Raw genomic sequence first — 72,089 nt, 5'->3', positions numbered from 1 at the left:
GGGTACGGTGACCTGGTGTTTTGTGGTGTAAGCGTGCTTAGACTTTTCTTTTCTGCACTATTTCTATGCAATAAAGAAAAAAAAACCGTCGTGGCAGAGTGCTAGCGTCTCCGCATCAAACGCCAAAGGCCTTGGTTCGATTCCGAGCCTCGGCATAGGCTTTTTTTTCTTTTATTCAGTGGGTATGTGGGGGGTTTGTGGCTCCCATAGATGCCGCCACCGAATACGTTGGTTAGCGGTTAAGCGCAGGCTCTGTTAAGGCTCGTTTGTACTGCGGCATAACGCGCACGCTGCACGGCGACGTCACGTCGGCCAAAGCAAGACGCTGTATACTCCAACTGCGCTTGACCGCCGGCGTGTTCGGCGGCTCTGACGCACTGGCGGAAACTTGGAGCATGACCCTACTTCGCGCAGAGCGCGCCAGCCGCCGCCGACCAGACCGGTTTGGCTCCGCATGTGTTGTGACGTCACGTGCCTCCTCAGAGCACCGCCACGGCAAAATCGCGAGCTCGCGGCCAGTAAAGCTTTCGTTTTAAAACACTTCCAATACCTGTCGCGAGCTAGCCTCCAACTTAAGAAAGGTATGCCAATGCAACGAGAAATCGTATGACGACACCTGCAACTGTGTCCGACGAACGGTTGCCTCACAATTTTAATGCAAAAATTGGTTTTCGAGGAAAGGAAATGGCGCAATAACTCACATCTCGGTCGACACCTATACAGCGCCTTCAGGGAGGAGGTACAGTTGGGAAGGCATACACTGAAGGAGCATATCTCGCCGATTCAAATGCTTGTAAGTACCCTCCAACTTCACTAGCAAATATGTAAGCTACATGCTATGTAAAATGCCATGCCATCCCCCGGAACGCTGTATGACGAACGGTTGCGTCACAATTTTGGTACACATGACTGGAAAACTGGTGCCACATTTAAGTCTACAAGTGGGGGGTATATAAGGGCGGAAAAACGGAGTGTGTGTGTGTGTATGTGCCTGAAATTGCAGTGCTAGACGCTCTGCGCATCCTGCTTGGAGACGTCGCCCTATTTTCTTGCCATCGGTGGGGTTTTCTCTACCACCTGCGAGTACACACACACTAACATGCACTCGCCGCTAGCTTTTCCCGTATCGGGGCTAGTATGGCTTCCGCCTAACATTCACCAAAGCCGACTAAAAGCTTCAGATGCGAGCCACTACGGCACCTTTCCTCCTTTTTTTGTGCCCTCCTTTATCTCCTCTTACGGCACAGTTTCGGTGTCCACTGAGATGCGAAACAGTTACTGCGCAATTTCCGTTCAAGAAATTTTCAATTTATAGCAGCATTTTTAAATGCGATATCATATACGTTCTCTTGAAAAAACACCCGGTTTCTCCGTGACGAAATTCCGATAAATCAATCTTGAGGTGACGTCATCCGGGTCACGTGAACCCACAGCAATTTTACGTTCCGAATAGCTACAAAAATTTGGCAGTTGGCAGAGAGCAGTTAATTTAAAATGTCAAAGGATCCCCAAAATTTGGCAGTTGGCCCACCTCAAAAACTTTGCCATTTGTCTACCCTCAAAACTTAGCACCAACTGCTTGGAGAATCAATGTACAGCCCTTGAACGAAAATGTGAGTGATAGCTGACAGACGATACCGACAGTGCCCACATATACCTCCAAAGCCCACACAAACCACTGGACTTCCTATTGCAGAAGATGCTCACCATTAATGCAACTGCAGACAGCAAAATAGGCAAGACACAGTGGGTGATTTGTCATATTTATTTACAAGAACCAGAGCTCAGCTTCAACATGCAGCCTCATACTTTGGCACTAAATAAAAAAAAAAGCCTAACTGCTTTAACGTAAATTTGCTCCTTATGCACACATGTAAAATAATACAGTTGGAGCAGATGAGGCGCTCAGTGCATCCCACCTGCAGAGCTTGCATGCCACAGCCGACCCACAAATCCAACCAAGGGCCGCCATCAGCAACCACACACTTACTGGGCCCTCACATGGTCAGGTAGACCGTCGCTACTCATGGTGCACGAAAGTGTCTAGATGCCACTTGTTGCCATCTGTGTGTTCAGCGTTCAAACGCAGTCATGTCTTGAATGTTGACAGTGTTGCTGAAGCAGCTAGCCATCAGGGAACCAATGCCTTGAATGCCCTCGCTCCCTACCTGCTTATTTTTCATTAAAGAAATTTCTTATCTCTTGAGCACAATGCCAGCATTTGTGAGCACAGTTTAATCTCATATACAGGTAGCCATGCGCAGCACAGGACAGCAGCTAAAGCAACAGTCCTGTGGGTTCTTTGGTATAGCTTGAGGAGGATCACTACAGTAAAGCCCAGGCAGAGAGCAGACAGCCAAAGAGTCCAGCATTTCAAGAGACACCAGTGAAGAGGGCTCCATTGCAGACTGTCTAGAAAATGCTGGATGTATAAAATACCTTCCTTTTTTTCTCTGCCAACTAGTAATGAAGTCATAATAGGCTGCCCCAACATCAGCTATTCAGACAGTTTCACAACAGGAGTGCCAAGCCATGATTTGGCGCTTCCACCTGCTTAGAGCAACAGCCTAGCACTTTTCCTCCTGAGCCTTTTTTTGGCAAGCAGGCCTAAGGTGCAAATGACGTCACCAACCTGAGTAATATATGCTTGGTGCCAGCATACATGCTGTGATGACCCCCATAATGCGCAGGTCCACACGGGACGGAGAGGCAAAGAGACACCGTATGGCTCAGTTTAAACAAACAGGTATATTCAATAATTACACATGATTAAGGTTATACATCAGAGGCTGGGGCGTCCGAGCTTACGTGCCGATGACTTCATGGGGGCGATGGAGTGGCTCCGGAGTTGGGCTCGAGCGGTTGCTGGCAGAAGCTGCACGCCGTCGGGCTTCGGCGCTGAAGGCCCTCTTGGCGAACGATGTCGTCCTGAGCGTGCTTGCAGTAGAATTTCAATAGTCGTCCGTTTCTTCGAGGATGGTTCACAAACCCTTCCTCTAGTGTCGTTCGGCTTGGAAGATGAACAGGAGGCGAGCTTGTAGATGATGACAGCAGAGCATAATTTTACAACAGAACAAACTTTGCACTACTTTACTCATCGACCGGGCAGGTTAGTGCCTAAGTAGCATCACATTACATGCTAAGCATGGAGCCCCAGCTCAGACTGGCCTGCATCCGTTTACATGCGCTTTTAAGCACTTGATTAACAAAGGACTAAGGGCGGTCATTTCCAGTGGCCCGCCCAAAGCATCAATTCTCCAATCCAAAATAACATGCGAGATGGGGACCACCCCTTGGGCTGGGCTTAGCCTCGACCCCAGAGTCTGTTAACAATACAAACTAAATAAACAACAAAAACGCCACCACTCTCTCTCAAGTGAGAGTATACACAGGCTCTCTCTTCGGAGCTAATTCACTAGCGCCTGTCTTTCCACATTCTTGGCGAGTACTGCCTGTCCGCCATGACAGGTGTCCGTCACGGCCCTTCTGGGAAGCTGTGGGTGCCTTCCCGGCGACAGCCCACGACAAAGGGGGGGGAGGGAAAGAATGTTGTCCCAGTGGCCCGGAAATTGGGGAGGATAAAGCCTGTTTCCCCGGGGCGGCGGCGGGTCCGGTTTTTCTGGTCGTCACTCAAAGAGCATGGCTGGGTAATTGATGATGCCGCTGTCACGGGTCTCCGTCTACGCCGCGCCGTCGAACGTGGATCCTCGTAGCATACACGGAATGTCACACTCGCTCACCCTCCAGAAGAATGTTCTCCGAACATTTGAGTCCACGCAGCTCCCCTTGTCTTTCTGAATCGCCTCGCACAGTGCGTCCGACAAAACACTTTTCGCTGCACTCAACACCACTGCACAACACCATATGCCTCCGCTGTCAATACTGGCGTCTCCAGGGGCAGCACTGTTCTTCTTTTACAGATAAACATGAAACTCAGCACCCAAGCCTCTCTTTTCTAGTCCAAACTGGACGTAATAAATTTACCACAGTTAAAGGAGCTCCCACTTCTAGCACGATCACGGCACAGACAAAAAATATAGATAACGAAAGGAAGTAGGGCAGGTTCTGCATGCGCTCCGCATGCTCTCCTGTGAAGGTGTTACTTAATGACAGAAAGGTTTAACTACCAACTCCGATAACTTAACACATAAGCACATAGCAATGTTATGAGCTGCGGCATTACACAATTCTAACCAGTTCACAACTCCGCTCTGTTTACGCCATTAGTCCGACTTAGCTTTCCGATTTCGCAGCGGATATCGGCCTTCATGAGTCATACTAAGTAAGTCTGTGCCCCTTTGTCTGCTTTGGGACTCGCGAGGGCTCGTGGCAGGAGCCTCTCCTGGCGTTATCTGCGCGGCAACCTCGCGCCCTTCTTCTTCTAGCAATGCATGAAGTAAATGCGGTGGCATTCCGGCCGTCACCTCGGGCGCCTGCCGAACAAATGCAGGAGAGGGCGTTTCTTGCGAACTATCTGCGCGCTCCGCTTCACTTCTGTCCCCATCAAAATCCGCGTTTTCCCTTCCCTCATTTCGTGAATACTGAACCGGTGCCGACTTGAGGCGATTTGCGTGTATCCTTATCAAACGCCGGTTCACGTCTCGGACTCTGAAGTTTACCGGAGAAAGCTTCTCGACAACCTCGCACGGTCCTCTCCACTTCGTCTGGAACTTACGAGCTAGCCCAATCTGCCTTTGGCAGTTTTCAATGTACACGCTGTCCCCCACATTAAACGGCGCGTCTCTAGCACTGCGATCGTGCACCTCCTTCCTGCGCTTCGCCGCTTTCTTTAAGGACTCCTTTGCGATGTCCCTCGCCACTTGCAAGCGCGATTCTAGCTCAACCTTATAGTCGTCCAGTGAAGCGTATGGGACACGACGGGGGCCCTCTGGCACTTCACTAGGCTGGTCCGGGTCTCGGCCGTAGAGAAGAAAGAATGGCGATTCGCCCGTGCTCTCGTGTGCTGCGGAATTGTAGGCAAACATTGCATACGGGAGCCACAAGTCCCAGTCCCGCTGGTCGCGCGAAACAAAATGCGACAGAAACCCGGCCACGGTTTGGTTCAGTCGCTCCACCGCGCCGTTGCAAGCCGGATGGTACGGTGTTGTCTGCTTCTTAGCGATCTTAAGCAGCTCGCAAACTCTCCTCATTAGCTGCGACACGAAGTTCGTTCCCCGATCTGTCAAGAGTTGCCTCGGGGGTCCATGTCGGAGCACGATCTGTTCGACAAATGCTCTTGCAACCGTGTCTGCCTTCTGATCTGGGAGTGCTACCGCTTCCGCGTATTTTGAAAGGTGGTCGACAAATACTAAAATGTACTTGTTTCCGGAAGTGGTCGTGGGCAATGGGCCCATTATGTCCATACCTGTCCGCTCGAAGGGAGCCGAAACCTCAGGGAACGGCTGAATTGGAGCTGGTCTTCGTCCCTTGGGTGTTTTTCTTTCGAGACAGGAATGACACTTCGCACAGTAGTCTCTAACATCCTGTCGCATGCCACTCCAAAAGTACAAACGCTCCACACGCCTGCGTGTCTTCGCTACGCCAAAATGACCGGCGCATGGCGCATCGTGAAACGCGCGAAGAACCCTTTCTGTCCACGACCGAGGTATGACGACTCTCTCCCAAGCGGTTTTCTCTGGTCTCCCTTTCCTGGTTGGCCTCGTGCGCCGACACAGGGTGCCGTCTTTGTCAATGAAATAACCTAGCTGTTCGGGATGAGACGGTGCGCCCTCTAAGCTTTCGATTATTCGCTTCAGGTCAGGATCTTTGCACTGCTCTGTGCGTAATTCGGCGGGGTCGACTACGGGGACAAACTCTTCTATAGCTGCCACGGCAGCTGTGCGGCTGAGTGCATCAGCATTCAGATGTGTCTTTCCTGACTTGTGCTCAACTTCAAAGCAGTATTCCTGCAGGTGTAGATTCCATCTAGCGAGTCGCGAGCTAGGGTCCCTGACACTCATCACCCATTTCAGAGGATGGCAGTCTGTGACTAGCTTGAATTTGCGGCCGTAAAGGTAGCATCTGAAGTGCTTTACTGTCCAGACAACGGCGAGGCACTCCCTTTCCGTAGCTCCGTACTTTTGCTCTGTGGGGCTCAACTGTCGGCTAGCAAAAGCAACGGGATGTTCTTTGCCCTCGATAACCTGAGATAGCACGGCACCAACTGCGAACTTTGACGCATCTGTGGCCATAACGAAGGGCAAACTAAAATCCGGGTGGCGTAACAGCGGTGCGCTCATTAGCTTCCTTTTCAGGGCCCCAAAAGCATTCTCCGCGTTTTCGTCCCAACGAAAGGCGACATTTTTGGCTGTTAAGGCGGTGAGCGGCTTAGCGAGCTTGGCGAACTCCTCTATGTGCCTTCGGTAGTAACCGATCAGGCCGAGAAACTGCCGGACCTGGCGGACGCTAGTCGGGGATGGAAAATCCGAGACACACCTTAGTTTCTCAGGGTCCGGTCGCACGCCGTCAGCTGAAACAACGTGCCCGAGGTATTTCACCTCGTTTTTGAGGAATTGGCACTTAGAGGGCTTCAGTTTGAGACCCGCTGCTCTTAGTCGCACCAAAACCTGCTCAATATCGCGCAAATGGTTATCAAAACTGCCACTGTATATGATAATGTCATCCATATACACGAAGCACAGCCTCCCCAGAAGACCTGCCAGGATAACATCAGCGGTTCTCTGCCAGACAGCAGGGCTGTTGGCCAGACCCATCGGCATTCTTTTCCATTCATAGTGCCCTGAGGGCGTGTTGAATGCCGTTTTCTCGGCATCTGCCGGATCCATTGCTATCTGCCAGAATCCCGCCGCCATGTCCACTACCGTGAAGTACCTGGCAGAGCCCAGCTGAGAAAGCGTCTCCTGTATATTGGGGATGGGGTATGGATCGATGCGAGTTACGGCATTTAGTTTGCGGTAGTCCACTACCAATCGATACGAGCCATCTGGCTTTTCCACCAATAGTGCTGGTGCTCCCCAGGGTGACTTTGAGTGTTCGACAATGCCGCGATCAATCAGGTCCTGCACCTGCCGCTCCATCTCCTCACGTTGGGAGTAAGGAATCCTGTACGCACGCTGGTAAACGGGCGATGAAGTGCCGGTTTCTATCCTGTGCTTTATAACGCCACAGCAGCCCAAATCCAGGTTGGACGCGGCGAATACCTCCGAGTAGTCGTTCAGCAAACCAGCCAGAGCCTCCCTCTCCCTGGATTTTACGTGAGAAAGATCGAACGACACCTTTGGAGGAGCCGAAGGACTAGCATGCTCTACAGTTGCGAGTACCGTATCGGTGGGCTCACGTTGCTCTATCGCAGATGTGAAGAAAGCCAATGTTTTGTTCTTGGGAAGGCTCAGTGGCTGCTGGCTACAGTTAACCACCCGTAGGGGCACTCTGTGGGCGTCATTAACTGTCACGAGGCACGCGGCTGCCTTCAGGCCATTGCTGAGAGAGTCGACCGGCTCAAGCACTCCCACGGCGCCGCTCTCTACATCTGAAGGCACAAACGCGTACAAAATGTGCTCCGACCAAGGAAGGACGACCGCCTCCTCGACCAGCCGGACGGCAACCCGCGAATATACCTTCTCCAATGATCCCACTGTTTGACGGGTGTCAATATCGGTAATGCGAATCTCAGCCCCTCTCCTGTTCAAAAACGGAACTTTTGAGCCGCCCGCATTAACCTCTTCCTCAGAGAATGAGACTACTACCTTCCCTTTTCTCAAAAAATCCTGCCCTAATATACCTGACACTCCGTTTGGCAGAGACACCGTGTCCGGGCATACGTAGCAGGGGTGCTCCAATGCAATTCCGCCGAGAGAGAAGTGTAACCGGTAGAGTCCACTTATGCCAAGAGGATCCCCCGTTATGCCTACAAATTTGGTTGCCATACCACCAGACGCTTCCAACACCTCGCGGTCCCCCTTCCTTCGAAGCGTGTTAAAACTGCTCTCCTTAAGCAATGTCACCTTTGACCCCGTATCTATCAACAATTCCATACAACAACCATTTAACTTGCAACGCACAACAGGGCATGCCTCGTCGGCCACACAAACTACCACCACCTCATCATCTACTGCTCCCTCCCCACGCTCCTCAGGCTGGGGAGGACTAACTAGTTTTTTGACTCGGTATCTGGAGCCCCGCTGTAGGCTTGCTTAGGGCGTGTCTCGCCTGCTTCTCTTTGTGGCTCCCCACGGCGCACGTTTTGGCAGAACCTGGCGATGTGTCCGCGACCCTGGCAAGCGAAGCATACGATTTCTTCAAAATCTCGCATACCGCGCCTGTAGCTTTGTGGCGGTCTCCGGTTTCCAGCGAATGGGCGCTGTTGAGCGCGCGCTTCAACCTGGCATTCTACCTGCTGAGATAGCAGCTGTTCTAAGCGATCTAACCGCTCTGTCAAGAGAGCAACCTCAGGGTTGAGCACCGCTCTCTCTATGACGCGTACTCTCGCTGCGGCTGTCGTTAACGCCTCATTTTGTTCCTCATCCAATGCGGCCTCCACGGCTTGGTCGAAATTGCTCGGCTTGCGCGAGAGCACGAACCGGCGCACGGGGTCTTGCAGACCAGCCACGAACAAAGCGGTCATTTCCTCTTTAAGTATATCCTCCGCGTATTTCTTCTTAAGCTGGTCTCCTTCCTCCTCCCTGCTTAACGTATCGCGCGCTAAGCGCTGAAGCCGCGACGCAAACGTTCGCACGTCCTCCCCTACCGTCCGGCGTCACGGAACCTCTGTACTCGCACGTGACGTGGTTCAGTGTCAAAATGCTCAAACGCGAGCTTCTTAAATTCCGCAAATGATTTTGTGGATTTTACTTTTTCGTCTCGCCATGCAAAATCATGAGCAGCTCCTGCCATCTTACACCTCGCCATTCCCAGCATTTGAGCATCGGACCATCCCCCCATTTTCCCAATCTCTTCTAGCATGGAAAAGAAATCGCAGATTGGAACCCCTGTCCTATCTCCCGTAAACGTCGGAATGACGCTTCCTAATGCCAGCATGCTTGCTCCGAGCGACGGCTGTGGAGTGGGAGCTCCCTCAGATACAGTCATTTTTTTTTTTCAAGCCCTCCAGTGCCTCAAGCCTCTCAAATGGGGGTAAAAGTCCCACAATCAGTCCCGTGATTCCCTTTTGATTACAATTTTGAAGTCATGAATGTCACAGCATTCAGAGGACATTTGCTTTTGAGACCCCACTTCTGACACCAGTGTGATGACCCCCATAATGCGCAGGTCCACACGGGACGGAGAGGCAAAGAGACACCGTATGGCTCAGTTTAAACAAACAGGTATATTCAATAATTACACATGATTAAGGTTATACATCAGAGGCTGGGGCGTCCGAGCTTACGTGCCGATGACTTCATGGGGGCGATGGAGTGGCTCCGGAGTTGGGCTCGAGCGGTTGCTGGCAGAAGCTGCACGCCGTCGGGCTTCGGCGCTGAAGGCCCTCTTGGCGAACGATGTCGTCCTGAGCGTGCTTGCAGTAGAATTTCAATAGTCGTCCGTTTCTTCGAGGATGGTTCACAAACCCTTCCTCTAGTGTCGTTCGGCTTGGAAGATGAACAGGAGGCGAGCTTGTAGATGATGACAGCAGAGCATAATTTTACAACAGAACAAACTTTGCACTACTTTACTCATCGACCGGGCAGGTTAGTGCCTAAGTAGCATCACATTACATGCTAAGCATGGAGCCCCAGCTCAGACTGGCCTGCATCCGTTTACATGCGCTTTTAAGCACTTGATTAACAAAGGACTAAGGGCGGTCATTTCCAGTGGCCCGCCCAAAGCATCAATTCTCCAATCCAAAATAACATGCGAGATGGGGACCACCCCTTGGGCTGGGCTTAGCCTCGACCCCAAAGTCTGTTAACAATACAAACTAAATAAACAACAAAAACGCCACCACTCTCTCTCAAGTGAGAGTATACACAGGCTCTCTCTTCGGAGCTAATTCACTAGCGCCTGTCTTTCCACATTCTTGGCGAGTACTGCCTGTCCGCCATGACAGGTGTCCGTCACGGCCCTTCTGGGAAGCTGTGGGTGCCTTCCCGGCGATAGCCCACGACAAAGGGGGGGGGAGGGAAAGAAAGTTGTCCCAGTGGCCCGGAAATTGGGGAGGATAAAGCCTGTTTCCCCGGGGCGGCGGCGGGTCCGGTTTTTCTGGTCGTCACTCAAAGAGCATGGCTGGGTAATTGATGATGCCGCTGTCACGGGTCTCCGTCTACGCCGCGCCGTCGAACGTGGATCCTCGTAGCATACACGGAATGTCACAATGCATTAGTGCCGCAGCACTGGTACAGGAGAGATTTACATTAACAATGCATTAACATCGCACCATTAGGGCTTTATACTGTTGCCATTTTCTCTTCAAGTTTAGGGAATTACTTAATCCATTTATTCATAATTTGTATGCAAAAAAAAATCACTCTAAAAGCACAAAAGTGTCCAGAAAGCATCAGCAGATGCTGACAACCCTGAACATACTATAACTTAGAAAGTTTTACAGATAGTCCACACGCTGTTGGAGTATACAGAGTAACCAGAGGTAGGAAGGTGTCCCATAAACAAAGGACGTTAGTAAGTGGGGAAGTGATCACCCATAAAGCTAATCATTTTGGGTTCAAAAAAGATGTAAGTACAACTTTGAGGACATAATGCAGGTGCCACAAGGAAAAATAACCATTCACTTATCCAATTCACCTCAACAATTAACTTTGCTTCCTTGGGTTGTTTTTGTCTCCAGAATAGTGCTCGCATGACACAGAAGAGCCAAGAATAGAAAGATGCTGCAGGTGCCAAGCAACTTCTCCTTCAACATCATTCAAAGCGACGCATCTCATCGCCTGAAAAAATTCAAAAATGGCGGATACATCACAATCAACTGTCGCAAAGCCTCCTCACACTTATCAATACTGCCGCGCACTTTGAAAGGAAATGTCCCCAACGAAAATGGCAGTTGCAACAACATAACGGGAGGGAAACGTGACCACACAACAAACGATAGAAGACGCATGCAACAGTCACTAAATGCCAGTCCTCCTTATAAAACACTAACACGACAGTTGCCAGTCCGAGCTCCCCTTCCAGATCATCAAACAGCAGTGCTCTCATCAGCTGCTCCCAAATTCTTTGCAAGGACTGTGCATGAAACTTAAATGGTCACCTTAGTGGCATGACTAGAGAGGTACAAGTCATCAACTCTAGCAACAGCTGTACACTACACTAAGGTCTTAAAAGACTAAATAAAAAATAAACAGGAATGGTATACAAAGATTAGAGCAACAGAAATTAAGTTGCGGCCTAGAAGCATAAAGAATGCAGTGTATCAACAAACGAGTCAATTTCGCAAGACGAGTGCTGCTGCACTTAGTGAAGTGGAAGGGGAGCTGAGCATGCTGACAACCCCAAACCAACAAATCTTGAACAAGACCTTCAACCATAACTAACACGTCACTTCGCAGCACATTTCTTCACAGCATGCTTAGATGTTTACAGTTTGTTTCTCGTCAATACTGTACAGACCACAAAAGCAAACACAGATGACAACACTGTGTTGGCCACATCACTTCTGATTCTTAATGGCAGCAAGTCGTTAATTTTGTGTATACTCATGCATGCAGCGTGAAATGTCAAGCTCCACGCAGATTGGAAGGTCAGAATGTTGAGACATGGCGAAAAAGATGGAATAAACGAGCTAAAACTAAAAATTGGGCTAAGTTATCTCCAAAAAGAGAGATGAGGGGAGCCTTGAGAACACAGCAGTGGTGCTTGGTTCTGAAACAGTGTGCGGAATGTAGTCGGAATTGTAAAGCAATAAATTAGGATCTCTCGGACTGCTTTGCCTTGTATTATCCCCTTTTCAAGCACACATTTCCTTTCACTACGTCAGCCCACATTCGCGTTTAGACTGACAAATGCAAACATGGTTGTTGAACACAGAGATTCATTCGTAAATAAGTGTATGGTTGTGCGCATACATAGACACACCTACGAAGATGGGCTGCATCGAAAATGAAGCAGCCAAAGATTAGGAAAAGCAATACTTTTTCACAGAACTATATGAAAGAGTGGCATATTTAAAACTGCAGCTAAGCAAGACAAGATGTAAAACACGCATTTACATGTCAGGCATTGAAGGAAATAAACAAAAAACATACAAAGCTGTGGCGTTACCAGCTCGCTTGTGCAACAACACTCCAAAAACTGTTGATCAGTCAGTGGCACAAAAAAAAATGTGGGTGGCAGTTCTCTGCAGCAGTCAGGTCGCACTGCTACAGTGCTGGACGCTTATGCGCGGACACGGTTTCAGCTGAAGTGCTCAGCAGCCAGCCTTGGGTGCACTGCAGGCAGCGGCGCTGAATGCTGCGAAGGTTGGCTGGAACAAAACAGCTGCCGCTTGGCTCATGGAACGCATGACCTGCATAACGTGAAGAATGAGCTCAGCTTGAGGAACAGTGCATGATGTGGCATGTGGCAAAAGAAGCAGCAGTTAAAGAGACACCGAGGAGAATAAGTTGGCCAATATTAATAGATTCCCCATCATCAGCCTAAGTCCACTGTGGAAGAAAGGCCTCTCCCAAGTCTCTAATTAACCTTCTCACGTGCCAGCTGCGGCCACCAGCAAACATATTAAATGACTACAGACACCTAATTTTATTGAATTTTTTCTTCTTTAAAGTGATGCATTAGACATTAGAATACATGGATCCCCACATGGTAATTGCCTAAGACCACTAAATAATTTGTAACTGAATTTCTTCTCATGCTGTTTCGGTTTCATCAAGCAAACTTTAGGTTACCATGAGGCACAGAACAATACATTATAAATGCTGATACGTAGTTTTAACTAACTGCAGCACTTAAACCAGCCTGCTTCAAGAGCTAGAATCATAACAAACGATATATCAGCAGTTCGATTGCAGTTTTTTTTGTGTCCCATGTAACCTAAAGTTCAACTACACGTCATGGCCATACTTCAGTTGATGAAATCGAAACAGCATCAAGAAGAAATTCTATTATAAATTATTTAGCAGTCGTAGGCAAATATAACGGGGTGCTCCATGTATACCAATGCCTAATGCATCATTTGAAAGAATAAAATGCACAAGAAAAAATATGGTGTCTATAGTCTTTCAATCTCATCCACCCATCTGAGTTTTTGCTGGCCCCCGCTGCGCTTGCCTTCTTTGGTATCCAATCCGTTACCCATAACGGCCATCAGTTGTTTAGCCTTGCCCGAGCCAATTTCTTCTTGATTTTAACAAGAGTGTCACTAACCTGCGTTTATTTGTTGACCCACTCTGCCTTCTTCTTGTCTCTTAACTTATGGACCTATCATTTTTCACCTTTCCATAGCTGGCTACACGGTCCTTAGTTTAAATGTACGCTGAGGATGAACTCCCTCCAATTATTGTTGTCAATAAAATCGAGTCTCCGGATTTTTCTGTTTACGTTGACATTGCTCCGGCCGCAAAAGATGCATTTATGGTGGAGAAAATTCAATTTAAATATCGTTCCGCCAGTCCACTCAAGCTCTTGATGTCCTTATGCAGAAGGATGGGCTCCCACCATTTTCAAGTCCGTGGCAGTGTACAGTAGCCTCTGGGTTTTTGCATCAAAGAATTGGTGTTGGTGCATGCATTCACATGCGAAATTCGACTGATGGTGTCACTTGTGTTTAACTCTCAAATTATTAAAGCTCCATTTTCCATGAAAGTGGTCTCATTGTGATTTGAATGTGTTACCCTATTAGGTTTCACTTCAATTAGTTCTATTATTTCTCAGAAAATAGAAGGTTTAAAAGGGGGACGCAGCTATCAAATCGTGCAAATCTTGAAAAAAAATTTAATTTTAGAATATATCAGATTTCATATCTATAAGGTTTTTTTAATCACACGCCAAAAAAATTTTCCCTGAAACCAACCCAGAAGTGACTTTAAAAAATGGTTTTGAGACCGTTAGTAGCAAAAAGCTGGCTGAAACATCCATGAAAATGCCAGTTTTCTCGGAAGTGTTTTTTGACCCGACTGTTCTGTTTGCGGGAAGCGTAGCACAACAATTGCTTGATGAATTTTCACACTGTCAGTTGCATCTTATTTCTTGATAAATTCTTTCTGCAGTGACGTTCGTATATTTTTGTACTCAGTTTTTTTACTTTGCAACTACTTTGACATGACAATAATGGGTGCACAATGTAAGCACTGATTAATGCTCTGTGTACGAAACAATCACGTTGACAAAAATATTTGGAGAATGTCACAGCATGAGCCATTCCTTTAGTTAAAATTTAAGAGCAACTCTAGGCTTCTAAAACGTTTTGTTTTCATGCCAAGCTTTCTAGAACTTTGGTAAAGCAATGAAGCAAATAAAGATATTAAATGTCAGAACTACTGAAGGTATATAAGTGAAAATTTGTATTTAATCATTTAGAGTACTTTCCAATAAGCATGCCTAATTTCTTCACACTGCGGCAAAAATTAAAAAATTTCATCTCTGAAACCCGTCATCTCTCTGAATTTCACCTCTGAAAGCCCAACCCTTTTTGTTAGCCTCTTATGTTTCTGCCTTACAGGCAAGTACCAGTAAGATACAGCTGTTGTATACTTTACTCTTGAGGGATACTGATAAGCTGCCGTTAACCAATAACCTAAGGTTACAAAGAGGCTACTTTCACTGAAAACGAAGCTTTCATAAGCTAAACGAAGCGAAAAAATGAGATGCAGGTGTTGACATCAACAGCCATTTTCATAAGCAATCTACAGAAACAGGCCAGTTGTTTGGCTGTGGACATATGAGGTGGCGGAGGGAAATGAGTTTTGCCAGTCTCTGATGTCATGTCCTTGCCTCCCCAATGAGCTCCCGCTGTGTAAATATTATGTGTGCGGCAAAGTTCTGCAGATTTATTTCCTAATTTCTCTTCCATTCCAGAGAATTAGATAGTGCGTGTGCTATACTGGCAGACTCTGCGTCTGACAGACTTGGAATTAATAAGGTTCTCCTGTGTACAGTCCCCTGCAGTTTTAAAGTATGCCATTTATGTGTTCTTCAAAAAAAAAAAAAGAACCTTCAATTGTCAGTTGCAACCATGTTGCTACATGCTTTGTAATCTGTGCAATGCTCTCTTTAAACCTTCCCGATCCACACCCCTATACAGGAAAATTTGTCTCGAACTGTGAAATTTGCTACTGATGGTCAGAGCCAATATCTTCCATGGCCACACAGCTACGACCAACGAAAGGAAAATTTCTCACCAATAAAACGTCTTACAATGCATACTGTACTTATTCGAATCTAGACCAATAGATTTAAGAACATGAGATACAAAACTCTTAGGTCAGCTTAGATTTGAGGACATAAAAATAATTCATAGAGCATGATGACAACTTATCAAAACAAGAAAAATAGCATGCAAGTAGTGCCTTCACAACACTCCACCACAAGACAGGACTGTAGCTGTCACTATATCTGCAGCCATAGCTGTGGGAAGCACAGGAAGCTGCCATCATTTTGACTGCGTTTACCATATTTACTCGTGCAATAAATGCACTTCTTTTCTCCCCCCCAAAAAAACTGCCAATTTGGAGCCAATTTGAAATATTCAGAGAAAAATATAAGCGATAAAAAAGGGGACGGATTATAGGCTGCCTGAATAGATACTTCATTTGGTACGACTCACCTTCAAAATCCAAAAAGAAAAACCTGGAGGGGACACTTAAGCTTCAGCTTAAAGGAATGACACGACAGCATTATTGAGTTAATGCCCATATACAGTAGAACTTCGATTATACGACTTTTATGGGACCGTGCGAGACCATCGCATAATCAGGGTGTTGCATAATAGAGATTCTCACACAAGTGATACATTTGCGCAATAGAGCGTCCACTACTCTGGCTCTGATTGAAACTTTGGTTGAAAGGAAATAAAGGATGATTTGGGCGATGCATCAGAAATAACTGCTCTGACCCTTCGAAGACGTTTTGTGGTGTGCAGTATGACCATGCCAGTGCCATATGTCTTTCTGTTCAGACTTCCTCTAGAATCGCCGTCACCCCGCAGCAACAGGCAGCAGCGTCTATGCTTGGAATTCACATCAAAAAGCAAACAAAAACACAATGCTTGTGTGCGGCGCGAATGAGCTGGCAGCGCGGTTTCTGTAGTGATGTGCGTCCCACCGGGTGGCAGCACGTCGCTGGCTCACGGTTTGCTCGGTCTGGCTAGGCCTAACGTCTTCGGCACTGAAGCCACAGTGCGCTTTCAAACTAGCTGTTGGTGATCACAGAAACGTCTAATCTTGTTAACGCCTCAACAATAATTTCATGCTGGTATGACCGTACAGTTTCTTTCCGTAATGCCTTTTTCAACAAGCCGCTGTGGTGGCTCAGTGGTTATGGTGCTCAGCTGCTGACCCCGCAAGTTCGATCCTGGCCGCGGCGGTTGCATTTCGATAGAGGCAAAATCCTAGAGGCTCGTGTACTGTGCGATGTCAGTGAACATTAAAGAGTCCCAGGTGGTCGAAATTATCCGGAGCCCTCCACTGCGGCGTCCCTCATAGCCCGAGTCACTTTGGGATGTTAAACCCCATTAATCAAACCAAACCTTCATCAATGAAGCGTGCGGAAAAACAGGCCAGGCGAGCTGCCTTGTACTTGCGGCAGCGGGTCATACGCGCAGAGTCGAGTCCGAGCCGTCTGCAGAATCGTCATTATAGGCCGTCATGCGCTTGACTGCATCGTTGAGCGCACATCTCCGTCTTGATTCTTATCTGGAACAAGCTTGCAAAAGCAGAAGAAATTGCGCTGCGGCTGAATGTAGAGTTTGCGTGCAGCAATGGCTGGCTTGACCGTTTTCGGAGAAGGCATGGACTGGCCTTTCATTGTGTTGTTGGCGAGGCCGCTGCAGTGGACGAAACGGCCTGCAGCGATTGGAGGTAGAACAACCTGAATGACCTCATGGAAGAAGATGACCCTCAAGATATTACAATGTGGACAAAACTGCACTATTCTACCAGCTGCTTCCAAACAAAATGCTCGCATCTGCTGGTGATAACTGCGTGGTGGGAAAGCACAGCAAGCTTCGGGTAATGGTCCTTGTGGGCACGAATGTGACTAGGACTGACAAGCTAAGGTTGCTGGTGATTGAGAAATCTAAAGCACCTCGCTGCTTTAAAAACATAAAAATGCTCCAAGTCACGTACATGGCTGATTCGAAGGCATGGATGACGCAAGCGCTCTTCGAGCGGTGGCTTCAGGAGATGGATCACCGCTTCCAGAGACAGAAAAGTTCTGTTTGTTGTTAACTGTCCTGGACACACGCGACCTGATACTAACAAACAGCCCCGAGAATGTATCATCCATCAGTTACCTTCCTGAAATCAGCGATCACAAAGTCATGCACGCTTTATTCTCATTTACCTCGACTCAAAAACAGACATCCGATAAAACGACACACCTCTACGGTAAGGGTAACTATAATGCAATAACTGAAGAACTTAACACCTTTTTTCCTGAATACGTATCCGCATTTCACACTCGCTCAATTCGTGAAAACTGGCTGATATTCAAGAACAAATTAAATCATCTCACTAATATGTTCGTACCAAGGATTACCTTTCATACTAATCGCAATAAACCATGGTTTACCCAGCACTTAAAACGACTCGAAAACAAAAAGAAACGATTGTTTCGTACCGCCAAACGAAACGACACGCCTGCCGCATGGGAAAAATACTTCGAGGCCGAAAAATCATACCTACTTTCTGTTCGTAACGCCAAGTACTCATTTTATCACAATGACTTACCAAACTTACTTATAAGAAACCCCAAGCAATTCTGGCAAGTTTTAAACCCAACACATCCTCCCGATATTAAACTGACGAATGATTCACATGAAGCAGTGACTGACCATGATTGCGCAGAAATATTTAACCATGCATTCACATCTGTGTTCACTACCGAACCCAACGCACTTTCACAATTACCACCCTTTAACTTAGAAACCCCCATGCCGGCAGTCACGTTCGTCGAAGAAGGCATTTCATCCATAATTCGTAATATGAAACTTTCATCATCAGCTGGCATGGACCTGATTAATTCAAAACTATTGAAAAACGTGGAATCAATTTGTGCATCATATTTATGTCTCATTTTCTCACAGTCACTCTCCTCAGGAATTTTGCCTCTTGATTGGAAAATGGGGAAGGTCGTTCCAGTCTACAAATCAGGTAACAGAGACTCGCCCTTGAATTACCGCCCCATTTCATTGACTAGTGTGCCTTGTAAAATCATGGAACATGTCATCTACTCACAAATCGTAAACTTCTTGGACCGAAACCATTTCTTTCACCCCTCACAACATGGGTTTCGTAAGGGCCTCTCTTGCGAAACCCAACTAGCGCTTTTCCTTCACGACTTACAAGCTAATCTAGACCGTAATATGCAGACAGACACCCTCTTTCTTGATTTCGCCAAAGCTTTTGACAAGGTTCCCCACCGCCGGCTATTACTAAAACTCTCAAAGCTGAACCTGCCCCCTAATACTCTCAAATGGATTGAAGAATTCCTAACTAACCGTTCTCAGTCAGTCTATCTTAAAGGCCATCTGTCTACATCTCTCCCGGTTACTTCAGGGGTCCCACAAGGTTCTGTCCTCGGTCCCCTCCTATTCTTAATATATATTAACGACTTGCCCCTGCATGTTTCCTGTAGTATTCGAATTTTTGCAGATGATTGTGTTATTTACCGCACCATTAATAACTGTCACGATCAATACACTCTTCAGACAGAGCTTAACAACGTACTAAATTGGTGTGATAACTGGCTAATGTCCCTCAATCCTACTAAATGTAAACTCATGTCCTTCACTCGTCGTCACAATCCATATCTCTTTCATTATTCAATTTCTAACACACAGATTGAGCAAGTACAATCATATAAATATCTAGGAGTCACCCTCTCTTCTAATCTATCATGGCAGGTTCATATTGGTAACATCATTTCAGCATCAAACAAAACACTCGGTTTTCTAAAACGTCACCTTCGTCTTGCCCCACCAAATGTTAAATTGCTCGCGTATAAATCACTTATAAGACCCAAATTAGAATATGCATCCCCCATCTGGAGCCCACAACAAGCATATCTAATCACCGCATTGGAAGCTGTGCAGAATCGTGCTGCCCGATTCATTCATTCCTCATACTCATATGACGTCAGTGTCTCATCCTTGAAAGCTACATCCGGACTGCCACCCCTCTCTTTTCGTCGTCGAAATTGCTAGCCTCACCCTTTATCACAAATTCTTTTATTCTTCTCTCAATCAAGCACCGTATATCGCCGCCGCATCACGCATATCTCACCGCACCAGTCATCCCCTTCAAGTTGCCCGCCCACTATCACGCACTACCACGTTTTCAGCTTCGTTGTTTCTTCGAGCAGCCACGGACTGGAACGGCCTACCCCATGACATCGTCACCATCGCTTCAACATCTGCTTTTCAAGAAAGCGTAACAGATCACCTTCAATGTTAAATTACCATCGCTGTTTGTTTTCCTCACTACAAATGTAATCCCACCCCTTATGTAACACCCCCTGAAATGGGGGCCTTTAAGGAATAAAACTGAACTGAACTGAACATGGTCACATCACTGGACTTTCTGCCATCCGTCTGGAATTTCTACCAGCAAATACAACAGCGAAGCTGCAGCCCATGGACCAGGGAGTGATAAGCAGCTTGAAGAGGCAGTACTGGCACTCTCTGTTGCAGAAGATGCTAATTTGCATGGAGATTAGTAAAGGCCACACAGTGAACCTGCTAAGTGCTGTCCACTTACTGACAGTGCCTGGAAGCAGGTTAATGAAGCGACCATTGCCAATGCCTTCAGCCATGCGGGGTTTGTTGCGCCTAGTGACTGCTCAGCGCAGAATGATACTATGAGTGAGAACTTCACTGTGAACTTGGAGGAGAGAAGCATTGTTTCTACGCTGAGCAGTAAAGGTGTCTCTGTTGATATGAGTACGTATGTCAGCATTGATGAAGGTGTGCAAACGTGCAGGGCTGACACACTGGGAGCCTTAATTGAAGAGGTTCTCAACCCATCATCGGAAACTGCTGCTGACGATGACAGCATGGACGTTGCGCCTGAATCTCCACTGGTGACCTGTGATGCAGCTGACACTTGCCTGGACACTTTAAGGGGGAAAGAGGGTCTTAGAGAAAAATTTTTTAATATTAGACTTAGCATAATGAAAACTTCGGCTATTATGTATGTTAGTGTGCTGATTTCAAATATGGTGTCCATTTTTGTGTAATTATGTCGTTTGTTATTAATTCAAGAATTTAAGTAAAATTATTCTGACAACTTTATGAAAAAATTGGCTACTCAGATTCAAATAATTTTTATTCCAGTGGATTCTACTGTTATTAATGCTTGCAATAAGGGTACTTTCGGTGTACTAGCCCTTCCGTAACCAAAGTTACAATGCTTTGAAGTTCACAAAAAAGTGGCAAGGAAAAAAGTGATTTTTATTAATGCCGTTTAGTATTTTCACAGTTTATTAAGAGTGCTGTTAATGGTTTTATTGCAAGGTCCAATTATTCAGCTTTCAAATAAAACAAGAATGGTGAAAATCGCGCGAACCAAAGCCGGGAAAAGCTTGTCAGCAGTGTGTAGGGTGGTGCAGAAAATGAAACTGAGAAAAATGCAAAAAACAAAATCATACATTCTGAAGCTGTGTAAGCACATTACAGTGCTTAATTTTCCAAAACAAACAGCTTAGAAGGCGCATAGTGAATAGTCTGAATCACATTTTTGCCGTTGCCGCCGCTTAGCAAGCTGCAAAAAAGATTTCGAGGGTGCACACTGTATTGTGAAGCAGTCTGTCGATCGCCGCCAAATCTACAACCACATCGGTAGCTCCGCAGGCAATGGAGGGTTGGCGTCTACATGCTCGTTTGCTAGCGTCCACATCTTGCGCTAGGTTGCGGAAATTGCTGCCAAACTGGCGATTTTACCATCGGCGTGCTTCGCAATCCTCACGATCAGCGCTGGGCAGAAATGTGTCTAATCTGACCCGCTGCTGCCAATCTCGCCCGAGCCCGCAATTTGCTCCGTGTCGAAGGCGGATGCCGATGCTGGTAAACAAGCGCTTATCACGACCGCCGAATTGCACTGCTGTGCCTCGTTATTCCCTTATCCCTCTTCCGATTACTTTTAAGTAAAACCATCCTCCGGCTCTCCGTCATCCTCTGCAGCCGCGATATGCACCGTGCTCGGAATGAACGCCAGAACGGCTGCCAAGGTCGCGTCATCCGCCGGTTCACGCTCAGGCGATCAGGCACTCCGCTGCTACTGGCTGACATCACTGCCGACGAACTTGCGTCTTCCGCTTACTTTCTGCGGCCTTTTTTACGTTTTTCCCCCAAACTTATGCACGCTGCGAACTTCCGATACGGTTTCAAGCCACGGCGGTCTTTTTCAAAATGGCATCGCAGGACAAGCGCGGAGCCTTCAAAAAAATGGCGCCGGCCAATGAAGCGTTTGAATTTCGCCACGTGGTGTCCAACAGCCAATAGCATTGCCGCATTTTATATTTTGTTTTCTGTCTTTTTCTCGGCGACCAATCGCAGTAGACCTTTCGTTCTGGCGGGAAAGAAAGCTTAGGCGTTGCTCTTTCAAGCGAGTCCAAAGTCACCTAGCTGCGCCGGCCATTTTTGACGTGACGCGCGACGCAAAACGGGCATTTCCTAACCTATTTTCGCGAGCTCCCTTGTCAAAATTGCATCTTTGCGAGTCGATTTCTCGTAAACTGCGCGGTATTCAGCCATGAAACTTGAAATTAAGATGGAAAATGATGAGACTTATCAAACTATGACCAAATTGAAAAGTCGATTTTTTCGCGATTTTTTGGTCCCTAAGACCCGCGTCCCCCCTTAATGCACATCTTCGAACAACGTGAGGGCACTGAAGGATATCTCAGAAGGTTAAGTGAGATGTCTGCATTTGTAGCAGCCAGACCATTTTCACGACAGACACACAAAAAAATAACAGACTGGGCAACAGTCAACACTGCCTGATGCCTTACTAGGCCAGTCAATGTGTAGCAGACCACTAGTAGTGCAACAAATACTTATGTTGCATATTTTTTTCTTAAAAGACCGTTTCATTGCTTTGTTCACATATACGAAGTATTTGGACACACGCTGCATACTCGAATATCATTTTTAGAAGCACTCCTGATTAGACGAATTTCTTATAAGATGAACAGTCTTCATGGTCCCTTGGAGTCTACTGTACTGCATTTTTCAAACATACAAGGCCATCACATGAAAAAAAAAAAAAAGAGCAGTTTGAAGCTTTGTCACACTCACTGAAGCTGTGTCGACTGCAAAAATGGCCAATGGAAATTCGAGGGGCCAACCTAATGCTAAGCAGACATATTTGTGGGGTGTGGGACCTATTTGTGGGATCTCCAAATTCTGGTCTTAATTGAGAATGCATCGTTGTGTAGCTGTTGCTTTTAAGTGGTGACTCCATGGAACTTGCTAGGTGTACACACCGAGCACCCAGTGCCACCCCGTGTCAGGCGTCGGAAAGGGGCACCGGTCTCCATGTGTCTTGAGCACGTGCCATCGGGCTTGATTAGCGAATTTCACGCAGAGAAGAGCGGCTGTGGCAGCTGCAGCCAGCTAAGCCTCGCCCGGCAGAAGTCAAAGGAGTCGCACATACCCCAATGACCGCCGACGTGCCAGAAACATTATTCGATTGAGAAGAATACTTCCGAGATTTCGAATACCAAACATTCGGATCGCATCGAATATCAAATACTTTATATTCAACTAAACATTTTAACTTCTCAGGCATATACGCCTGAGTGTACGCCGGAACGGTCTGCACATGCATATGGCAGGAGACACGAGCAGGTGCAAGCGTCGTGCCCAGATCTGCACCTGCCAGATGGTTGCACTCGTGCTTTGGCAGGACAAGTCTTAGCAGACTGCATCTGCCGCAGACACTTTTCTCATCAAAGTCACTAACCAAGCGCGACAACATAAGCACGAAGGGGAGCTAGCAACAAGACACACTGAGATGGGTGCCCCTTTCCAATGCCTGACGCGAGGCGGCCCTGGATGCTGTGACTGCGGCGCATATACCTAGCAGGCGTCCGCGCAGTCACTGCTTAAAAGCAACGGCTGCACAACGACTCAATCGCAATAAACAGCAGCAGTCGGAGGTCCCACAAGTTGCTCTCCCGCCCCACAAATACGCTGGCACCACATGTAGGTCGACTCCACCCAATTTCAGACGGCCATTTGTGCAGAAAGTGGAGACAGCTTCAGTCAGCTTGACAAAGCTTTAATGCACTCTTCCTTTCATTTTGTGCAATCGCTTTTTGTGATAGAAAATTAATTTTGAAAACGCTTATTGTGTCACTCAGCCTTTCCTGTGTGCCTCAATTATTCAAAATATTCGCTTCAAATTCACTTCGAACCAACAAATCACTATTCGCACATAACTACTGAAAAATCAATGTAGATGGAATGGACCAGCAAACGCTGACATGAAAGGTCACTTACTCAATATCAAAGAGTTCAGCTTAAGGTAAAGACAATGCAGCGAGTTATGGAAAGAAAAATGCTAGGTGCAACTTTAAGAGACAGGAAAAGAGCAGAATGGGTGAGGGAACAAACGCATGTTGACCGCCTAGTCGAAATCAAGAGGAAGAAATGGGCTTGGGCAGGGCATGTACTGCAAAGGCAAGAAAACCACTGGCTCTTAAGGAGATAACGAAGTGGATTCCAAGAGTAGGCAAGCATAGCAGGGGGTGGCAGAGGGTTAGGTGGGCGGATGAGTTTAAGAATTTTTGTGGGCGTACGGTGGCCACACCTGGCAAAGGACAGGGTTATTCGGGGAGATGCCCTGCAGTGGGCATAGTCAGGCTGATGATGATGACTTAAAATCAGATATTTCATGATCCCGTTGATTTTATTTTTTGTTGCATTGCTTGCTTTTGTTTAATGTGTTATCATTTTAATCACTCCCCTCTGTAATGCCAAACGGCCCTGAGGGTATTAATAAATGAAATGAAATGAAAAATGTGAGTGCAGTAGCAGCCACCACCGTCTAAACCGTCTAAAGCCGGTGGGGTGGGGAGAGTTGGGTGCGCGGTGGAGTCAGAAGCACCTGCCTCTTTCTGTGTGCTTATCGCTCATTTAGCCTGTCTGATCTTGCCCTCCGAAACCGACTCATTACCTTGCATTACCGGTGCTCTCCATCGTCCCCACTCCTGGCACATGTCTGCTGTTGGTGCCTGAATCGCATGGCAGTGGTGATCGGAGTGCACTGCTCGTACTATGTCTTCTTTGTGATAGCCCGTTGTTTTGTGCTGCTTTTGCGCATTAACTGTTGTGGTGCCATGCGGCAAGACGCTACAAAAGCGAAAGCTGTGGAGACTGCTGTGTATGCCATAGAGCCCAGTCTGTTGTCAAATGGGTCCGCTCGTTGCAAACGTAGACATTCCTCTCGTGGTGGTTTGCTTTTTATTTTCATGAAACTTTCAAGTGATTTGGCCAAGTCGGCTGCTGCAACACCTTCGTTACATGAACGGTAGCCAACCGATTTTTCGGGGTCCAATAATCTGAACTTGCGCGATACTTTGGACTTTGCTGAGGAACTGTCGTGCACCTGATAGTAACTAGTACATTTTCACGACTGATAGTGCCAACAATACTGTGGAGATGGGTTTTTCAACCGAAAGTTCGTTATTTTGGCCTAATATAGGCAGAAGCGGGCATCGCTGTCACAGCCAGCCTGTTCTCCGCCACCGTGAAAGATACCATCTTGGATTAAAAGGGAATTGGTGGGCGCTGACAGCATAGTTAATACACTGACGGAGTGAATCAGAAGGACTGGCTTGGATAAACTTGGCTATTTGTTCTCTATCATTGCCATTCGAGATAATGCGACGCTCTCCGTTGCCATCGAGATGGCCTACAAGGAGCGTGCGGTAGCACTGAAAACGGTACAGCCGCGGCTTGGACGACGTCACCTGTGGTGCGGGGCAGCAAACATGGTAGAAGGGGGAAGGGAGAGTGCATTAGAAGGCGCTTGCTTCCGCTGACGTCTTCCCGTGGGTTACCTCTCGGTCTTCGTGATTGTCGCTGCCCCGTGCTAACCGACTGTTCATACTTCGCGCAGCGAGTGCTTTCGTTTGCAGCACGACTTGCAGCCACGTCACACTGTGTGGTATCGTGATGTGAGATGGTGAGGACATGACGAAAGCATGACTATGGCTCAGATACAGTCCAATAATTGGTTTTTTTTGGAGGAAAGGAAATGGCACAGTATCTGTCTCATATATCATTGGACACCTGAACCATGCCGTAAGGGAAGGGATAAAAGAGGGAGTGAAGAAGAAAAGAAAAAAGAGGTGCCATAGTGGAGGGCTCCGGAATAATTTCGACCACCTGGGGATCTTTAACATGCACCAACACCGCAAAGCACAGGGGTGCCTTACCGTTTTTCCTCCACAAAAACGCAGCCGCCGTGGTCGGGCTCGAACCCGGGAACTCCGGATCAGTAGTTGAGCGCCCTAACCACTGAGCTACCGCGGCGTGTGATACAGTCCAATATTATCGCTTGAAGGCGAAATATGGGGAGCAGCGATTTTCACGATTTTGAAAGCCAGTTTTCCGCAGAAAAGTTTTTTTTTTTAATTTATGGATTTTTTGCACTGTTAGATTATTCGGACCATTTTCCGGGTCCCGCCACGTCCGAAAAATCGGTCGGCGGCTGTACATATGCCTCAATGGGGGCAGCTTTGGGGAACTGAGAAACTTCGTAACATTGAGGATTTTGCTACATGGAGGTTCGTTCATCCAGACTTAACTGTATCCAATTTCCTGGCTTGTACCACGTTTGTTTACAATAAAAATTACACATCTGCAAGCATGTGAGGCTAACCTATAAGTCTAGCTTAACTCAGTTTACCCCTTTAGTGTCCATTTAACTTTTGGACGTTGGCTTAGAATCGAGTACACACGGTACTGAGCACTGGAGCAAAGCCCATACCTACAGCTTCCGTGACAGAATGGTTCTAGAGTGCAGTAGGCGTCTTCCGGTTGATGAGGCTGCCACCAGATGGTGGACTCTGGGGTGTGCCACTCGCAGATGTGGCCTCTTCTCCTGCAGCACCTCCACCACGGAGGTTGTGCAGCAGCTGCATGAGCGCGGGGCAGCCAGACACCACGTCGAGCTCTGCTTCCAGCGTCTGAAAATGTCAGCAGCAAAGCACCAGGGTGGTGTGAAATGCACACAAAACATGAGCAGGAGCTTGTGACAGGAGTTCATTTGCTTGACATGGAAGCATGTTGGTGAAATGTTTTTAGGGGAAGCCCCCAAGGTGGAGTAAATTTGTAGTAAGGGAGTAATTACTCGTTGGCATCCACCCAAGCGCAGCCATACGGCTACAAAGGAAAGCAAACAGCTTTCTCAGAAACTTCGCAGTTAAGGAAAAATTCGTCCTGGTCCGGGGTTCGAACCCGGGACCACCGCTTCACTGGAGCAGTCACTCTACCAACTGAGTTAACCGGGACGGCAAGCTTGTGGTAGGGCGAGAGCGAACTGATAAATAACTCGAAGTGGGAACAGCGTTGGTCAAATGTTTTTAGGGGAAGCCCCCAAGGTGCAGTAAATTTGTAATAAGAGAGTACCATATTTACGCGATTGTAAGTTGGCTTATTTTTTTTAATTTGAAAATCTGAAGTGGGCGGCTCGACTCGCAATCGAAACAAAAACATCGAAATATAAGTAAAGGCGAGACAAACGAGATATCGGGCATGCCACAGCGTGGTTGCACTTTTACTGTGTGGCTCCGTCGTATCTCTCTTGGTGCTGGCCTTAAGTAGCTGCTATGCCAACGCGCAGAACTGGCATCGCTTCTCCGCGCGTAGGCGGCGGCCGATGGCGCTATCGATAAGCAGCAAACTGGCACCCCACACGTGGCTGTTGACTGCGGTTGCTGCCGGATAACGTAATCGCGTTTTAAGGAAAGCTCTAGCATCCAAGTTTTCTTTTTACTTTCAAATGCGCACTCAGCGCTCAAGGGAGCGTTGATAGCTGATGGAAGGGCCGCTGTTCCAATCGAGGCGGCACCCCCCCTCGGTACGTCAGCGGTGCCGGGGAGTGTCGGTAGCCGATGGAAGAGTTGCCGCCATTCACGCGTAGTTTCTCTTTGGTTCCGACGCATTTGGCTACTACCGGCCGCGTTTTACAAGCTTTCAATGTAGTGCTTCGTCAGTCATCATTTGTGCTCCAGCTTCGGCAAGCGACCACCGCTCGTTCAAGGCTACATTCAAAATGGCTGCCATTTTTTACGCCGAAGAAACAAACAGCCATGCACCGGGCTGCAAGTTCGATGTTTGGAATAGGTGATACAGGTGTGGCAGCTGCAGAGAGGAAAATTTTCAGCTGTTCCATGCGATGTCGTGATGTGGCTGTTTGCGAAGTGCGGGATTTTGCTGGACGACAATGTTAGAACGACAGGCTGTGGGACCACAGTAGCGACCACGACGGCAGCGCTAGTGAGTGTGGACGAGTAGTCCACTGACTAATGCATTTTCATTTTGGAATGTGCCCATGGGCACGCCCGCGTGTGGCAGCCGATAGCAGCTGGTGATAAACAGTGGCCGGTGGATAATGCTATTGCATTCAACTATTCAAGGCCAAACTTTAACAACCTCGGAAGTTTTTTCATTTCTCGGAAATGTAATTTGGGGGGTCGACTTACATTCGAGTCGACTTATAAACGTGTAAATAATAACTCAATGACATCAACCAATGCCAATGAGTAATTACTCCCTTATTACGAATAATAGTACTAAAGTATTTCATACTCGATTCGATTGAAAAGGCTGGTTTTTGAAGAAGCAAAATGCTGGCTGCTGTAATTTTCAACAACTTTATTTGTCAAACAGCATTCGATCAGTATACCGTACTTACTACATAATGAAGCCACGTTTTTTTTTTTCTTTTTCAGGAAAGCTGACGTTAACTGAGGGAGGGTTCATTATGGGGGAAAGAAAGTTTCAACAGATCTTTTTGTTAGCCAAAATTTCATACCATACCATACAAAATTTCATATCTGCTCATCCTTATGCTGACTCGCCCACTCATCTGCCCATTTGCCCGCTCACCCATCCTTATGCTCTCTCGCCCGCCTGGCTGCTTGCTTCCTCTGCCGCTCACTCGCCCAGCTGGCTGCTCACTTGCTTGCCTGGCCACTCGGCTGCCCGCCTGCTCGTTCGCTCACTCACCTGAACAGCCGGCCGCTCGTCTGCCTGTCTGCTCGCCTGACCATCCGCTCACTTGCTGGGCTGGTCGGCCACCTGGCCACCAGCCGGCCGCTCACTCGCCCGCCTGTCCGCTCTCTCTCGCACGTCCATTCGTCCATCCATCCATGAACAAAAACGTACGGTCTACAAGTTCTGTCTCAGTGTTGCTCGCATTCGTATATGGCTGGTGTTAAGCATCGTCCACTTCAAAAGGTGTTTGCTGTATGACGACGCAATCCGATGATTTCGCGACTGTCGACAGCGGCGCCCAATCACAAGAGAAAGTGAACAAGCTGAACACTGGCCCTGACAGTCAGGTGCACACTTTTTCATGCGAGGTTAAAAGAAAAAAGTTAATTATCATTTACAAAGTGGGGAGTGGGTTCAAAACGTCAGTAAATATGTATATTTGCTTTGGTAGTTACACTTCAGCGAGCAAATCGCCTGATGCTCTTCAATTGTTCAGAATGTGACTTATATCAATAAATGATCACTGTTCGAGGCGTGCAAAGCAATGTGTCACCACTTGCTGTCAAAATGTTGGCATAGTTGTTTTCTTTTTGAAACTCAGAAAAGAACCATGAGGCTGCATGACAACCTGATCAAGGTTAAATGTCCAATGCAAGGGTTTTTTGGCAAAATCAACTGTAGGCTCTGAAAAGCCCGTTTATGGGATATGAAATGCTTTCCAACTGAACAAAATGAGCTTCAGAAAGCAAAAGTTATCCGGAGACTACAAGCACAGCTCAGGGTTTCTAGAGAATGCTGAAAAACTCAACCTGGCTCTGCTCCAATGTGCAATTCTGGCAGCTGCTGACTCAGCATTGCTCCTTCGTGAAAAAGGATGCGATTTCTGCCCCGCTTTATGTACTGCACTTCAAATAGCTGGGGCCTCCCCTATCTCTTCCTGGCTCCACGCACCTCGATGACACGCTCCAGCATGGTGTCGAGCTTGTCGATGTCGTCTGTTGCCCGTTGGTAGTTGTCCTCGTAGGCCTTGCGGAACCTGCCAAACTTGGCGGCCAGGGCACGCAACTGCTCCTCTCTAAGGAGCAGCTCTTCACGCAGGCGCTCCACCTCTTGGCGCAACTGCAGCTTGGCGCAGATGGCATCCGCCTCAGAGGAGAAGCCCCGCCGTGACAGCTCCTCCTGCAGCTGGCGACCCTGCTCCTGGTTGACAGCAGCCAGGCACCGGTTCTTCTCCTTCAGGTCACCCATCTGCTGGAAGAGGAGCTCCACCTCCCGGGCGTGGCCATCCTGGAGGGTGGCCATCTGCTGCTCAAGCCGCTGTGCCCGCTCGCATGCCTGGTCCCGTTGGCGGCGCAGCTCCCCAGCCTCCAGGCCACACTGGGCCTTCTGGCAACACACCGTGTCCAGGTTCTGCTTCAGCTCCTCACTGCGTCAATCAAGGGCACTTCTATCCCGGACACCTTCCGTTCTAGGACAATGCAACCGCTACTCCCAAGTATACAACAGAGAAAAAGTACTGCACAGGGATTTACAGAGCAGTGGTGCAGGCACAACACCTGCTAACACTGGCAGTATTTGGCCATGCAGAATACAGGCCACAGGCATTCCACTCTGCACTTTGCCAAATATACATGGAGACAGACAACTCCAACTTTCTCAGCTCATTCTGGACAATCAAAAGTAAACTGCGTGCTGTCCTGCACCACCTCAGTTCTTAGTCTTTTCACCAGGCCTCATTCCATGCAACCGTTCTTATTTCATCTATGTTCAATACTGCATTTGTTGGACTGCATAGAAAGTAGGCTAGAGCAACCTTGATATCTCAAACACGGAGATAACGAATCGTTGACTGTATTGAACTCTGTATTGAACTATCGTGCTGGTGTTTCAGCACAGTGGTGTTTACTCTTCATCTAGTTTTTGTCTAAAAAGTTGCGCTGTCTTCCATCTTTCATCACCCCGAACCACCAAATAGCCTTATCAGGCACACTTGCATCTTACAAAATCTATTTAAGAAGCACATCTAACCAGTACTTTATACAGTAGGGTCCCTTTAAACAAACTTGAATGGACCAGAAAATCTGTTTCGTCTTATCAGAAGTTTGTCTTAACAGAAGTGCCACTAAAAAGGATATGCGACCATGCTATGTGTGTTGATATACTGTATGAAAACTATGAATAAAATAGCCTTTCAAAGCGAGAATAATTGCAAACAGACCATATATTGGAATATGCATGAAGTGAGATGAAGACAGCAGAAACAAGCCCACGTTATCCTGCTTAAAAATGGCATTGGTGTTTTTTTTTTCATCATCTCCTTTTTCTCACTGTATCCAACAAGGGCTGCTATTCATGTGCATGTTTCTGATTTTTGCTTTCCATCCAGTTCCGATTACTTCGAAGGTGCCCACCAGGGCACCTTCTGTTAGCTCTTACCAACCCCACAAGTAGGCACACCAAGTGCCTTTCAGTCTGCCACAGGCGATGCGCACAACGCCGCCATCTCGCCATCTCTGAGCTGCGATAACACGTGTTGCAACACTGCATCAGCTGGAAATACGACCCCGGAGTTTTTACGCCTCAAGAAAACGAGCAGCTGTACATTGCTTATGCGCTCCTTATAGTCTGTTGGGGGCAATGCACGGCATGCGTCGCATGTGCGGTGCCGAGACCCGACAGGTGCAATGGTGCCCTGCCTTTTATGCACTGGCAAGAAAGCTTGCTCACAAGACAGCTTCCACACAGTTTTACTTGAAGGTGCGCAGAAGCCGTCTAATGGGGGTTGCACTTTCTAGTGTAGAAGAGCCGCCGCGGTGGCTCAGTGGTTATGGCACTCGGCTGCTGACCCGAAAGACGCTGGTTCGATCCCGGCCACGGCGGTCGAATTTTCACGGAGGCGAAATTCTAGAGGCCTGCCTGTGTACTGTGCGATCTCAGTGCACGTGAAGGAACCCCAGGTGGTCCAAATTTCCGGAGCCATTCACTACAGCGTCCCTCATAGCCTGAGTTGCTTTGGGACGTTAAACACCAATAAACCAAAACCAAACCTGGCGTAGAAGCATTTTATTTTTTTTTTCTTGCCGCTAAACTGAGTCACCCCCGTTCGCGGTCCCTGCGAAAGTTCGCCTTATCTGAAGGAGATGCGAAACAGTTAAGTCTTAAGCAGATTTTTTTGCACACACAAAGTCCTATCGGAAGCCAACCAAATGGTCTCACATTGTTGATCCTGTCCGAGAATTCGTTTTAACCAAGTTAGTCTTAACGGGAGACTACAGCACATTAAATTCAGTTGGATGTAAAACGAACATATCAAATTCGCCAGCACTAAGCTGTATCCACCCTGACGACAAGCAGCAGGCTTCAGCGCACAGCACTACATGAATGGGTTGGGATCGGTGTGGCAAGCATTTGCACCATGGTATGGTTCGGGCTCTCTCTCATATGCGCTGACAGCACCACGGAAAATAGAGTGGCATGGAAGGTCGGTAGCCATGCGGGCTGGCCAATCAGTACATGTTTGCCCCATAGGCATCTGTAATACCCATGACATGCCATGGAAGTAGTAGCATGGACGGTTGCAGCCTTGCAGTAATCGTGCGATGCTACGGAGAGGGCAAAAGTGGCAGCGCTTACTGTATGCAGTTGCTTTCGGGCTGACGCACCCATGACACCCTTGCTATGTGGGCAAGCCATCCGCAGGTATCACTTGGTTCACCACTGTTGTGTTCAGACGGCATTAAGAGGGGAAGCCAACATAACTAAAGTGCGAAACTCTGCCTTCTCGGCATCTGGCACTGGCAACTTCAAAACGACATCGAAAATTCCAAGCGGTCTCTCCTCATTTTCTATAAGTGCCCCTCAATTCACTGTTTGTTTACTTACTAAACTGCGCAGCTCTCGCTTGCAGTTCATAAGCTCTCATGCTAGTGCTTTTCATTTCGCCTTCGTTGAAATGTGGCCACAGCTGAACCCGTGATGTAGCACTCAGCAGCAGAACACTATAGCCATTACAACACCATTGTGGGTGCCAATGCGGAAATGACCAGCCCACTATACTCACATCTGCTCATGGTCGGTGCACAGCCGTTCCTGGACGCGCGCCTGCATGAGCGAATGAATGCGCACCAGCTTGCCCGACAGGGATGCCAGCTCGGCCACAGCCTGTTCGTGGCTGCTGCCGCTACCACTGCCGGCCGTGACGCCAACGCTGCCGGTCAGCTTGCTGCCGTCAGTCGCCATCACCGTGCGGAAGGGCGGCACCGTGCCCACGGGCTTGCCGGCGACCGATGACTGGGCCGCGTCATCGTCCCTGGCCCCCTGCAGTTGCTGCTGGCTTCCAGATGACGCACTGCTGAGGGCACCATTTTCAGAAGGACCAGCACCACTGAGGACGCCGTTGGCAAGGCAATGGTTGGGCCTGTCAGAGGAGAGTGGCATGGTTTGAGGGTAGCGCATACCCAAGCGACATGGTGCATTTCTAGACACCGGATTATGATTATCTTCTCATAATTTGTTGGCACTGGTGTGGAAGCTGCAAAGCATACCCAAGCATTCAAAGACTGCACTAGTACAACAGTGTGGATGAGAGACCCTTTGTACTATAGGGGACAAAAGTCTTGAATTTTATGTGAAAAGCGATTTTGGCACCCAAGTGCCATATTTGTTTGCGATCATCTGATTTCACTACAGCGGCGTCACATGCCACCTGACAGCCGTGGCTAGTAGCAGAGCAAAATGCCACCTGCCACGGTGAGAGCGGGGCAATGGACATCTGGAAGGTGGTTGTCACAGGAAGATCCCAGAGGGTGGCTAGCAGTGTAATACGCCACCTGCCAACCGTGGCAGGTGGTGTGTAAAGAGCCATGTTCAAATTTCACATTATCGACTACTGTAATCATCTGTCAATATTTTCTTCTAGTTAATAAGTTCCTGGATAATATAATTCCCCAGTAACTATGATCGTGATTTCGTCAAATTCTGATTCTTAAGATGGGCTTTAGTAACAAACATAGATTTGGCAACGTAGCAGCGAGCAAAGCACAGGTGTACAACTGCCAATATCGCTTCTCCAAAATACATGAGCGCAGGGGGATGAAACGTTTGAAAACGTTGATGGAGACAATGAAAATACCCCCGGTACTTTCGCTTTTGCTGTCAAAGGAGTGGATAGGTTGCGACCTTTCTTTAACACTAAGAACAATATAAATGTGAATATATGCCTGACCGACCTTTATGGAAAGTGTTAGAGTCAGTAATTGCCTTTCTACTCGAGTTCCATTTTTCGAAATGTTAAGGGGTTCTGAGTCGTGCTTTCCAGGACAATCAGCTTTTTCCTCGCATTCTTTCAGAATATGCATAAACGAGGCTCTGCTGCACTCCGTGTTTGCATTGCTCAGCCATACCTTCGGACACACTCCCATCTGATGATGATGAAGCTAATTACTCTCCAGCTACATTTAAACAGGACAGGCCTTTGTCGTGCTACGGACACAACCAGTCGACAGTGCTGGTGGTCATGATGCAAGAGCTCTCACGCCCATACTGCTCCCTTCTGCAAATGGATTCCCCACTGCACACGAACACACGGCATGGGCAGTGAACACCACTCTAGCTAGGTTGCCGGCAGCTCTAGCTTAAACTTCCATGAGTATTAACTGCAAGGGAGCCCATATGAGGAGTAACCAAAGCAGTGCACTGAAAGAGTAGCTCTCTCTGTCCACTCTGTGAGTTTGGACCAGAAAATATTGCTGGCTCTGATCAGGCCCCCCAACTGGTAGAAAGAGGCCATTCTCAGCACGGCCGTAATCCTCCCGGATCCACTTGAATCATGAGACTACAAACAGTCAGTCCTTTTGGGAGAGCATCCCCTACAGTCCATATGGTCTGGACATAGCTGGGTCTACTACTGGTTCAAGAGTGCTTGCTGTTGGGTAAATTGTGGTAATGGTATGTGGGGTTTGACGTCCCGAAGTGACATGTGTGCGAAGAGGGATGTAGTAGAGGCCTCCGGTAAAATAAACTTTGGCCACCTGGGATTCTTTAAGGTGCACTCACATTGCACAGCAGATGGACATTTCTGAATCTCGCCTCTACCGAAATGCAGCCACCGTGGCTTGCTTAGATTCCGCTACTTTGGGATCAGCAGCCCAATGCCAAAGCCGCTGAGCCACCACAGCAGAAACAAGGAAAAAATCATTTCATCATTCATAATTAGGTAAAAAACAGATGCCATTTCCAGCTGGATTCTCATGCCCTTCCAGCTGTAAACCCTTCAATCCGAGCTGGAACGACATCTGTTTCCAGCTAAATTACTGAACCACAGATAGTGTCCAACTGGAATGGCTTTTTTTTTTTGCAGCTGGAATAGCTCTATCTTGAATCTACTCCATTTACTGCTGGAAAACATCACTCCAGCTGAAAATTCAGGCAGAAAAGCACTTTTCCGGCTGAAATGAGTACCCCTGATGAAAGTCTGCCTTGGCTCAATTTTCATATAAATAAGTGAATCAATATACATTGATTAAATTATTGTGCCAGGTGACTTTCCACTTCTGCTGCAAATAAAAAATGGCCAGTATGATATAATCAAGTAAATACGGTAACCGTATGCTTCCGCCCGTCCGCCGTCACGCCTAGCATGACCGTGCACCTCTGTTTTTCGGAACCTGTAGTCCTGACGTGCACAGTCCGAGCGCCTGTCTGTTTGACTGTCCTGCTGCTGGGCATATCGAAATTCAGCGGAGTTTGGTCCGCGTTCCCTATCTGGGAGAGCAAGAAGTTTTTCTCCTGCCGGATCCTGATAACGAATCGATGGAAGTCCACTATTTTCGCTTCATAGGCTGCGGGCAGGCGCTGGCAAAGCGTCGTTCGCCTCCTGAGCGAGAGCCCATTGCGCCGCATAAATCGTGTGGCCCACTCGTTACTAGCGCGGAAGTCTTGCACCCGGATGCCCTCCTTTCTTGCGATTACGAGCGCCTGGTTCCGTATCAAATCAATCAACACAGCACACCCATCCGCTTGTCGAGCCTTCATATATTCCAATAAAGAGGATTCGACGGCAGGAAATTTCCCAGTCTTCGGTCCACGGAAGGCCCGGCGCGTCTTACCAGTCGTCTTGAGTTCGTCGTGCTGCCGTCTCCAATACCGGACGCAAAACTCGTTGACGCCGAAGTGTCTGCTGGCGGCGCGGTTGCCATGTTCCAACGCATACTCAATAGCTTTTAGCTTAAAAGCAGCTGTGTAGCTTGCGTAGCGTCCCATGGCGAAGCGGCACAAAGAGCACGGTGCAACACGCAAACAAGGCATACGAGGCCTACGAGACACCGGAGAGCTGGAGACACCTTCGCAAAATGGCGTAGCGGTGGTGAGTGAATGAGCGGTAACGGCGGTGGCAGCGGATGATAGCACAGTACCGCCACCTAGTAGCACAAGTGCCCAACCATGGCAGTTAGTTGTGGCCGCAGTCAATAGATGGCGATCGCTACGACAAGCAGACGGCTCGCAACAGTAATTTTGGGGGTGCGATGATTATGCGGGGAAAAAAAATTTTCAAATTTTTGATAGCCAATGTGGGGGGTGCGAGCATTATGCGAGTGCGAGCATTATGTGAGTAAATACGGTAGTGTAGCCTCTGGAATCCCGGCCCGAAATTCAGTGTCGATGCACGCAGTTTACTTCAGCCAAAATGCTGAAGTAATCAGTAATCAGAACGCAGAAATTAGCCAGTAATGGCAACACTTGCATTTTCTTTTTTGTGCTTTTCCAGCTTACAAAAGCTCAGTTTTCAGAGAAAGCAGTCCCTTTGCAATTAGAATGCGGTACGCTATCGAGACAGGCCAACTGTTATTTATCCTCGGTATCCTTTTAAACAGCCTGGCCACTGAAATAATGCAAGTGCCTGACCTGAAGAGTGCTGCGCTGTCGTCAATGTGGAAGCCATTGGGTCTGGACGCGATGGCAGCCCCCAATACTCGATGAGCTTCACCGGGTTCAGGTCCTTCGGCTGTGGACACTGCGCCACCAGTTGGGAATTGCCCCGTCGCCATTCTTTCCCTGAGCCTGCCACCACTACCCTCACCACCATTGGCAGCCACCACACCGTTGCACTCCACAAAGGTGTGTTCCAAAACACACGAGTTCCTCCTCTCGGCCAGTTTCTCACCGATCTCGCTGCCACCATTGACGGCCGAATGATGCTCGACGACGAGAGGTGCACTGGCGAGCCGGTCTCTGCCATCATCCGGCTGCCCTGGCATCCGAGAGACAGCGGCTGCCTGGAGGATGGCCTGCACGAGGGAGCTGTGCTCAGGAGAGACGTTAGGTGGGAGCTCGTCGACGGGCGTGCCGTAGCTCGAGTCTGGCTCGGAATCACCGTTGGCAAAGGTGGCTGCGCCGTCCAGTGGCGGCAGCGGAATGGCGAGTCCAGCACGGTCCTTGCGCGGTGGGAGGGCGACGGAAGGCGAGTGCTCATCGCCCGACCCTTCCAGGTCGTCCATGATTTCGTCCAGAACCGGCATTGAGCACAAGGAAAAACAGAGGCTGTAAAAAGCAAGAAATATTTCGGGACAAAGAGAGTTTCGGTAGAAAATAAATATCAAAACTCTGCCATGTGCTGCAAAAATTCAAGTTTACTGTCCAACTACAGTTTGACCAGCAATTGATTGGCAATCCAAACAGTACTTAATTACAGTGGAACCCCGTTCATATGTTTTTCACCGGACCACGAAAAAAAAACGTAACAGCCGGGAAAACGCAACATTGAGGAAAGGTCCGAAAATTAATGAAAACAGTGCAGATTTGCCTTGAAACAATTTATTTCGACATCAAGTGAGCTTAGGTCTTAAAAAAATCGAGAATGGTCGATTGCCGTTTTTTCCGCTCGCTGGAAAACACCACGCATTTCTCGATGGCCTGGAAAGCCGCATTGCTCTCAGCGTCGCTTTGAGGTGCGACGTGCCTGCGGAGGAGGTCCAGAGCCGCGACGGCTTCTCCAAAGCTCGGGTCCGCCAACTCCCCGGAATCATGCGGCTCATGCTCCTCGTCGTCATCACAGTCTGAGGCTTCACTCGCGACCGAGTCTGCAACGATCTCGGCGATACTCTGACACTCGGACGTCACGACAGCAGCATCCACGGCGACGTGGTCGTCATACGTGACTCCCGTGGCACCCAGCGCATTCAAAGCTTCACTCAGCTCTTGATCATGAGAGGCTGCTTCTGTCTCTTCAGCTTCTGTGGCAGTCTCCTCTCTGCCGTCCATGCGAAAGCCACACCGCACGAAGCAGTGCTGTGCAGTTGACGCGCTCATTGCAGTCCACGCTGAAGCGGCATTCCCTTGTATCTCGGCACGCTTCGAGACGATGCTGTTAAGCGTCGAGGGTGGCAGACCAAGATCCTTGGCGATGTCGACTCTTTTCCGCGCTGGCTGCCTGTCGACTGCGTTGAGAACATCCAGCTTTTCCTCGAGGGAAAGCGCCTTGTGCTTGCTCGACGCCATCAAAGGACGACAAATCGCTTGCGGCGTAGCGAGGCCCGACGAGGCGTAGGCAGCGTAGGTGTTGACGGGAGGACACCGACGACTCTGATGGGTTGAACCGCACAAACAAGAAAGACTGGATTAGCGAGGCCTGACGAGGCGTAGGCAGCGTAGCTGTTGACGGAAGGACATGGGCGACTCGAATGGGTTGAACCGCACAAACAAGAAAGACTGGATTGCTGCGGGCCCGCGGGTTTTACTTGCTTCGGCTGACGAGGCAGTGGCCATCTAGTGGCAATCTCTCCAACTCGCGTGCGGCTTTTTATGGCCTCCGAGATTACCCACACGCGTACAAGGGGGTGATCTCGGAGGCCATAGTCTTGTAGCCAATTCCGTAGCCAAGTTTGGCCAAGACTCGTCAAAATGGCGGTTAGCGCGCGTTGCCCGGACGGGTTCGGGGTGCCAGGTTGCGACGTATCATGCAGGAACGCTTTCACAGCTACAACGTAACAGCGGGGTACCCAATACATTGGATCCTATGGGAGCTATGCCGGGACCGGACGAAAACAACGTAACAGCCGGGAAAACGCAGCAGTGAGGAACGTAACAGCGGCGTTCTACTGTATAATACAAGGAGTCCTGTCTGGAGCAAAGCAGCACAAGAAATGGCTGGCAAAGAGCATACTTTGTCAGCTATTTTGAATATGCGACCATGATGATAATGTGAAGGCAGCAGCAGCAACTTTGATCTCTAACATGACTCAAACAGCACCAATACCTGTGGTGGGATGGGGGATTAGGGTCGAAGCCATTTGCCCTTCCAGCTTGTCCCCTCTCTAAATGTGGCACACTAATGTTGCCACAGAAAACAGGCTATGTCCTTGCACCTCTCTTGTGATTTCTCCCAGCTTCAAAGCAGAACTGGAGGCAGTGTGGCTGTAGCTAGTATCGTTCAGTACAGAATGGCTCCAACCAGCTGTATGCCCCCATTTTTTTCACGAGCCAGGTTTTAAATCCCATCAGAGAACAATTTCAAGACAACAAAAACATAGTATCTACTGAAGCTTACTGTAGGACATGAAAGCCTTTCAATTTGAAATTAGGTTCAAAGACAGGCGAGCTTCAATTAATGCGGGTTTACTGTACTAAGCCGACAGTGATGACTTGTAGCTTAAGCCAAAGAATGTCCTCCATACAGCTAAATCTGCAAAAATAAAAAAAAAGTGAAACCAATTCAAGTGTGCCACATTGGAGCGTGCACAGTAAAAGGAAGTTGCACGTACCTCTGAGTCCAGCTGTAAATGCGACGCTGCAAACAGAACACTTGTCTTGAGGAAAGCCTGCAGCTTGGCTGACAGCTGTGCCAGGGCTTGCCCACTGCTGGCCCCAGCCTCCACCGTGGGCCGCTGGGACTCCAGCTGAGACTCCAGCTGGGAGAGGCGCAGGCTGAAAAAAAAACAAAAGGTGGCATGAAAGCCTACTGACATGACTAAAAAGACTGGCAGAGCTCACAGAAATAGTTGGAGCAGTACCACTACCAGCAAGCTAACTATGCTCACTGCGGGACAGAGGCATCTCCCATGTCCCTCAAATTAACCGTTCTGTGCCAGCTGTGGCAGCCACTTTCCCCCAGCAAACTTCCTCACATCATCCACCCACCTGTCTTTCTTCCTTTCTCAGCAAGACTCGCTTTCTCTTGAAATCCACTCCGTTACCCTCAGTGACCATCGGTTATATTGCTTTTGCATCCATTTCTTCTTGATTTCAGCTAGGATGTCTTCCCCTGGAATTCCATCCATCCACTCAGCTGTCTTCCTTTCTTTTTACCTTACCCCTATCATTTCACTTTCCACAGCTCAAAGCACTGTCCTCAGTTTCAAAGCAGCCTTTCTGAATGACAACGCATTAATTGATACCAGACAACATGGGTTTAGACGAAGGTTTTCCACCATAACTTTGCTCATAGAAACAGTTCATGATTTAGCACCAGCTTTAGACAGGCAAGGCCAAGCTGACATAATATTCCTCGATTTCGAAAAAGCATTTGACTGCCTCTCTCACTCCAAATTACTGCTGAAACTAAGACCCATACTAAGGAACAACACCTTAATTAACTGGATTCCAGAATACCTGTCTTTACGGAAGCAATGTGTTCAAGTCAATGATGCAGCTTTTTCCTCCGCAAACGTGCACTCAGGCATTTCACAAGCCTCAGTTTTAGGTCCACTATTCTTTCTGATTTTCATAAACGATATCGTCAGCGATGTACGCGTCAAGATCAGGCTTTTCGCAGACGACTGCGTCCTGTATCATGAAATGCGTAATGCGAACGACCAGGCAGTTTTAAACACCGCCATATCTAAAATACAAACTTGGTGCTCGAAATGGCAGATGACTTAATCTGAAAAAGACCACTGCAATTGTGGGCCAACCGTTTGCCGCAGAATCTCCCGGCTGGCGTGAAACGATTCTGCATTTCGTGCAGCATAAACTTACTCGTTAAGTTAGTCTAGCTTGCCGCAGAGGTTCGAACCGGTGACCTATGTTAGGTGGACGTTAGGTGTGTTAACGCTCGATATTTGATCCCTGCGTCAGCCTCGGCTCATTTTTTTGTGCAATATGCTCATCAAGAAAGGGCACCCTGGCAGCATGGAAGACATTTGAGAAAGGGTTACCCACTTCTTCTGCTGGCACTTGGCAAACAGCTTGGCGCAGCGCTGGTACAGGACCCGCGAGGTCTCCAGGGCTGCCTCGAGGAGCCCACGCAGGCGCCGCATCTCAGCCTCCGACTCCACCTGAGCCTCAGCCAGGGTGGCTCGCTCCGCCTGCAGGAACTCGCAGCCTTCGCGTGCCTCACCCAGCTGAACCTGCACACACACGCGGCAATTGCACAAGTCACACCACCTAGCATCAAAACACACATTGCACACGACTCTTCAGCAGCACCACACGCGTTACCAATAAGGGCGGGCAAATATTCGAAACTTCAGTTCAAAGTGTACTGTGCTTCTGCCATTCAAAGTACCCAAACCTCACAAACATTCTCAAGTCGCAAAATTTCCTAGCCATCTGAACTCACTGCCGAACATCATAGCGTCTTCACAAGTTGCAGCATCTGATACCTGTAATATTGCTCAACTTTGTTTTTGCCCTTAGAATCGACTTCCAGCGTGCAACCAAAGCACATGTGTATGAACGCTAAGGCTTTGAAACCAATGCACTGACAATGACCGACAGCTGCTGTGCTGCTGCACGCTCACAGATTGCCAAATAACAAGAAGCCCCAGACGGCACATCAGTATTAGTATCATAAAGCCCCGAACCACTGGCAGAGAAAACAAGCTAGCACCAGAGCTTCTACCATTTTCGGTCGCTACGAGAAAGGATGCGGTGCACACGGAAACAGGAGTACAGGAGAATGGGCAAAGCTGCAGCCCATGTGTGTTGTTCTGAAGTCGTCCCTTTCATTCAATACAATTCTCGCCTATTATCAGAACCTATAAACTGCGTAACTTAAAGCCATTGGGGACAACAAGACTATGCCTGGATAACACATGACTTTTCGTTTTTATTTGACCAGCATGCAATCAGGCACAAGTTTGAATGGGGCGATGGGTGTTGCTCATCATTTGCTCACTGAGCGGCTTGTCGAGTTCGATCATGACATACCAAAAAAAAAAAAAAAATACGAGCTCCTGCTCGTGCTTGAGAACATTGCGATGCACCACGTGTTGCCTTCCCCGACTGTAGTTGCTATCGGACGCTAAGTGCAAGATCCAGCCACTGGACACGGGCGTCGTTCGCATACTCAGCATGTCCTATCATCGATGCATCACCTAGCACATGCTGTTAGCCATCGACATGACAGGTGGCGTGTTCCGGTTCAGAGATCTTCGTTGTGCATTGTGGAAATGACTGCAACCATGTGGATGGGCCTGACTGTGGAGTGCATCGGGAATTAAAGTATCGTTTATGGGCTAAGGAACAATCGAGGATGCTGTTGAACATCTAAGTGATTACACGTACATCTATATGCAGCAACGCATTTTTGATGCACAGATGTCCAGACATAATATTGCGTGGGATGACTTCGCTGGTGCGGACCATGACACTGGCATCACAAAGCCATACATAGATAGAGCCATTGTATACAAAGTATGAGCACTTTCCAACTCTCAGAATGCCAATGATAATGATGAGGAGGCCGATCTGCCACCAGATGCCATGAATACTTTAACCGCAATTAATTATACCATGCTCTTAAAGTGGCTTGTTAGCGCCTCGGGCCCTGGCAAGGAACACACGTACGACCACTGTGGAAAGCTTGGAAAGCGCCACGATATGGTTTCCTTTGAACAAGCTGAAGTGCATAACGAACTTTTCTAGGAAATAAACACGAGTTTCATCAGATTTCGCATTACCGGCTGTAAAATAGGAAGTCCACTTGCTATGAACCTTGGAAACAACGAACACAATCCATGTACATGACAGTCTGGTTTGCTATTACTGGGCTCCATTGTACCTGTATAACACTTTTCGAAATTAATGTCCATGATCATGGACCACAAATGGCCACGACGTGTTGTCCCACACGCCGAACACTGCCTGAAACGTTGAATATGTGCAACGTTGCCTCAGCGCCCCTAACTCGTCTTGTGCATGGGGCATTCACGCCAGAAAGAACGAAACGCTACGCTGCGCTAAAGCCAGAATGGCATGCACCTATGCTTGCAGAGTGTTTCCTTGCAGGGACACACAGCCGGCACAATACGCGTCGTAGTAGTGTGCCGTCTGGCCTGTGTCGCTGGGACTAGCATGCTTTGCATCGCAGTCGCACTCAAGGTGCTTTGAATCTAGCCACAGTTATCAGAAAAGAACTAACCTTTTCACCAGTTTGCCATCACACAATAGGTTCATATTTAAGTAAAGACATGATTGATTTCCACAAGGCCTTCGACAGCAAAGCACGTGGGAAAGCAGGCCAGATGAAGGGCACCTCCCACTGGCGTCCATGGATTGAACGCTTAGCGCACCGCTTCCAAACTGTCGTTCAAGCCGCCATTACTGTCAGTTGAGCGGTGGATCTCGGGAAGATCTTAATATCATGTGATGTTTGCAAGTAAAGTGCTCTAGCAACCTGTTTTACTCCCAGCGGTTAACTTGCGCCGGTTGTCTGGCACGTGTTGCATTGCCCATACTTTCAATGCATTTTGTAATACAGTAAAAGCTTGTTAATTCGAACTCGAAGGGGACCGGAAAATTTTTTGAAATAAGCGAAGTTCGAATTATTGAATGGGCGCTAGAATGAGCGGTTATAGCGCCCCGCCGCACGGGCAGAACCCGAAGCACTCGCATCTAGACTCGCTATTGTGAGCTAGGCACTACTACATGTTTGTGGCGGGCATATTCTGATAATTAAATTCATCTGGTTCTGTTGGCAAATGAAATAAATTGATCGGCCAGTTATGTGCCAAAAACAAGTACTGGAATGCATTCGCGTGAGCAGCGACCTTTAGTGCTGGAATATATGACGCTATTTATGCTCCAAAACATGTTTATTTACGAAGGGCCATCAAAATTAAAAGTAGGTAATCAGCGAAGTGCATTTTCTCGCGTTTCTTCTGCCGAGACTCCATGAGCATCATCTGCAACTTGCCCAAAGCTCCTGCGCAACGTCAGAGTTCTCATTGAACATCGAGCGCCGATGCTACTTCACGTGCACTTGGCGGTAGCATAGTCTCGCCGCCGCCGTTGGACTCATCACTGTCAGCTGTTCTCACCGCACGTGAGCCCTGCGACGTCTGCTGGGAGCATGCAGCCTCAATTACATCGGTGACACTCAAGGGCTCTAATGTCTCCACGCTGCTGTCCACGTAGCTCGCGCTCGCGGCACCAACAAAAGCCGTCATCACCCGAACCCCGAACCGCCATATTACGTTGTTTACACCACGTGATCACGACCCAGCGACCGTGGCACAGTGAAAATCTGGAACGGCTCGCGCCGCAGCATCAGCAGTGCGGGCGAGTGTTCCAGCAACGAAAACCTGCTACGGCATCCACCGGAACGCAGGCTCCGTGAGCCTTGTGTACTCGGCTTTTTCTCTTTTACATTGTTTTACATCTCTGGTAAATTTGGAGCATGTTTTACTCGCTACGCTATCTACGAGGAGCGGTGTCAGCTAGTGGCTCCTAGTTCAAATAACTGTAGCGGATGGCAACTTGTTCGAATTATCAGGAGTTTTCCCCCACTGAAGTACATGGGGCTGTGCCGGGGCCAGGACCTCTGTTCGAATTAACGAGCTTTTACTCTATTTGAAGGATTGTCTGCGACTGCATTAAACTGTCATAAAAATGTTTGCCACTGCATAAAAGGTGGACACGTAACCGGGGCTCTCCACTGTGGCTGAAAAAAATTTTTCGGAACCGTTCCTCATCAGAATAAAAAAAAGTGCAGCCCTTACACCCATGCAGCCCTTACAGCCCTAAACACGGTAAAGCACTCACACTTGCAAAACGAACAAACTAAAATCCGCACTGATAGGGCTATACCAAAGGTACTGAAAAATGCAGACTGATCAATCTTAAAAATTATTTTTTGCAGTCAATTTGTATGCCTGGTTCGATATTGTTATGCTCACTAATTTGCACATTTCGGTACTTTATTACACAGCTCACATTTCTACACATTAAACTTTTAACACTGGAATATGATAATATCCAAAGAGTGTGCAAGTGCACACGCAGTGCCTGAAGGGGATAGTGATGAGGTTGTACTCAACAGGGCCAATCCATGCCAGCAGCCCAGTGCGGCTTACTGAAATCTGCTCAGGCAGAGTGCGTGGATTTAACAAAGCAAGATTCAGCCCTATGCAAGCACGCAAGCGCTGCCCAGCTCTGCCTTTGCTGGCTGCAACGAGGCTTCGGATAAACATAGCCACATGTATTTTACATGACAGAGTTAGTCTCCCACTCAGCGGAGAAATTGGGATTAGTCAAGAGGTCATGTCATCACACGCTGAGCTGTAGAAGGGAAATGATTAAAACGAGATCAATTGTAAATATGAGGTTGCAATATGACTCAGACATCATTATAACATGTAAGAATGGCAAAGTAAATTAATTCTGGTTTGAAGAAAATTGGGTAATTAACCGGGAATTGAACCAATGACACTTGGGTTGCAAGTCAGACACACTACCCCCAGGCCCCTGTGGCACTTTTGTTCGACTTGGTTAAAAAAAGATGTAGTGTCTTGTGGTGTATCACATGGTGTAGTATGCCTACTGATGTATGCTAATTAGTGTGTGAAATTATAGACAGGTAGCAATGAAAAAAGACCGTAGCAAATGGCCATTAACACTGTCACATCATACGGTTAATAAGGCAGAGCTTAATTGTTCCCCTTATTTTTCTAGCAACCTGTTACATGTACTGGCTTTTGGCATAGCAACACCACGTCCTCCTGCATCTGTCGGAGCATTGCCACAATAAGGCAGTTGATCGGCCAACTAGGCTAACCAAGAGAGCCAACAAAAGTGGCAGGCCGAGGCTGTACAAACCAAGAACTTGGCACCACTAACAGAACAATTTTGTCGAAGAAGCAGGTTCCCTTGCGGATGAATCTCTTGCTACCCACCTGCAGGTCATGGAGGCGTGCACGCAGGCCCTCGTGGGTGGCCCGCTGGGCCTCCATCTGCAGCTGGTAGTCGTGCAGGGCATCCCGGCAGGCCGCCACCTCCCGCTCGCTCTGCGCCAGAGCCTCTGCAAGCCGGTCACAGCGGCCTCGTGCGCGGGACAGCTCTGCAAGCGCAAGAGAGAAGAGAGACAGAAATGGAGTTCTTTTGTGAGCAAGATGCCGCAAGAAGATGCAAGAAGGCGCCAAGACAGCTTGAAAGGTCTTGACCATGCATTGCTGGAACATGTTTGTACAGCAGCATTGAAAGCAGGGCAATGCATCAAACTGCCTAGCCTTGTCCATTAAGAAGTTGCACACTTGAAAACAGGCAGCATTGGGTGCTTCTCACTGTGCGTTTACTTTGAATTCATTGTAACACTTTTCCTGCTGTCTATATACAGCAGAACCTCTTCGATATGCTCACGGCTTGTACGATATCCCCAGTGAATGGGCTCAAAATTTGGCGCAGTAAGAACGAGCCAACCAGTCAGTTTTTCTTGCGAATAATGTGTTCCTAGATAACATGGTTTGATGCCAACTACGTTCAAAGTCTCGACGGATTTGGATGGCCACCAGCAGCAAATGTGCAAATACACAAGCAAGCCGAACTTGGGGGCACACAAAGAGCTCGAGTGCAGCGGCAGTCGCATGTCTCGGTGGCTTCTCAGTGGTGACTAAATACAAAGGGACAAAGCATAAAAAAAAATTACAACAATGCACTAATATTAGGTTTGTGCGAACATACGATAATTTAATATACAGCAGAAGTCAGTTACAGTAAATTTCGGATATAGTAAAGTGAAGCTGCGGTCCCGTTTCGCCTTCCATAGACGACTATACATTTCTTTTCGGTTACAGTAAATATTTTTTTGGAAGAAATGGCTATAGTAAAGAGCGTATGGCTGTGGCGATGTACTTCCCGCGTAATGATGACATCACAGTAAGCATGAATTCTAGGATCATGAGGCCGATACCGATTGCGCTCTTTGAGGTGGCTTCACCACCAAGTTCGAGGGCCGCTGGGAGAAGCCAACTTTTTGATGACTCCGAGCCCGTGAGGCAAAGCTGGCTATGAACGTACAAAGAAGGCGGCGCGGGTTGCTGAGAAAGGAAAGCCAGTAAAAGTAAAGTGAGGAGTAGAAAAGGGGTCAAAGGGCGTGTGTTAGTAGCGTGGCAGTGAGAAGCCCGCTGAACTGTGCAGGCAGTTTTGCAGCACTTGACTGTTTCTTAACTACTGCCTCTTAATGGAGGAAAACTCCCAATAATTCAAACACACTGGTATCCACAATGGTTAATTCGATTTCGGAGCCCCTGGCTTACACCGCTCTTCACAGATAGAAGCCAGCCCACAGCAATTACCAACATGCTGCAAATTTGCCTGAGATTAAAAGAATGAAAAAAGAAAAACAAGGCACCTGCACGTGGCATGACACACACATTTAGAAAAAAAAAAACGTTGTCGATTGGCTATGAGCTCCAAGAATGCCACCTGAGACGGTCGTACGGTCTTCCCTGCTGGAGCATTGGCCGACGCATTGGGTGCCACCCACGCCAGCAATGCTCCAGTGCAAGTCTATGCAGGGTTTCTTTGTGCCATGGTCGCTAGGCCTGTCATGTAGAGAGCAGCTGTAGTTGAGGTAGGTATTTGTGATTGGTTGCCATAGTTGTGCGTTTGCAGGGGCACTGCCTCCTACATTCTTTCAGTGCCCAGCAGAATAAAAAAAACACAGAGCAACATCAAAACAGGGTTTCCCGCTGCTGATCATGTGCTTGCCTGAATCGTCAGCATGAGAAGTAATGTTTGTAGTAAAAGCCCGTTAATACAACCCGCCTCAATTCCCAAATCTGCATATATTTTTTACTGCCAGTGCAGTCCTGGCCAGCGTCCATGCAGGTCTATGGCATCGGACACTCGCTGATTCGGATGCTATAGGCCTCGCGCTGTTTATTCAAATGGGCTCCTGAAAAGAAGCCGCATCCAGTTATGACTGGCATGGCAAGTGATCACCAAGATAGCCCTACTCAAACCTGAATTCCATGCTGCAAAGTTTCACGCACCTGTGATGTGCGCACAAAGCAGGCGGGGTGAAAAAACTCTCAATGCCGTTTCTGAGCATGGTACCATAGTTTCTGTTTCACTCTTCTGAGCTTCGCAGAAGCCCGCAGCAATCGGCATCAGCCAGCCAGCCAACCAAGCGCAGCTGCGTGTAGCACTGTTTCGGACGCTGACTGGCACCACTGCGCATTTCTCTCGCTTCCATCAACGTGATTCTTCCAATCCAGTGAGGGTGCCAAAACTGCATATTTGTCACGTGCCACCCACTGTTCATGCAGTGAAGCGTTCTCACATGCTACGCGAGTGCTTGTGAGGGGGCTCCACCGCTTCTGCAATCTACCGTGAAAGATGCCGAGAGGGACCCTTATCATTTTGCAGCTGTTCTGCTTCGATGCTCCCGGCAGTATGCACGCAATAAAGTATCGATGGAAATGTGAAAAACAGCCACTGTCGCACTGTGCCCATTTCAAAAGCAGGCAATCACTGCGCAGTCTTTTTAGCAAAAAGATTTACCGTGATGCAATGAATCTTGTCAGTTTTTTCGGAGTCATTCGATCATTCAACATTTTTCCAGTCCCTTCAAGTTTTAACTAAGGAGCTTTTACTGTCTCTGCATAAAAATTGAGCACTTTATTCCCTTTTACGCAATTTCACGACACGACAAGTGTTAGACAAGGATTGCTAGTCACTGAAAATGCCACGTCGACATGGACCCTATATAATTTGACGCTTAAGCGATGGCTCCACAGACCACAAAGGGGGCGCCCTAGAAATTCATGCATCCATATAGGCCTGTGTCAGCCAGTGGAGCCAGCCAACACCTGCAATTAACCCGGTGCACCTCCTTATCTGATTCAGACAGAGCGGTCAGCAAATGAATGAAGAGGTGTGAGAGTACTTGTGTACCACCCACAATGCATCTGCAACCTAAGCACACATCTGGTGCACCCATGTGCGTCTTCAGCGTATAAATGCTGAACCAGTGCTTCAGCCGCATCCGCTGTATGCACCCACCGGTGTCCCTCTTCTCGAGCTGCGACAGCAGGTCCACCACCACCTCCGCTGAGTCGTCTCCGCTGTCACTGCCCAGAACCTGCATCCAAGACGCAAAGAATTGGGTAATTGCCATGCATGTGCAGAAACCCTATTAGATTCATCCCATATTTTCACCACTAACTACAGTTTCAATCAGGTAAACTGACTGAAGACTATCAATGCTTTTCCAAAACAATGGCAGGTTTAATATTTGCTCCATGGCATAAGCAACAAATATTCTGAAGGCTGTCCAGTCATTATTTTCCATGTTTTGCACATCCATTTCTTCTGCTAAATATTCAATTCCAAAAGACACCTAGCAACGTATTCCTGAATGATCACTTCTTAGGAGTACCAATTTCAGTGCGATTCAGTGCATGTGCACTGGATGCACCCAAGGAATGGGACTCCAGGAAACAAATTTGTAAGTGCTTCCCATCAGCATCAATCTGAGATAGAGCAGCCTTTAAGGAACACACATCACAACACATTTCTGAAATAAAAAAACTTGGAGATCGTTTACACTTGGCCTTTAAAAACAGAACGCGATAACACTATCCTGCGGCCTACGCTTATTGCCAGCCGCTATCTGCTGCTGCGCGCGGGCGCGCCCGTGGGCACATTCCAAAATGAAAATGTATTAGTCGCTGGACTATTTGCCCACACTTGCGCCATCGTCCTCATTAGCGCTGCCGTCGTGATCGCTGCTGCGGTCCCACAGCGCGTCGTTCTAACGTCATCGCACAGTGAAATTCCGTAATTCGCAAACAGCTGCATCATGACATCGCGTGGAACAACTGAAAATTTTGCCTCGCTGCAGCTGCCACACCTATACCACCCGATGCAAACGTCGAACTTGCGACCTGGCGTGCAGTTATTCTATTTCTTCGACGTAAAGAATGGCAGCCATCTTGAATGTAGCCATGACCGAGCGCCAGTTGCCTACCACACCCGGAGCATGAATGACAACGGATGAAGCACTACATTAAAAACATTTGAAACGCGGCCGGCAGTAGTCAAATGTGTCAGAGCCTAAGAGAAACTACGCGTGAGCGGCGTCAGCTCTTCCGTCAGCTACCAACACTCCCTGGCACCGCTGCGGTTCCGAGTGGCAGTGCCGCCTCGTTTGCAACAGCGGCTGTTCCATCATATACACTGACGCTCCCTTGAGTGCCGAGTGCGTGATTGAAAGTAAACAAAAAACACTTAGACAACGCCTATTAAGAGTAGAACGCGAATGCGTTATCGCGCCACCGCCGTTTATCAGCAGCCACAATGTGAGGCCACATGTGGGGAATGGGCTGGTGCCCGTTTGCTGCTTATCGACAGCCACCTTCGGCCGCTGCGCGCGGAGTGGGGATGTTGGTTCTGCGCATTGACATAGCAGATGCTCAAGGCCAGCAACAAGAACGATGCGACAGAGCCGCGCAGTAGAAATGTAACCACGCTGTAGCATGCCCGATATCTCAGTTGTCTAGTCTTCATTTATGGTGCGATACTTTGGTTTCGATTAGAAGTCGACCCTCCCCCACCTCGGATTTTCAAATTTTGAAAAATAGGTCGACTTACAATCGTGTAAATAATTACCGCGCTCAGCAAAAATTGATTCTCTGTGCCTCTTTCTGGGTATAGTAACGTTTGTACTGCAGCAAAAGATGTGTTTATTGCCAAGACAAATGGATTTAAAAATCTTCATGGCGGTCAATTCAAAATTGATGTCCTTACCGAAAACAAGGGGTCCCTACAGTTCTTAAGGGCACAGGGTAAGCCCTATACTTCCCATGCATTTTAGGCCATGTTGAGGTACATGTTTCTCACTAACTAATAACAGTAGCCTAATAATACATATATCATTGTTTGCCAAATTTTGTGCTCTTTTTACTGAACTAGAATATTTGAAATGTGTTGAAAATTCGATTTTTAATAAATTTTTTCCGGTAGTACACAAATCTGGCCTTTCTTTGCGCATTTCAAAATTCATAACAGAATAACTGCTCAGTGAAATTGCTTAATTCTAGTTCAGTAGTTGGCAACACTTATGTAGATGATTGCAAAAAAAAATCAGCCGTCTGTCTTGAAAGGCATTGGAAATAATGGTACCTTTGTAAGAAAAAACACTGTTTCGAGATAATAGAGCGTAAAGAGAAAAAAGATGTGAAAAACCATTTTTTATTCGCAGAAACGCCTCCATAGTAATTGGTTTAATAGCCCCCTGCTTCGTAGTCACTGTCGCCGTCATTTTTTCGCTTTTCGGCTTGTCGTTTTGACTGTCGGGCCTCTTTTGTAAGCTGTCGTGTTGCTCGGTCCGCAAAGTACATGCGCTTATGGTCAGCTTCCCTCAGCCACTTGATGGTGTTGCTCCCTGGGTTCAATCCACACGCCTTCAAAACGTTGGCCCGTGCGATGCTACCATCATTAAATGAAAGAACAGCATCCAGTGTTGCCATCCGTAGGGTCCGAAGCCTAACAAACACATTCTTTGGCGCGCGTTCCCAAACAACATGGTTCAACGACTCATTTGCATTTTGAGTTCGCCCATGCAGGCACTTCTCTAGGAGCTCAGCCTTCGATAGCTCCCTATAAATGGGTTTGATAGCCTCCAAGACAGATGCAGGCGAACTCTCCTTGTGGAAAAATGGCTTGCCCTCTGACTGACTTCTGTTGAAGGCACACCACGTATCAGGTCCCTTTGGGCAAAGTCCATGGCGGCCGAGGCAAGGCTGGCGTTGCATATGTCTCCTCGCCCACCGTCGCCTCTCCTCCTCTCCACTCCTCTCCTTCGTTTCACTCACCCCTTGGCCAGACAGCACCTCTCCTCCTCTACATCGTTTCGGGGGGACAGCGGCGCTTCCTACCCTTCCGTCCTCCTCTCCACCACCCATCCCCTCGGGACCCGCCATACCCCATCGTAACTCCAGCTGCATGCTAGTTCGGGCTGCACTCAATCTAGGTTCATAATCACGATTGTTAATGAGTTTGTTTTACTATGGTGAAATTTATTTGGTCTTGCGGGAGACCTGGCGCCGACAGTCGGCCGACTGTTTTAGTCGGCGCAGTGTGACATAGAGCCAGACATCACGGCGACATGGTTGCTTGAGCGGCGGCCGGGCGAGTTGGCCGTGTAGTGGCCGACGGTGGCCCGGAGTCGCGAGAGTTTGGAGTTTAGTTTTTTTGTTTGTTTGTTAAAGCGAAGAGGCCGAAACATTTCGGCATATGTAAATCAGTTTTGTATTTACAGTAATAAATAACTTTTTGAAGAAAGGCTGTCCAAGTGCCAACATCAGAAGACCTGCACGCCTGTCTCAAACTCACCGGTCGCTATGTACGTCCCCCGGGTCACTCACGAGACCCGCCCTCTACCACTCCACATCAACATCTGGATGCAACAGCATCGCACCACAAGAGAGAAAGAGCGAAAAATCAATATCGTGACTGAACAAATGAGCTCAACAAAAAGCTGCGACGAGAGCTTCACATACGCGCTTACCCACAAGAGCGCATAAATAACACGGCTGCCTTATTGCGAAACGCCTTTGCGATCAGGTTCAATGCAACTGAACGGGAGGGTGAGACCCAACATGTCCCCGCCGGTAGCGGTTTCTTCACCCTGAAAGCGGCAGCCGAACTAGCATGCAGCTGGAGTTACGATGGGGTATGGCGGGTCCCGAGGGGATGGGTGGTGGAGAGGAGGACGGAAGGGTAGGAAGCGCCGCTGTCCCCCCCGAAACGATGTAGAGGAGGAGAGGTGCTGTCTGGCCAAGGGGTGAGTGAAACAAAGGAGTGGAGAGGAGGAGAGGCGACGGTGGGCGAGGAGACATATGCAACGCCAGCCTTGCCTCGGCCGTCCATGGCATGGGTCATCGTCTGTGGCCGATAAGTGGAAGAAGGTTGCCCAAACGGCCTTTCGCATTTCATCCAGGTTTCCTACATTTCTTCTGATGGCCAAACCATAGTACGTCTGGAGCTTGTCTATTACTGCATCAGTCAGTCGGCCTCGGCCCGAGAGGCTCTTTCCATCAGAGAGTTTTCCTGCTTTGTTTCCTTTTTTTTAGCCTTCGTAACCTTGTGCCCATCCTTTTTTGCACGTGCCCTATGCACTCAACCTTGGATATTTCAACGGAATCACCATATGGCATTTGTGCCTTCACAGCCATAAAAGCCTTGCTGTCACCATCCCCAAGGTATTTGACGTATCGAACGCCGTGAAGCTCCTCACTCCTGCCGAAAATTTTCAGTGCTCCTGCGACTTCCATTCCACCGCTGGTGCCTTGGTAGTTGCTTTGGCACACCTCTCTATGAAGGGGGTCACTGTTTGTACCCTTGATGCTGCACTTTGGACAACGTTTAGACAAAACCTCCACATCCAGCACTTTCCCAGAGTCTACACTGGTCGCAGAGACTATGCCGTTATTGGAAGTATGGCCTCGCTTCTGCCAGCTTCCATCAAGAGCAACTGCGATGTCTTTATCCCCCTCATCCAGCTGCACAGCTTCGTCAGCTGCCCTTTTCATCGACTCCTGAGCAGCAGCTTCGATGTGACCTAGAAGCTCTTGATTGTATTTCGCAAACTTTGTCGGCGGCTTAGGAAGGTTCAGCATAGCACAGAGTATATTTCCTGCAGCCATTCCCTTACCAATGGACCTCAAGGCATACACTAACCTGAGGTTGGCTTCATAGAGGCCAGAAGTAGTTTTCTTCGACGTCTCAAATCGTTGTGCGGCACTACACACTTCACAGTTCAAACTGTAAACGCTTGCAACACCTACCCGTTTTGTCACAATTTCGATGAGCTCAACACTTCCACCGCACTCTCTGCACACACAAATCTGTGTAATTGCGGCACAAATGCCGTCCATGTCCATTAAGGCATATTGGCTGCTGCTCTGTAGCACATCCTCTTCCTGGAAGCACAGAGAAAATCTTGAAAGCTTCGACGTCGAGGAGCTGGCGCGTTCGGCGTTCGGGATCTCATTCGGTCGTGGACATCCGTTTGCTTTTCCACAATGAGCGTAGCGGTTGCCGTGAAATTCACGCCTGACGAAGGCCTTCTTTGCCCTGGGCATCTCAACTTATCAGCAGCAACCAACACCGGTACAATTTACAATACTGATCGAAAGGGATAGCACTCGGACGCAGCTGCATGAAGGTTGAAGAAACGTGGAAAAAACGTGCAAAGCGTCTCAGGATTGTCTTGGCTAAAAAAGAGGAGCTGTACAATAGTTGCCAGACAATTTTTTATATGTAGCTGATTTTAGACAAGTTTTGAAATCAGGTGGTGGACTTTTTGGTTGAAAAAATTGACGTTAATCCTGAAAGGGGGCGTACCGCTCACTACTTGGCTTCGGAGAAAGCGTTTTTCAGCCGTAAATATGGCTTTCTGAGGAAAGTGCGATCATGGAACATGTGTAGAAAGAATTGAACTTCTAAAATTCCAAAAGAAAAAAAAAACGATTTTTTTCTAATTTTACCTTACCCTGTGCCCTTAAGGGGGGAAGGAGCTTTGAAATCACCAAAAATAGCCAAAAAATTGCTGTTCTGAAAATTGTTGTATCCGCTTATATGCCTCCATTTTTTATGCTATCCCGAAGTTTCATTGATGAAATCGACTGGGAAGTACTCAAAACAAAAAACATTTTGTGAACCACGGCAGCTTTGCACTGTGAGGAAATGCTCGAACAATGGGCATTTTCCTTTTCATGGTTTTCTGTCTAGATACACACCTTGCAGAGCAGGTTCCTTCAAGGCAGTTTTATCTATATTGATTCCATTTGTTTTGCTGCCCACCTATTTATTTCTTTTCTGAAATCTTCTTCTGACTGTGAATATATGTCAGTGGACACTAAATAAGGGAGAAATTACTCACTGGCATACACCCAAGCACAGCCATACAACTACAAAGGAAAGCTATACAGCTTTCTCAGAAACTTCGTAGTTAAGGAAAAATTCGTCCTGGTCGGGGGTTTTGTTTGTGAAAACTTGGGGGAGGGTGAGTTCATCTGCTTTAAAGATGAAAACTATACGGAAATGATGATTTTCCGCAGCTGCATCAAATGTGCTACTCAGTATAAATTGTCAAGAATATCAAAGCCCAACAGCTGCAACAATACTAAAGACGTCTGAAAATAGTCGAGTATTCCATGGCCTCCTTTGTGACATGATGCAGCAGCAGAGGAGCCTCATTACTTGCAGCGCCGTGGCCTGCGGACAGGCTCTGCCCCACAAACTGCGAAGAGCACGTGACGAGCAAGCGGTGCACAGTTTCGGTGCACTGGAAGAAAAAAGGAATCCCCAGACGGAGGAGGCTGAAACATGCATCGTAGCCAAATTTGTGAGGCGTCTACTAAAAGGAAGAAGAAATGCCACTAATGCACCAGTTGGCTCTAAAGTTGATGCACAGCAGTCCTCGGTTGGCTGGCCGATGCGCAGCCATTGGACTGGTGCGAAGCTCAAGAAAGCGAGACCGAAACTATGTGGCCGGTCCACATTCTGGCAATGAGGTCCCCCCAAGAGTGGTCGACCATCTGCTGTTCCACGTGCATCACAGGTGTGTGGTCAAGACTGCAACACGCAGTTAAGGCTTGAGGAAGGCAACCTGCATAATCACTTGTGCTGGATTCACCGCTACACAGCTCCGCATGTCAGGGGCCCGTTTGAATTACCTGATGTGTGCCCAGCTGCTTCCAAATGTCTAACGCCACATACTACTCATGTGGCCATTGGCCACGACCCTGCCAGCATTCAGAATTACTGGTGGTGGAATTAACGAGGTTCTACTGTACACTGCTCTTGCTCCTAGCAGTTCCAGCAGAAACACGGTGATGTAGAGCACGAGTGTGGTGCCACAGAGCCATGGGCAGCATGCCATTTTTCTTTTAGTGGGCAGTCAGCTGCACTGATGTTGAGCAACTGGTGGCTCACTGAAAGGACAGCCAATCGGGCTAGTCAAAATGCATTCTGAAAGTGATTGGTTCACCAACCAATAGTGGAGAGAAGGCCAGAGGGAGAGGGGGCACCCACCAGGTCCCAGTAAGCACGCTGTGCCCTGCGCAGCTCCTGCTGCAGCCTCTGAGCCTCCAGGTGCAGGCCCATTAGGAGGGGGGACTCGCGCACATACGGGGGCAGCTCTCCGTCGGGGGAGTCCGCCTCATCCTCGGGGATGGGTGCCAGGGGACCCGCAGCTCCTTTTCCCCCTGAAGGCTGCTCCTGGCGACACTCCCGCTCAACCAGATGAGCACGCAGGCGGCCGTACTTCACCTGCACAACCACATGCACTCTCACATGAGCCCACGAGCATGATTCTGAGCCAGTGAGCCATATGCCTACCAAAATGAACCCAAGGTACTTGGTAAATCCAACACCAAGTGGTGCACTGAACCATTCCCGCTGAAGTCTCCGCACTCTAGAAGCTTGGTGGTTACTAGCGATAACCTGAAGCGCTTTGGGTGCACCAACCATGACAATGTGCCAGATGTCCCTCATGTAAGGCAGGCCTGTTAAATATCAACCGAACACTGCCACAAAGCCTGCCACAAGTAACGTTGATCCCCCGTGGTTGCCTGCGGCAAAAAGGAAAAATGATGATTATGAATGGATCTTTATTGGCGCAAAGGCATCTGAGGCCGAAGAGGGACAGAGACTGACAGTGGATGATCTCAGGAAGACAGAAATTTAAGGCGAAATATAGGTATTACACAGCCACAAGTGGCTTTCAATTAACAGTAAAAACAGGCCCAAATTGCTAGCAAAATTCAACAACTGCAAAGTGGTGCACTGTGCAGACAGCATAAAATTCTGGGCTTGTGTCAGCTGTTCACTTAAAGGAGCCGTACGCAACAATAAACAAATTTTCATTAAAAAGTTGGGTGTTTTTCTTGAAGGAATAATTGAATCATGTGTAAAGAAGAGTTTAGGGTGAAGCGGAATGCACTGTTAGTACACTTCAGGAAAGCAAGCTCTCCAGTCGATTCCGCAAGAGGGAAAGAAAAAAATAATGCATCATTTGAACATGTTAGCCCCAGTATGACATATCATAGCCTCCAAGTTCTGAACCTCAGTTAACATCATGGAGGAAGAAAAGAATTTAGGAGAGGCCATTATGTCACATTTTTTGAAGCTGGACATGAACCCCCCGCTCACCCCCCCCCCCCCCCGCTCCCCCACACTCCCGCTACATGGTTGCCGCCTTAGTGCGCTTGCACATGTGCAACAGACAATGCAGCACAAGACACCACTGTGCCCAACGCTAATATTGGATCCATCGTTGGCCAAAGGCTCCCGGTAGTCTTTGCGAAAGCACGAGACTTCTGGCACACTTTTTGGCACGCAGCTCGGATTGCAAAAACTTCTCCTGAGCTTTCCTTCGTCCATTGTTAACACTCATCTTGGCTGCCATGTTTGCACAAGTAGTCATCAGGGGTTTCAATTATTCTCAAATTTTTGAAAGCCAAATCGGCATGTTGCGCTATATGTTATCCAACTCGTATTCTAAATTTGTGGCCACTTAGCAATTGTTGCGGGAAATGGGGTGTTAAAAGCTGAAAACGCGAGCCACTCGACAGATTTCAATTAAAATTTGGGGGTACTAGTGAGGACACTTTGCAAAACTGTAGAAGCTGGCATCTCTGCCCAGCAAAAACCCCTTCACCATGATAGCCCAGCTTGTTTTTGGGCTAGAAATTACGTGCAGCGCTGGAAACTTCTGGGGTAAGATTAATGCCATTCATCTTTGCTGCACGCTTCTTCCATGTGCAGCAGTCCCAATAGAAGAATTTCACAGCAGCTCTGTGAAGCCACTGTTCGGCAGGTGCACCACATCTGACATGCACTACCACCGCGACGGTGAATGAAATGCAACAGTGCACGGCTGCTGTTTGTCAGGTGCTCCTTAGGCATCCAGAGTGCTGCACCCAACTTAGGCCCTTAGGACAAAGGCATTTTGCTATGCAGGGCCATTAATGCAGTATGCACTTCTGCATTGTTTTGTTATTTTTGTGCAGCCTTGAAGGGATTAAAGAATGCTGGAATGTGGAACTGAGCGTACCTAGCTAGACAAAATGTAATTTGGAAAATTTTTAAAAATTTCCTTGTTTATGAAACAAATGTTTACACTGGCCTCCAGTACTCAGCTGTGTAATGAATCTGCCAATTTAAGGCTGTTAAAGAGAAAATTTTTCCGCTGGAAAAGCACACTTTCTTTTTATGGTATGACTACACTTTGAAATTATCTTTTAGTACAAAAAACAACAAAAATTGCATAACATAAGCTCGCAGATGAATTTCAAAAATAGTCACATTCCAGAATGCGTGCTACAATAATGTCCTTGTTATTCTCTACCAGAACATTTGAAGAACTGCTATTTTCAAAAATTCCCAAAGTTTGCTTCAAAATCAATTCTCCTTTCAATATATCATTCAAAAGATTCAGAGTTTTACATGGTCATAACTTGTTCATGCACAACCTCTTTTATACAGAGCACCAAACTTTTTTTAGAGCAAGTATTTTGTAATACTGCAAGACAGAGCAGCACTTTTGTGGTTATCCCACTAGCCGAATATGTCGATCAAGCATATTTCTGAATAACACATGATTAACAATTAACACATCTTGATTGCCAATCTAATTCATCTGTTCCAATCATTCTGAACCAAATAAAATGAGATGCTGTGCTGACATGCATTAATTTAAAAGGAAAAAAATACACACTTCCATTAAAAGTACTCGCTTCATGATTAGCTCTGGACTTCTGGTCGAGTGTCCCAAGCGTGCTCTGAAAAGTGCGTCTTGTAGGCAGTTTTTCAGGAGGCCCGTCGCCAACACTTGAGTAAACTTAAAATTTCTCACTTTCTGTTCTGCTGACCAGACTGAAACTTTGTGGGAATTTCTTGAATGGCTAAGCCATCGATAGCAACTGCAACCCAGAAAGGCATCCTTTAGTCAAACATCGCGACTAAAAGAGAAGTTACAAATCAATAAAAAAGTGGCAAGAATATAGCTTCACACCAAAGGCCTCTTGTGATTAACATAGAACAACAGAAGGAGTGTGTTGTAACAGCGTTTCCTCGAATGCAAACAGGGGCAGTGTCTTGAACCTTCGGAAAGCTTGCAAAAAGATCAGCCTGACATGTCACATTGACATGTCACAGTGATGCTGTGTACACACTTAGATTGAGTATTTTCGCATTCTCTGGTGTGTTTGGCATCATAGTGCGCAGCCCGGCATGCTCTTTATTCTACTCGTTTTTGCTCAGCTGCGTTGTAAGGTGCATTGTAACTTCTGAACCACAATGACGATTGGCTTTGTATGAGCAGCTTGGCCAAATGGCACCACCATGGCCAATGTGTTTGTTCTGCACAAGGTTGGGTAAAAGGGTCTTTTTTCTAAGCATTTTACCACAGAGAAGCGTAACCCAGTAAAAAACAAACGATAAAATCGTGTCAAAATATGGCAATATTTTCTCATTTCTAATGTAATGACAGATTTTTCTGGTGCACTGTTGTTACTGCAGAATTTTCCGTTGGTATGAGATAAAGGACAAAAATACTACAAAAAATCTGCTATGACAACAAAACCTTTTCTGTAGTGGTTTTAGACCGGGAAGCACCAGGTCAGTGGTCAGCTTGTACTTATTGGAAAACCAGTGGATACCTGGAGACAGGGATCAAGCCGTGCACCTGCTGCTGTGTCACAGTAGTTTCTTTCAGCAGTTTTTCGCAGTGACATGCAGCACAGCAACTCACTTGTAATGCACCAGTCAACAGGTCTGAGAGTGTCTCAAATGAAGTTTCACATTCAATGAGAGAGAGAGAATAACCATTTAATTGTAAAAGAAGACCGGAGCGGATTGTGGGTGGGGTCCTCAGTCCAAGACTCCAGTGGCTTCCGCCGACGCTTTGGCGATGGCGACTAGCGCCTCCTGGTCTTCCAGGGTGCCGCTGGCCAGCGTCACCTCCCACTGCTCCAGCACCACGTTGTGCGGCTTTAAGTGGTTCGGTTTATCTGAGCATGTCCATGTAATGTGCGTGAATGTGGGAATTTCGCCACACCAAGGACATGTATCTGCGTATAATGTTGGGTGAATGCGGTGTAGGCGCTGAAGATTGCGGAAATTAAGTGTTTGGATGAGTCTTAGGTGGTAGGAGTCCTCCGGGGAAAGTTTCTTACGTGGCGGGGGGTAGAGACACCTATTTAGGCGGAGGGTCTCTGTGAACATCTGACAGTTTTCGCAGGCTATCAGCAGCTGAAAAAACATAGAACTTCAAACGTGAAATACAATGCTGGAAGATCCTTTTAATCCAGCTGCACCTGCAGGTCCAACAGAGACTTCCCCTTGAACACTGTGCAAACCTGAGAAGCAAGCAAGCAAACAGACATACACACTCACCTGCAGGCGGTCATGTTCCTGGACAAGGCGGGCAAAGTGGTCTTTCAGGGAGGACACCCCAATGGCTTCCTCTTCGTCTCTGTCCGGGCTGCTTCGGCCAATAGGGGGTGCACTACTTGCCGCTGGAGTGGCAGGGGCTGTGGCGTACAACAGGGTGAATCAGTGCCATTGCCGTTTACCATAGAGGGCATGAAAAAAAACTCGCATGCTCACCTGCCAAAAATTTTGTGCGATAACGCAGAAAAAAAGTGCAGGCTTAGCAATCCCCTCCAGCAGGCAAGCAGATTTTTCTCACACTGTAGCAAATCCCTTGATTTCACCTCAAAACTGTTTCCGCAGCTCAATTTTCAAGGATGGTGCAGCATGCCGAACTCCAGCGATTTCCTTAATTCAGGCAATGTTTTAAGCTTAAGCATTGGCATTTTTTACTGCCAAACAAGATAGTAAAGAGAAAGAAAATGTCTCCACATGAAACAACTCTGTGCCTGTGAAGAATGCACACAAAGAGGTGGAAGAAGAGCGAACAGTCAAGTAAAACAGTGCAGCACCGATCATACGACTTCACAGCAATAATGACAAAATAAATGGCCTTCAAAAAAAACCACACAAGGGTGTTACACTGACGTTTCTTTGACTTCTTGCCCTAGCAATACATATTTTTTGCTCAGCTTACACAGCAGGTTTCAACTGCAGACCTTCCATGTCAGTCCATGAAGCTACAATCCAAAGTACGAGCTTTACAGCTACCACTATGCTGTGACTCATAAACTGCTCTTTGGCCTCACAAGAAAATTTCACAACTGCGCACACGAGAGAGCCCATCACACACCTGTGGAAGCAGGCTTCGGCTCTGCCCGAGGCCTGCTGCGACCGGGCAGTGGCGGAGGAAGTTTGCGCATGGGCTGTGGCTCCTGCTGCGGCTTGCGCACCGGCTGTGGCTCCGGCTGTGGCTGCAGGGAGCCATGGTACGAGGCACTCATAGCTGCAGGCCCTGGACCACTGATCACCCGCATACTGCCGTGGCGCCGTAGTTGGCAGCCGGCCTCTGGCTGTGCTGAGTCATCCTTGGACTGTTGCAAGAAGGCCAAAACAGCAAATTGCTTAATGTTGGCTGTCAAGCATAAAAAGAAAAGCTGGCCGACACTGACATGTGAAAAAAGAAATAAAACACTGCCGCTGGGCAGGTTATTAAGCCACATGATAAAACAGGAGAATTTACAGCTTCAAGTAGCATGACATCATTTTTAGACAAGAAATCATTTTTAGACATTAGGAAGATGCAGTGGTGCCTACAATTACTGACATGTTGAAAAATGTCCATTTATTATTCTTTTGAAATCATCCAGTGTGGTGCTGCTCCTCAACACCCAGAGGGTACAGTGGATGTTTGTAGGTGATGGCCCAACAAGAGTTTTTATGCAGTGCTAATCCTGAGGACAATTTTGCAAGGAATATGTAAAGCTCACTCTGGTCTATCAGCGGCCTCCAATGGCAGGGAACCTCCCATGGTACAAATTTTGTAAAAATGCTTTTAAAATGCAGTCTAATGTTAAAAACACCAATCATCTGTTCCAAAACACACAAAAGTATCCCCAGCACACATCTTACAACTTGCTACATTTCCAGTTCCATGAGGTAGCAAAGCAGGAGCAACATGGCAACCCAAAACCTGATTTATTTGTGAAAGCGAATATAAACACGGCACCTTTTAGGAACAATCATCAGTAACACATCATTATCCAGCTTACACGCACTGCTTGACAAAAGGTGCCTCTCATTTGTCTTCATGCATTAACCTTGCCCTGCGCCATCTGTGCCCACCTGCAAATTTCCCCAATTTTGTCCATCAATTGGCTCTCGGAGTCACCAACAATCTTATGTACTGTCTCCTGCAGCGTAGTCCCATTTTAGTGCAGTCAGTTTGCAATGGCATTTGGGCTCCTTGTGGGCTTTACAGTGCGGCGAAACTGACCCGTGAGGACTACGTGGGTAATGTCTTGTCATGAACACTGCGTTTCCCGCAGCATCCCAAAGCCAGCGCTCTGTCCTCAGGAGTCATGAGGGAACGTGGAAGAGATGTTGCCTGCTGTGTTGCGGCCGAAGCTGCCGCTCTTTGTTCGTTACGTGAGTTATCTTGTTGCGTTTTGCCAGAAAAATACACTGTGCCATGTCCCCCCGATGGCAACCACTGATGTCATTCCACCAGTCAGAAAGTGCAGTCAGCGTCAAATGAAATGCGAACAAGACAATAAAAATGGAAGAAAAAAAACGAAAAGATTTTAGCTGAAGGAGAATGAATACTAGTGCACTTAATCTTCTCTTGGGTGGTGCAAAGACAATTGCGTGGAAGTTTCAAAGTACCCAGCCTATACTTCTTCAGCAAAAGCTCATATTTTTGTGTTCTTGTGTTCACATTTCAGTTATCCTATTGAGTTTCATACATACGGATGGTACATGGCCACTTTACAGTGCCTGATTACAACATTCTGTAAGGCAAGGATTAAATCAAAGTGTATGTGAGTTACGTTATTAAAATAACTGTGCCCAAGTTATTAGTCTACAAAAATAAAGTTTACAAGAATTGCTACCAATTTTCGTGCTTCCATTATTATTCCTGGCAGGCCTTATCACTTTCAATTCAAGAAGATGCGTGCTTTTAATTTAAACCACCTGCATAAATTTTCAAAAGTATTCCAGTTGCTTCACAACCAATAATGCAACAACTAGTAAAAGTCCAACTAATTTCTGTGTCATGAAGATACGGCTTTCCAGCGCTCCCTTCAACGCCCATAAAAATCCACGTTGGAGACCAGTCATCCATTTCGCAAGCGAAAATTTCGCATTCCCTAGCGAACGCAGATGACACCGCTAGCCAAAGAGCAGGCCACCGTAATGCAAATGCATGAACCTCAGCACCGCTCTTCGCTCGAATCCGGTGCCTGCTGACGACACGCACCGCTTCGGATTCGAAGTTAGCAGAAATCTAGCAGAAATCACGGAGGAGACGCGAAACGACAGCCGGTACGATTGAGACGGAACGTGCAGGGAAAGAGCGCCCGCTTCCCTCCACCCCTCTCCGTTTTCTTTTTTTATTTACTCCTTCGGGAAGCGGCGTGGTGTTGCGTCGTGTCGGCCGCAGTAATGGTGGCAGCCACTGGTGCCATCGGCATCAAGCGCGGTCACGCAGTCTCCTCCCGCGCTTCCTGCTCTGTTGTGTTGCTGCAGAAGCCTCCTTTCATCATAATTCAGTGTTCGGCCTGTGAATAACACATTCTGTGGCACAAAAAAGCTAGACGGGAGGCTTAAATTTTTACAATGCCCGAACGGTAGACTGAAGATTTCGGTACACCTGTAATATAAAAACTCCACTAATATGCATTTTTCTTTCTACGACCCCTGTGATACAACAGTGGCGCGGAAGAGACCATCTCTTTTCTAGCCCATCTCAATCTACCACCTCGATCCCCGTCTTTGTTTGTACGACTTCGAGTTAACGAGAATAAAAATCAAATCAAAGCTAACATCACATCTTTAAAAGTCTTATTCGCAGCACAATGATTATATTGTTACTTGCTGACAACAAAGTGACTATCGGTGCTCTTGAAGATGACGACGTTGAGAGCGTGTGTGTTCTCAAAGCCTCGGGTCGTAGAATACCTCTCTGTGTGCACAACTGTTTGTGGAGACCTCCCCTCAACATTTGGTGTGAGGTGCTAGGTAACGTCATCACCCGCAATGCCCACAAGCTGGATCTACGCCGTCACCTCGGTACCATCGCGATGACTACCGAAGCGGCTCCATCCACGCCAACATCACCGACTGTCGTGGCCCACCCCCGCGACCCGGGCACCATCTGCGGCACCGACGACGTGGATATATTTAGGACTGGATCTCGCTTTATGAGCGTGTCAGCAAGCATAGCAGGTCTGACACTATGCTCATGCTTGTGATATTTTACCTTGCCGGAATTGCACGCGTATGGTTCAAAACCCACGAAGATCTTGCATCCTGGGACATATGCAAACAGAAGCTCTGAGATTTGTTTTGGAAGCCTGTTGGACAGTGAGAAGAAGGAACTTGCTGCTTGCACCCAAACGTCTACGGAATACATTTCCTATATTCAGGACGTCTTGGCTTGTGCAGAAAAGTTGATCAAGAAATGTCCGAGGCAGATATGGTGGGGTACATACTAAAAGGCATTGCTGACGACGCCTTCAACCTTCTTCTCTGTAAAGACTGCTCCACGGTTGATTCCGTCCTACAGGTGTGCTGGCGATTCTAACAGGTAAAACACCGGAGAATTGCACACTGTTTTGACCGTTTACCAAACACAGCTGCCAGTTCCTCGTGCGAGGATCTAGCGACCCTACGGCAACCTTTGAGCGCTGACACTTCACTCAGATCGTGCGATGTGAACTACAGGCCCTGACTCCCACTGCCTCCACATCGCTTCTGTCGGAGAACTTGCCGTTGTTCGACAAAAGGTTGCAAACATGGGCATGCCCTCTAGTCGCACTCTGGAGATCCTGAGTTCAAGCCCTCTCACTCCTGTGGTCGCTACGGCTATGCCCAACAGCACCTTCATGACCTGTTACCAGTACCGCAATACTGCGGAGTGGCGCACCCCTGACGATCGGCCTATCTACTTCACGTGCTCGCGGATCGGTCACACCTCTCGCCACTGCCGCAGCCATTGGTACTCTCATCACCGGCAATTCTCCTACGTTGATCGTCGTGCAGACTATGAGCCCCGCTGTTTCTCTTCTGGCTATGTCTCTGAGACACACCGCTCCGAGACCGCTCGGCCTGTTCATGGGTCCAGCCGCTCACCCTCTCCGCAAACTCGCCGTTCTCGTTATCATCTTCCTCGTCGCAGCTCCTCCCCATCTTCCGCCGACCGCTTCTCGGGAAACTAGCCGATGCAGTTCCCGGAGGTGACGCTACATTGATGTCCCGGGCTGCAAATCCTCAGCTGATCACTGCTCGTCCCTGTAATATTCTTGACATCTTAGTGGATCACGTCCCTGTCCCAGCCCTACCTGCCACTGGTGCCCAAGTATCCGTACTCAGCTCATGTCTTCACCGTCACCTCAAGGAAGTGATGACCCCGGGCGCTTCGTCCACTGTTAGGGTCGCCAATGGCAGTACTGCTGCCGTTACTGGAATGTGTACTGCCCGAGTAACCATTGCCGGTCATCACATCCCGGTTCTGTTCGCCGTCCTTCACCAGTGCCCTCACGACGTGATCCTCGGTGTTTGCCCTTCTTAACAGCCAGCTCTACCCTTATCGACTGCTCCAGCGGCCTTCTTAGACTAGACTTGCACCTATGCTCAGACGCCTCCTCCAGCCGTACCCGCCTTAGCTCCTCCATGGAGTTCGCTCGCCTGCCCCCTGACTCTACTGTCTACCTCCTTATGTAGCCTTTTCAACCTGTTCCTGACGGCGACTACGTCGCTTGACCTCTTGCCGATGTTGTTCTACACCATAATGTCATTCTCCTGCACCTAGTCGTGCGCGTCACCCAGAATTCAGCCTGTCATCTCAAGTTCTCCACGAAGTCATTTCGCTCGATTATTTGACGTCTGTGAACGACTGCACCGTTTCTGCCCTAACACCTGATCCACCCACTGACGCCCCTCCGCCACCCATCTCTGGTCGAACTCCTATTTCCGGGATGATTGCGCAAGGTCTGAGCCCCAAGTATGCTGAATATCTTCGCCACCTTTTGGTGTCACTATAGTGACATTGTTACTTTGGAGCTCGACCTCTGGGCCAAACGTCCATTGTGACTCACCGGACTGACACCAGCGATGTCAATCCTACACACCGGAGGCTGTACCGTGTATCTCCATCTGAGCGCCTCATCATCCAGCTGGAGGTCAACAAGATGCTTGCCAAAGACAATGTCGAGCCTTCGATAAGCCCCTGGGCATCCCCTGTCGTGCTCGTTCAGAAGAAAGATCAGAGTTGGCGCTTTTGCGTCTACTGTCGGCAAGTGAACAACGTCACCAAGAAGGATGTCTATCCTCCCGCGAATTGATGATGCCCTGGATTGTTTATACGGAGCCTGCTACTTTTTTTCCTCCATCGACCTTTGTAGCAGCTACTGGCAAATTTCTGTCAACGAAAGGGAACGTGAGAAGACCGCTTTCTTCACCCCGGATTGTCTCTGCCAGTAATGCATTTCGGCCTTTGCAACACCCCTGCCACATTTGAACGCATGATGGACTCGGTGCTGCGCGGCTTTAAGTAGACAACTTGTCTATGCTACTTGGACGACGTGATTGTTTTCTAGCCCACATTTGACAGCCACCTGCTTCGACATTCGTCCATCCTTGCGCTCTTCCGCCACGCCGGACTTCAGCCTATCTCAAAGAAATGCAGTTTTGGTCACCACGAAGTTAAAGTCTTAGGCCATTTGATTAATGCTGCAAGCTTCATCCCGATTCCGACAAATTTCGAGCTGTCAGTGCCTCTCCCCGTGCGGCGAGTGACATGCTGGAGTCTCCTACCCTCTCACACATCTGTTGAAGAAGGACGTTCCCTCCTCTTGGGGCCCGGAGCACGCCGACGCTGTTTCAAGCCTCACTGCTGTCCTCAACAACTCACCAGTCTTTCTGCACTTCGACCCTTCCGCCCCTACGTAACTTCGCACAGACGCCAGCAGCCACGGGATTGGCGCCATCCTTTCGCAGCGGCAACGCGGCCACCACTGCATGACTGCCTATGCCAACCGCCTCCTTTTTTCACCGGAGAAGAATTAAGTGCCAAGCGTTGGCGCTCGTGGCGTACGCGAGAACTTGTCTGGGCATGCGCACTGCAAGAGACGCCAGCAAACCTCGGCGAGGTGCCGATATCTGACCGTGCTAGATATCGGCACCGGCGCACGGGCGCTCGCGTATGGGTATGGGTCGGAAGCGGGGGGTCCGGTTTACAACAATCGGAGGATCACAAGGCTCTCGGTGACTCTTTTCTTCATGGCTTGAAGCTCTTTCAGGTTCCCCGAACTTTTCTTCGTGGTTTAAGTTGTCCTATCATCGCCCCCAACCCCTCCTCTTCACAGCTTGAAATTCTCTTTGTTGGCTCGAGAGGGGAAGCGAGCCTGCGTCATGAACATGGAGATGCATGCCTCTCTTCAACGCCCGTTCCGGCGTACGCCAAGTGTGCCGACGTTGGGCACGTACGCCCTGAAAGGGCCCTTGGAGTTGGCACTGAATTCCATCACAGAGCGGGAGTGCCTAGCCGTCGTTCGGACCACTGCGAAATTCCGCCCTTACTTGTTTGGATGAGCGTTCCCTGTTCTTACCGACCACAATGCTTTGGGTTGGCTCTATTCCCTCAAGGACCCTACTGGCCGCCTTGGGCGTTGGATGTTGCGCTTGCAAGAGTGCACAAACCCGGTCGGCTTCATCAAGATGCAGACTGCTTGTCCCGTCGATCCTTCTTCCTCCACAGACTATGACTCTGATGCCTGTGTCTAGTCTATCTCGGCCCTCTCAAGTGCACACTGCCGACGAACAGCGCCTGGATCCCAACTTACCCTCTATCATCGACCGCCTCAATGCCGACCGCCCTGACCTTCCCCATGCCGTGTTCGTCGACGGGAGCACACTCTACCGCCGCAATATGAGCCCTGATGGCGCTGAGCTCTTGCTTGTTGTCCCCCAACACCTGCGTTCTGCCATCCTCGAACAATTTCATGATGCTCTGACGGCTGGTCATCTTGGTGTCGCTCGCACGTACGCCTGCGTTCCTCAACGTTTCATCTGGCCTCGCCACTACCGCTCCGTCCAACGCTATGTGGCTATTTGCGAGCGCTGTCAACGTCGAAAGAAGCCCTCGGTTCTGCCTCCGAAACACTTGCAGCCAATACGGCCCTTCCCGATGTCCACCGTCGAGACCAAACGGATCGCCGTCGCCACCGAAGTTGCGGACGTCATTTTTATGTTGCCGAATTCTTTCTTTGAGATTTTTGGTTTCGCCTATGTAGCTTGCGTCGCAGTCGGCGCAAGGAATTTTGTAGACAATTCGTTGGGATCTTTCTCTCCGCGGCCGGTCTTTATGAGCAGGTAGGAAAAGCGCAACAGTGTTTGTGAGCTTGTGCGCCACCGGGAGAGCCCCTTTCTTCAGGAATCGGGCGATAGTTTCGCTGACACCTCCAACATAAGGTAGAGTGGCGTATTTTCGTGGTGGCGTTGGTCTTCGTGCGTTGATTTCTTGGCGCATGTTGGCGTGGTTTTGGCGCCGAATGGTTTTTTGAATGAAGTTTTTTTGGCTAGCCTTTCATGAAGAGTTCTTCGAATATCGTGCGTTGCTTTTTTTTTCTGTTAAGTTCTGTGCTTGTTCTGCAGATGAGACTGCGATGTGCAGTTTATTAGAAGTCTTCAAACCCAACCAGACAGGCAAATCTGTCAAAATGTTTAGTTTTTTAGCAGAGTCTCCTGATTTTCGTGTTCTACTTAGCGGTGTTCTTTTGTTTTTGATATAGTGGCGTTGCAGACTCGATGCACCGTGCTCGACCCCTGTCGTCCCCAAATGGTCTCTGGTGAAATGGGTAGTTTGCTCCATTCGACTCATTTCTTGCCACACAAGGCGAAAACACGTGCTTTTTGAAGCTGTCGCCAATTACGTGGCCGCAGAAGGGTCTTGCCTATTCACAATGGTCGGCTTTATTTTGTACTGTACACAGGACATAACAACACAGTGCACTCACGTTGCATGACAAGGAACGTAGTAAAGGCTCTAAGTAAAAGCCTTTCAGCGTGCAGTCTTTTTCTTTGAGTGAGCAGGTGAGAACCATGGCCACTCGATGATGCGGTTCCATCGAGCGGCTGCATTGACACGAACCGCTGCCTCCACAAGCTGGCAGAAAAACAGCGGGCTAACGGGGTCGCATTTTTTAATGTGGCACTGAAGCTTCAATTTTGGATTTCGACGTGGTCTGTCTGTATGTCGGAAATTTACTTGACCTGAAATAAAATAATCGGAAATATTTTACGGCCGCGAGTGAGTCTCGAACCCGGGGCGGCGAGAACACATCAGTTTTGCTGGTTACTGCATTAGACAACGGCAACATCGCCACAGCCGCACATTCTGCGTCCTTAAATACCAGTCTATTGCGCTGTGTTTCGGATATCGTCGTCTTCTTCAACAGCATCCGTGCTCAACGGAAGCGAACACCGAAACAGCACTGAAAACCGATGTTCTAGCACTCCTAGTTGCATTGGGCGGAACCACGCTAAATCATCCGAAATTTGTTTTTGTGCCACTGTTTACCTGTATGATGTGCTGCGCTTTTAACAAAGCTGGTAGAATTCCTTAGGTTGGTTGAAAGCATCAAAGAATTGAACTGATCTTCTGCACAAGCTCTGATGTCATTTTTGGGAGATTTTTGTCCGTGTGTGAAGAGACCCTTTGCCGGGACTGACACATTAGCGGTTGTAAGTTTTTTTTTTTGACAACCTGGAGACAAGAGTGTGTCCCTGACCTTTCCGCGGCGCTTTCGCAAAGGCACCGACTTCGTCGTGCTTCAAACCGTAGGGAGGACAAACAATAGCGCCGAAACAACGCACGATATTCAAAGAAATCATCATGAACGGTACCCAACAAATTTTATATGAAAAGACCATTCGACTTCAAAAACACTACAATATCCGCCAAGAAATCAACGCACAAGGACCAGTGCCACCACCAAAATACGTCACTCCACTTTATGTAGAAGGCGCCAGCGAAACCATCGCCCGAATCTTTAAAAAGGGGGTCTCCAGGTTTCGCACAAGCCCACAAACACTGTTGTGCTTTGCCTACCTGTCCAAAGACCGGCCGCCGAGAGAAAATTCCTAAGGCATTGTCTACAAAATTCCTAGCGCCGACTGCGACGCAAGCTACATCGGCGCAACCAAATATCTCAAAGGAAGAATTCGGCAACATAGAAACGACGTCCGCAACTTCGCAAGAGAGGGCATCCCTGTAGACGAACATTCCGCGGACTCAGACCATATAATCAACTTCAAAGAAACCAGCATCCTCGGAACCGAAACAAATTACTAAAAAAGGCTCCTTCTCGAATCCTGGCACATCCAAACCACCCCGAACAACATTGACCGCACAAAAGGAAACCTGCCCCCAGTATAGGCCCAGGGATTTCTTTCTTCATCTAAACGAAAACAAGTCGCCATTGACCGCCTCGCCACAGTGCGACAAAGTGACTCACAGCCTTAACCCCCCTTCCACCCCCAGCTCCATGCCTTTCACATAACAGCATTTGTTCATTTGACCGCCTACTCCCCTCCATACTTAAAGAAGCTAGCTACTGCCCTCATACCCCTGTCACGCGACATTCCTCGAAGGCCTCTCTAGGAAAGGTGCGTACCTTTTTTCACCAAAGGAGCGAAAGCTTAAAGGAGGAGCGACGCACCTACACGATGCAGCCCAATGGTGAAACAGTCGTTCAGGCTTAGCACCCACTGCTGTGCTCGAGGCGGCTGAAGTGAGCGTTTTAAAATTAAAGTGGGGTATTCTTTTCATTCGTTGAGCTCAGACAATTTTTTTTAATTCCGATAGCTTCCTTAAAAGTATTGCAAGAGCTACTCTCATCATCAACAGCACGTATTGTGTATTGCCTTGGCCACCAGGAGCACTCGGTGTTGCTGCAACACTTTCACTGTCTTGAAATCTGTGCATAGATTATAAACACCCGCACCAAAAGCAAAGCCAGACACACCTTTCGTATTTAAAAAAAAATATTTTTAAACATTGTTGGCTGTATCTTTTTTTATTGATTTTAATTTTAACGTTGTATGACACTGCGATCGTAGGTTCTCTAAGGCCGCGCCTTTTGGCTCCAAAGGTCTCTGACCAGCGCCTTCGCCTCCAAGGCCCTTAGCGGCAAAGGTGCAACATTTCTGCCATATAGCTGCACACCTTACGCCTTTGGATATAAGGTTTGGTTTATGGGGGTTTAGCGTCCGAAAGCGACTCAGGCTATGAGGGACGCCATAGTGAAAGGCTCTGGAAATTTCGGCCACCTGGGGTTCTTTAACGTGCACTGACATCGCACAGTACACGGGCCTCTAGAATTTCGCCTCCATCGAAATTCGACCTTTGGATATAAGGACCTGATTCTTAAAGGCCTTTGCGTTGCCCGTGTGAAAGAGTTATCAGCCACCCCTGAAGAAGGAGCCGAGTCAGCTTCGAAACTTTGCGTTAAAATTAAAGTTTTTGGTTAGAGACATACACTTTATATGAGTCTTGAAACCAAACCAGATAGGCAAATCTGTCAAAGTGTTCAGTTTTCATTCAACAAGCAACCAGGGTCTGCGCGCCACAATTCGAGGAAAAGTAAAAGGAGGAAAAAAAAAGAAAGGCAGGCTAAGGTACAGCAGAAGACCCCTCCCCACTGTCCTTTTCTTCCTCCCCCTTACCACACTGCAACCGGCTGTCCGTGTTGCTCTGAAAAAAGAATTTTTCCCTACCTGTGTACCTGCTCACATCCTTGGCCCTTCACGTTACCGCCCCTCACCCTTCTTCATCCGTTTGATGCTGCGAACAGTGGGTATTGTTCTCGTACCTTTTGTGGGAGGAACATTGCCGAAAATTGTGTCTGAAAGGTAGGGTGAAATTCAAGCAAGTTTTGGTTGAGACGATTCCAAATTCTTCTTATTTGTTCCAAAATCCACGAAAACAGAAATGACATATCGCTTTAAGCATGCTGCTCGAGGACGGTGTGTGATTCCTTCCCCAGTGCCACCGTGCACCAACTAGTTTTCAATGGGCACAAGCTTTCTCGAAGCCTGGCGCTTGGTTCCTTTGAGTTAAAGTGCTTGGAAAATGCTCTTTCACCTAACCTTGTCTTGAAGAAAGCACTTCATCCCATTGCGCTTGGTGCGAGGTTGCCCTTGTACTATAAAGACTCATCATCAGCAAAAGAAAACATTTCTAAGAAATGAATACCCAAGATTCTTCACTCGATATGTATCATCCAAAACCGAAAAGGAAGCAACGCAAACAACTCTATATGCTTACGCCAAGGACAGGCCAGTGGCCTCTGCCCCTTCAAAGACAGTCATTCTACAGAAAAGGCCTAAGGCGTGGTATGGAAAATGCCCTGCTTCGAGTGCTTGGTATCGTAGGCTGTGAAAACCAATCAAGGCAAATTTAAAAGTCGCTGGAGGATGT

The 72,089-nt window shown here is 48.1% G+C and overlaps 1 protein-coding gene and 1 non-coding gene across 2 annotated transcripts; both read right to left on the bottom strand.

Annotated features, from left to right (window-relative positions):
* Positions 1 to 12,219: 12,219 nt before the first annotated feature.
* On the bottom strand, positions 12,220 to 64,798 carry LOC144120240 (uncharacterized). Its single transcript, XM_077652641.1, has 13 exons — positions 64,742 to 64,798; positions 60,741 to 60,981; positions 59,912 to 60,048; positions 55,547 to 55,783; positions 48,509 to 48,587; positions 45,400 to 45,563; positions 40,445 to 40,632; positions 39,050 to 39,211; positions 36,194 to 36,802; positions 32,352 to 32,708; positions 29,243 to 29,717; positions 26,061 to 26,259; positions 12,220 to 12,415 (listed from the first exon to the last, which is right to left on the bottom strand). The coding sequence occupies exons 1-12, from the start codon at positions 64,796 to 64,798 to the stop codon at positions 26,086 to 26,088; spliced, it is 2,880 nt and encodes a 959-aa protein (XP_077508767.1). The 3' UTR covers positions 12,220 to 12,415; positions 26,061 to 26,085.
* TRNAT-AGU (transfer RNA threonine (anticodon AGU)) lies at positions 26,510 to 26,583 on the bottom strand. Its single transcript has one exon. It is a non-coding gene; the product is annotated as a tRNA-Thr (tRNA).
* Positions 64,799 to 72,089: the final 7,291 nt, after the last annotated feature.

This window comes from Amblyomma americanum, chromosome 2 (genome assembly GCF_052857255.1).
Source record: "Amblyomma americanum isolate KBUSLIRL-KWMA chromosome 2, ASM5285725v1, whole genome shotgun sequence".
Lineage (NCBI taxonomy): Eukaryota > Metazoa > Arthropoda > Arachnida > Ixodida > Ixodidae > Amblyomma > Amblyomma americanum.
Note: the sequence above shows the minus strand (reverse complement) of the source record. Positions and strands in the feature narration are given on the sequence as shown.

Bases quoted from the DNA above. Each gene is read 5' to 3' on its own strand.
- LOC144120240 (XM_077652641.1), bottom strand. From the start codon at position 64,798: ATGGGGAGGAGCTGCGACGAGGAAGATGATAACGAGAACGGCGAGTTT. The intron at 40,633-45,399 runs GTGGGTAGCAAG...GTGTGTGTGCAG, and splicing joins CACGCCTCCATGACCTGCAG to GTTCAGCTGGGTGAGGCACG. The intron at 36,803-39,049 runs GGTACGTGCAAC...GTGCTCAATGCC, and splicing joins CATTTACAGCTGGACTCAGA to GGTTCTGGACGAAATCATGG.